Below are 72,089 nucleotides of genomic sequence, written 5' to 3' on the forward strand. Positions count from 1 at the left end.
GATATGGAGGCTGTAAAATTAGAAAAACACAAATCCTAACATTAGTCAAAATGAAAAGAACTTGGTTACATGTAGGTCAGGTTTGAAAATGTGATGACAGAATATTTTTTTTATAAATTTTTAACTAAAAAAACCCATCAGAATCTTTTTTTTTCCCAGTGTAAATTACAAAAATTTTAGCTTTTTTTGTTTGTTTTTATACAATAAGACACTGAATCCTTTACATTTCTTTTTAATAGCCCATAATGACATTCAAATGATTAATCTTATCATGATTATAGAATTTATAGTTCATAAAATCATTGATACCAGCTGACTTGGCAAAAACTGATCAACTTTCAGTTTACAACAAAAGTAGCCATATCATTGTCTTTGTACTATTCTATGAATTGTCACTTCCATTCTGGCTTATAACTCTCATTGTATATTCACAAAAACAAGATCAACACATCTAATATCTACCATGAATAGCATAATTCTTATTTTGGGTAGGTTCTCTCTATCGTTACTTATTCACTTTCATTTTCAGAAACTAACTGTTTGGTGGTTGAGGTCTCTGATTTTTCGTACAGAAAGTATGCATTGATTCTTTTAGTTTGTTAAGTTATTAATCGGTTTCCTTTTTAACAAATTATCCAACTTAGGCAACTATTGTAGTTTATGTAATTTGCTTCATTATTTGGATTATGACTAAATACCATGATTACATAAAATATGAAATTTTTCCAGTTCTACACCAGCTTCACAGATACATGTATAAGTAATTTTGGACTTGCAGTGTGAATCTTAATATTTTTCTCTTACTGCGATGTAGCCTTTCCAACTCCATTTTCTGAATATCTGCTGACATTTTATTCAGTATCTTACGTAACTGCTAAGTTCAATAATTCGACCATATCCACACATGAACATTTGCACTTTAAAGCCTGGAAATTCAGTCTTGTCCTATCCTATTAAACATGTACTATAATTTCTATCCCTTTGAAACATTTTGTACATGTTTTTTCAAGTATGAAATTTCTCCACAACTTCTATCATGATTTATGCAGATCAGGACATGAACAGAAAAAAATAAACATGTGCATCATGCTAAACAGTAAGTAGCTTTGACTGTTGAAATTTCATTCATAGGCGGCTTGTTTTCTTGTACATTGTACATATAGGTAATACTGCTCTAGCAATGAATAGGTTCGGAAGTATGTGCTCACTGAATAGCCTTGACGACCTGAAACATGAAAAAATTACATTTTTAGATATACATATATAACCCTTTTGAACAGAAACCAAATTATGACAGAAAGAAACAACATCTTATATATAATAAAAAACAATTTTAATACAATCGACAATGATGTTGGGTTGCTGTCCCATTGACATATAATCCACATCTCCTTTTACCTATGTGCATGATGTGTGCAAAAAACTGATGTAACGATACATGTACATGTATGTACATACTAATATGATAACTTTAAATTAGATTTTTAAATCCCAACCTTAAAAATACATGTATTCCGGCCCTGAGAACAATTTCTATTTCGCCTGCATGGTTAACATTGTAATGTAAACATAATTGGTTAATTTAAATTTTAACTTACTTTTACTCATTTTTAAAATATCAAATTTCAATCATGACTATAATTATGAGAGTGAGAGAGTATAGTATCATGCATGGCAATACATAGTCCCCAACCGGTTAAAATTTCATTATACTGGAGCAAAAGGCTATACTTAATCTATAATTTGGCATTGTGTATTGTAATGAATATCAAGTCAATATCTACAATCATGATAAAAAATGTGCGGAAACCTGAATATTTGAGTGAATTTATTAAGTCTATTGACCATAACTCTGGACAAAATCATCGGAACGGAACTAAATTTAAACTTGATATGTAACTTATCATGACGAAAATAGATATCAAATATCAAATCAATATTTTCAAGCACAAAGAAAACAAAGTGAGGAAAACTGATTTCCCGAACTGAAGGAATGACAGACAGACAGATTGACGGAGTGCAAACCAAAAATTCAATATTACATGATAGAGAGAGTAATTAGTACAAATGTACTAAACATCAAGGTCTCATACCTAAAGTTAATCTCAGTTCAGAAGAAAAATTATTTTTATTTAGTTTTACCCTTGTCCATCCGTACGTACGTACGTAGGACGTACGACGGACGTACGACGGACGTACGTCCCAAAATTGGTTTCCGTTCTCTAACTTCAGTTTTCCTCAACCAAATGTAATCAAACTTAAACACAATGCTTATTACCACAAAACACAGATAAAGTTTGAATTTTGGTGGCGTCACTTTAACCGTTCTAGAGTTATGCCCCTTTATAAATGGAAAAATTGCAAAGTTTTTCATTTCCGTTCTCTAACTTAAGTTTGCCTCATCCAATTGTTATGAAACTTATACACAATGCTTATTAACACAATACACAGATCAAGTTTGAATTTTGGGGGCGTCACTTTTACTGTTCTAGAGTTATGCCCCTTTACAAATGGAAAAACTGCTAAATGTTTCATTTTTTTTCCAAAAATATCAATGTCATTATTCAAGTAATTTTTAAAATTGGAGTTATCTTCCTTTGTCCATGATTATAGTTAAATCAACTACAATCAATGCTTTATACAATACAATGTTTAATTTTGCCTTCCACTGATAAAACACAGATCAAGTTGAATTTGAGTAGTGTCACTTTAACCATTATTGAGTTATGCCCCTTTATAAATCGAAAAATTGCAAAATATTTAGTTTCCATTCTGTAACTTAAGTTTGCCCCAACCAAACATTATGAAACCTATATACAATACTCATTACCACAAAACTAAGATCAAGTACAAATATTGTTTCCGTTCTCTAACTTTAGTTTGCCTCAACCAAATGTTATGAAACTTATACACAATGCTTATTACTACATAATACAGATTAAGTACGAAATTCGGTGGCGTGACTTTTATCATTCTTGAGTTTTGTCCCTTTATAAACATAGAAATTGCTGATTTTTTCGTTTCCGTTCTTTAACTTTAGTTTGTCTCAACCAAATGTTATAAAACTTATACACAACCGTTCTAGAGTTATGCGTGTTTACAAATGGTAAAATTGCTGAATTTGTCGTTTCTGTTCTCTACTTATGTTAGCCTCAACAAAATATTATGAGACTTACACACAATGCTTATTAACACAAGACTCCGATCACCTTCAAATTTGGATATCGTCACTTTTACCGTTCTTCAGTTATGTCCCTTTATAACTATATGATATGCAAGCGGGGGCATCATCTGTGTCCACAGGTGGACACAATCCACATTTATGTTGTATAATGATTGATAATTGTTTTAAACAAAAAGTGTAAATTTTGACAATTGAAAATGAGGGATTATTAGCAGATTGTTATAAATAATAATAATGAGACGTGGTATGATTGCGATGAGACAACTATCCACCAAAGTTCAAATGAAGTGCATGTATACACTACATGTAAGCAATAAGACGCAACCATTTGGCCTTTAACAATGAGAAAAACCCATACTCATACAGAATCGCTGGTTAAAAGTCCTTGACATGAAGAATGTCAACTGAGAAAACTAACAGTATATTTTCATATCAAAACAATATACGAAAAAACCAATATATATATGATTGACAAGAACCAACGACAGCCAGTGTTTAATTCCCAGTTCATATGAAAGATAACGAACAATTTAGAGCTTGACATAGATGATACATGTACTACACCTGTTATTGTAATCTGCATGTTGATAGATAATACATGCGAAGGATATATATATCACCAATGTTTTTAATTTGGGAAACTTTTGTCATTGGGTTGCTGACTTTATTAACCCTTTTATTTATTTTATGCATTTAATCATTTGTTAATAAATTGTAAACAACTTGAGCTCTTTTCACAAAAAATCTTGCAACATTATTGATCGAAAATTATACTGAAATGTAATGCCTAATATTGGGTTTTGGTACATATGTCATGTCCTGCTTTGAACTCGTCGTTCGTTGTGGTCATAATAGCAACAGCAAACTAAATTCCGTCTTCACTTCAACTCAACATAATCTCTCTGTGTCAGCTCTACGTTTCTGTAACATCTGACACTCAGTGACAGGACATTTTCGTGCGGAAGCACTGAGCTGACAAAATGTGAGAAAACTCAAGAATTTTCTCTTCATATTGCAACATTGGTATCAATACAAAGTGTGATGTATCTTTATGCCACTCAAAGAGCTTAGGTAAGGTCTTACTAACACAAGAAGGCTAAGTTGCTAGTGTCAGGGAGGTCTGCATCTGATCAGTTACCTTCTTTATAGTCTAATGGAGACGAATTTAAAGGGAGATAACTCTTGATAACAATATCTTATTTATTCAGATGTTATACATTTGCAAAGTATCTTATCTGAATAAAATCTTTGAAATGTTCAAAATTGAACATTTAAAATGATAATAATATCATATTTTGTTTGATATATACCCAAAATTGGTTCAGTAAAAAATGTGGGAAAAGGCTTGAAGTGGGGTTTTAGAGTTAAAAATAAGGCTATTTCTACTAATTTGCCATAGGTGGATTTAAAAAAAAATTTTAATCCAATAAAAAGGTGTGTAAAGAAATTTATTTCATGTATTTATGTGCTCACCTTTTCGAAATCCAGTGACTTGAACTTGGCTAGTAAATGACATATACAAAATAAGGCATTAAAGAGAGCACCCTTTAAGTGTGCCAAAAAATAGAAAATGCTTTATAAATGCATAATTTATGATCTTTTATATATATTTCCACAATATAAATGACTAGAAACCCAATAGAACTAATTTGGTGACTTTTAAAGTACTTTCAACTAAACATATATTTGAAGGAATTTTTAGCTAATTTTATTTGATTATGCAAATTAGCTTGCTACTAAAAATAGACACAATTCAGAGAAGTCTAAAATATATTTTCTGGTTTCCATTGAACCTAAGATATCAAAAAACTTCATTAGCTGGAAAAGTTTTTACCACCCTCCTGGACGAATTTTCAAATTTTGAACGGTTTTCGGTGAGACAAGCTCTTAAGGGAATACAAGAGCAGGGGCAGATAATAACGTTTTCGCGACGTTGGTAACCAGAACGTTGTAATTTCGGGATTTTTCTTATTAGAACGTCAACATTTCCCGACGTCGCTTTAAATGAAGTCATATTTTCGCGGAATATTCACTGACGTCATAAATCCGGTTGCGCGAATTAAAAAAAAAGTACCTGCTAAGAAGCGGCTATGCAGTTTCTTAAAGACAGAAAATCCGCCGAAGAGCACGGGGTTCAAAGGGAATACTGGAGATAAACAAAAATAAATCAAATACAACTTCGCTTTTTTTGACATCAACACAAAAGCTGCAATAGCTAATTATGAGTATTGATAGCTGCTTAACGTCCAGCGGCAAATATTTAAGGTAGATTCATGGTTTACCGTCATCTTGGATTGTACGATCGTTTTACAAAATTGGTCTATTTATTTGCCCAAAATCTGCAAATTTGGAGACAGATTTGCAATTTAATGGTTAGAATGTTTATTTATATATATCAAGAAAACTTGGGGATTTATTGTTTTACTAAAAATATTTAAACAAATAACAAATTTTGTGTTTTTAGAATCATAGTTTTCAAATATTCCATTTAAGGGAAGATAACTCTTTTATTAAAACATATATACTGGTCTGATTTTTTTTATTTTTAATTGCAGCAAGAGAACACGTTCGGTGACACCATTTTTTCTTTTTATTTTCTAAAAACATATTTTGTTTTTATTATTAAACCCATCTTCACAATTTATTTCAAAATTCTGTCTCATAGAATTTTTTATGCACACAAATGTGTTTTTTCATGAACAATCTAACCAAATTTAGGCAATTTTCAACGACCCATAGATTGGAAAATAGCACGGTGACCCCTACTTTTTATTATATTTTTGAAAAAAACATAGTGAAATCTTCCTTTTGGCAAAGTATAAGAAAATTCTATCTCAAAAAGTATATACTTATAATGTACCTTAATTGCACATTTATGTCAGCAACATGTTGTATTAATGAAACTAAAAGAAATGAGAAAACGTATGAACCCGTGATAAATGAGAAATTTGCAACAAAATCTATGGCGCGTTGGGTGGGTGAATCGGGTCTGGTGTTGGAAGATTTGAAATACATACACAAAAGTCATTACTAGTGTGGTGTACAGCAAGTATGCACTGAAAAACGTATAAATGATACTCCAAAATCCTACACATGGTAAACATGGTCTTGGTATGTAGCATTCTTTTATTTCTTATACGAATTATAATCATTAAACATTAGTACTTCGATTCCTATTCTACGATAATATTGTATTATTATAAATCACAGCAAAACGCAAATAAGAATGTCTATATATTACACATTGATTGCATTTAAAAAAACACATGTTTTTTCAGATATTTCTTATTTGATTGGAATATTCAATTTTGGTATACTAGATTTTATCAGTAAAATTCTGTTCCCAATCTTATCATCTTGTTTAACGTCAAAATTAAACTATTTGTTTCTTTTTAAAACAAATCTTTAACATGCTTAAAGTGCACTGGAATAAAATTGAGAATGGAAATGGGGAATGTGTCAAAGAGACAACAACCCGACCATAGAGCAGACAACAGCCGAAGGCCACCAATGGGTCTTCAATGCAGCGAGAAACTCCCGCACCCGGAGGCGTCTAAACAAATATGTATACTATTTCAGTGATAATGGACGTCATACTAAACTTCAAATTATACACAAGAAACTAAAATTAAAAATGATACAAGACTAACAAAGGCCAGAGGCTCCTGACTTGGGACAGGCGCAAAAATGCGGGGTTAAACATGTTTTTTGAGATCTCAACCCTCCCCCTATACCTCTAGCCAATGTAGAAAAAACAAACGTACAACAGTACGAACAGTAAAACTCAGTTTAAGAGAAGTCAGAGTCCGATGTCAGAATAGGAAACAAAAGAAAATAAACAAAATGACAATAATACATAAATAACAACAGACTACTAGCAGTTACTGACATGCCAGCTCCAGGCCTCAATTAAACTGATTGAAAGAATATGTATTCATCATATGAATATCAGGCACAATCCCTCCTGTTAGGGGTTTAGTATTATACCGTCATAAAATTTTTGAGAAGAACATAACCCGTGTCATGCCAACAACTGGTTTTAGAATAAATATGTTTAATTCCGATGCAAAGACCCTATACGTGAATCAATATTAAAGCCAAAATATGCAATCTTTAATGACCTGACAACAGTATCGTAACTATATCCCTTCTTAATAAGTCTGTTTAAAGGTTTTGTTAGGTTTTGAGGTGAATACTGATATTTCTGTGCTTTGTAAAGAATATTACCATAAAAGATTGGATGTGAAATACCCGAACGTATAAGATGTCTGCATGTTGAGTTATATTTACGAATGATGTCCTTATACCGATGATAAAATTTAGTAAATGTTTTGACTAGTTTATGATATCGAAAACCCTGGTGTAATATTTTTTCAGTAATATATAAATCTCTCTCGCTAAAATCTAATACGTTGTTACATACACGAGCGAATCGTACAAGTTGAGATATATAAACACCAAAAGATGGTGACAAGGGAACGTCACCATCTAAAAATGGATAATTAACGATAGGAAATGAAAAATCATCTCTTTTATCATAAATTTTTGTATAAAGCTTCCCGTTAATGATATAGATATCAAGATCGAAAAATGGACAATGGTCATTGTTAGAATTAGCTTTATTTAAAGTAAGTTCAACAGGATAAGTTTTTTTAGTATACATACTGAAGTTGTCATTATTGAGAGCCAAAATATCATCCAAATATCTAAAAGTATTGTTAAATTTTTGTATCAGATGTTTTTTCGATGGGTCTTTGCTGATTTTAGTCATAAATTGTAACTCATAACAATACAAAAACAGGTCCGCAATAAGTGGTGGAAGCATTCTTTTGATCGATCTAAATTATACTCATTGTATTCATAGCTTTTATCTATAAATTCGTTTTACTGAATTTGAAATAATGTTAAATATTCAAGTCCTTCTCGTATAAAAATACCAATAAAGGTTTTCAAACTATGTCTGTTAGATAACGACATCGCAGAAAACTTTTTGTTACAGCTTACACACTTCAGTAAACAAGGTATTGTATTTTAAAACCATGATATCTCTTAAAAATGCACATCACATACGCCTTCTTTCAAAAATGGGAAACCATATCACATTGACCATCATAAATGTATTTTTATGTATATCTCACCGAGTTTAAACCACACCAAACATCCATGTCTTTCCCACATCAGACATTATTATGGTTTTCAAACTAAATCTTCATATATAACTATTTCGGAGACAAAACATTCGACAGAATTTGCAGGCTTACGTGATCAAGCTAAGATAAGTTTCAACATATTGTCAATCCAAATTACATATACGCTATTACAAACAAATGAAAATTATACCAATTTCATTCACAAATCTCTTTTTTGAGTTAGTGACTGAGTTTAATCTTAATCAAATATTCATGTCCTCCCAATTCATAAAGCATTTTAGGTTTTTTTAAATACACAAGTATAATTCTAATTGTTATAAAAAACAATTCTACACAAACTGTTAAGTGAATAAACATGACATAAAGCGCATTACCCTTTATTATAGTTATTGGGTGCAAGGTTGAAACATTACAGCTGAGTACAAAACATTATAATCTCAGATAAAAACAATCAATGAAGAATAAAAAAATAGCGGTTGTAAGCATTACCTGTATATAGGTAGTAAATTTTGATTGTAAAAGTAAGAAAGAGAAAGGAAATCATCGATAAGTTTCGATGTGATTATTATTTTCCCCGCAACGTGAGATGAATAATGATTTATACTACAAATTTGACAAGGAGGAGGCTTTGTTGACTTTGCTTTATTCACCCCTTGAAGTTTCTCCTGATTTTTTTTTTTATTGTTATGGACCATGCATACATTGATATAATCACACAAGACTTTACGAGTGCAAAATACCCATGATTCTAACATGGTTTAAAATGTTGTTTATTGTTTGTTTTTAGTTACTCCTTAGGCATGTTTCGTCAGTTATATTTGATTTATGAGTTTGAATATCCCTTTTGTATCTGTCGCCTCTCTTTTAATGTAATACATTTGTGAAGATGAAAATTCTTAAGAAGTAAGACAGAAAGAGACATTTATATTATAATATGCCAGGGATTTACTACATATGGTAAACATGATATTATTTAATAGCCGTCTTTCATTTCTTTTAAAAAATATGATCATTTAACACTAGTACATGTAGTACTTCCATTTCTATTCTACGTTGATACTTTTTTTTATTCAAATCACAACGATACGCAAATAACAATGATTACAAATTACATATGTGTGTCCTTTAAAAAAACTTGCATCTTCTGATATTTCTCATTTGATTGGAATATTCAAACTTGGTATACTAGATATCATCATCGGTAACATTTGTTCCCAATCATATTATCTTTTAAAACGTCAAATATAAACGATGTTTTTTTAAAAGTGCACTGGAAGCAATCCTTCGATCGACCACAATTAAAGTCATTGTATTTATAGCTGTTATCTATAATTCGTCTCACTGACTTTTATATAATGTTAAATATTCGTATAAAAAAACGATAAAGGTTTTCCAACTAAATCTTATAAATAACTACTTCGGAGAAATCTTTTTGTTACAGCTTACACACTTCAGTAAACAAGCTATGGTATTTTAAAATCATATTGTCTCTTAAAAGTGCACATCACATACATGTACGCTTTCATACAAAAATGAGACACCATCATATCATACACATCGACCTCATATCTATTTTTATGTATATCTCACCGAGTTTAAACCATGCTAAACATCCATGTCTTTCCCACATCAGACATTACTATGGTTTTCCAACTAAATCTTTATTTATAACTATTTCGGAGAAAACTGCAGACTTACGTGATCAAGCTAAGATAAGTTTCAACATATTGTCAATCCAAATTACATATACGCTATTACAAACAAATGAAAATTATACCAATTTCATTCACAAATCTCTTTTTTGAGTTAGTGACTGAGTTTAATCTTAATCAAATATTTATGTCCTCCCAATTCATAAAGCATTTTAGGTTTTTTAATTAACACAATTATAATTCAAATTGTTATAAAAACAATTCTACACAAACTGTTAAGTGAATAAACATGACATAAAGCGCATTACCCTTTATTTTAGTTATAAAGTGTAAGGTTGAAACATTACAGCTGAGTACAAAACATTATAATCTCAAATGGATTGATACAATAAGACGACACGATCTAAGTCAGATAAAAACAATCAATGAAGAATAAAAAAATAGCGGTTGTAACATGTATATAGGAAGGACAATTTGTTTGTTAAAAGCTAGAAAGAGATTGAAAATCATCCATTTTATTTATAAAATGTTAAAGACAAAAATAGCAGCGGAAGTGGTTTGATAACTCGTTGACATTTTTGTTTACTTTTGTTAGCTCCACGTATCCTGCAAAGTGTTAATGGAAGGGAATTTACGGCTAATGTAATCATAGAACTTAAACCTCTTTTGCCAGAGCTTATATTAGTGCTTGGTAGACCATGTAGCACTCAAAATCAGGGGTCTGTTTAAAGAGTAAACGCTGACATTAAGAGTATGATGATTTCATGGACACACGTGAACCACTCACACTGATCTGCATGATCAATATTCAGTGTGCAATTCAATAAGTAAAAAAGTTTAATAATAATCTTAATAATAATTAAACTCAACTTTCAGAGTCCAAGTGGATATTTCCCTCAATTGCAATAATAAACAAACAAATAAATAAAAGAAAAAGTGAAAGCTAGTAAAAATAACCCACAAATTGGCCAAAGTAAACCCAAAATTACTAACCAAAAGAAGAAGATACTGAACAAAACATTTAAAAAAAAAAAAAAAAAAACAGAACGAAGGAAGAAACAAATATCACTCAAAGATAGCGAGTTGTACAAGTTATTATCTTTTTCTCAGCAAAAATTGTAGAGTTAATTATTTGTATGATGGCATCGTAGGAGTGATTACTTGTCATGTAATAACATGTACACGACATAAACATTAAGAAAAGAAATTGAAAATTAAATTTCAAATTATAATAGCTATCCCCTTTGAACTTAAATACATATTGTTAAAAGGGGGTTAAAGTTCGTAGAAAATATTATTAAAACGATGCAGATGCAAGTATGGGTCATGCTACTTTAAGTGATTTCAGAAAAAATTGTCTTTTTATGTTTTGCATGGTAATAAACCATATTTTCGTTATAACTTTATTTATAAACAGAAAATCTGATATACATTTTATATAACAAGATTTATTATAACATAAAATAATTTTGTTAAAATGAGTGTTGATGTTATTTTTAAGGTTGTACAAAATAACACAGCTTTTCCTTCTACAGTTAAATGTATAGGAAAAGATGTGGAAGGCCTCCATCTTTAATAAGTTCAGAAATTCCACGCAAAATAATTCATTTACAGGTATTTCATTATAAAAAAATAGTTACAATACTTGGTTAAATAAACACAAAATAAAAATATCCAATATTTACTAATTGTTAAAATTTTTGGTTTAAAGGTACATGTATTGTATTAATTTCAATGTTAGCTTAATTTGTGCGTTAATTTAAAAAATGATTTTAAAAAATTAAGTTATGTTTCATGTAAAAGATGCTAACACATATTTATAATTGATCAACAAACACTTTTGTTGTGTGTATTTTTATTTTCTCAATAAACACTAATGTGTTACTTTATAAGTTTTGTTCCAACTGATTTATCTATTAATGAAGTGGTCATTTATTAGCATTTGCTTGATCAACGCCGATTGTTAATGAATATCATTATTGCAAAATTTTAATTTAGTTTGTAATATATGAATAAACTTTTGACTGATGATTACTTATTGTCCAGTTGCAAGTATTTCATGCATATTCAGAGAGAACTTACAATAACTTAAGTACAGTTAAAATAATCGTTTTCTGAGTGAATTATTTAGTACTACTTAACTCCGAATATGCCTTCTTATAGTATTCCTGTCTGTGAATATTAGGCAACATAACGTCCAGTGCCAACAATTTCATTCATTATTCGAACGACAGCATGTTAACTATAAATACTTTCGATAGGTTAAATTACTTTATCGGGAATTTGGGATTGGCCTATTTTTTTACGATTATTCAGGATCTAAAGTAGTCTAAAGATGTTGAGAGCGATTTAGTTTGACTTCAGCAAGAAACTACTTCAATCTTCGTTATGTTATAGAGGCCGTTTTATAAAAGTTGCAGTAATTTAAAAAAAAAAGGTTGCCTTCCAACTTTAACTCATGTTAAGCTGCCGGTTTTAAAAAAATACCTTAGTTAATTTATTTCTATTTTCTAATGAAATAGTAAAATGAGTATACGTTAATGAAAAAGCAATAACCAAATAACATACGTATTTATAATATGGACATGAATAATAGTTCAGTAAGAAAATAAATAAGCTCGGTATAGACACGTTTGTAGGACTTGGCATTTTGGCAATGTAAATGTCATATTTACTTGTTATGTATTTTGAATTGCTCATAGAGTCTGTTCGCCCTACTAAAAAATATATAATCTTGAAATTTATGGAAACATGGAAATATTTAAAAGTTTATGGCTTGTTTAGGATCATTAATTGTTCAATGACAAAATAATTCGGATCACTGATTATTGTGATACTTGTCTTTTGATGGATTAATAATAAAAACAAACGTTTTGTTTTGATAAAATATTCAGCTTGATAGTAATAAAAACAATGATGTACGAACTGTAAATCATGAAACGGATTTACAAGTTCATTTATTATTATACTCTGAGACTAGTCTCAGTTATACTGCATACATTCGTGATTGACTGAATAGACCCTGAATACAATTCATAAAGATAAATACATTGTATTCCAGTATTTTATTCTACTCTGCAAATCAAAGGGAAAATGATAAATTGATTGCGGCGATATAAATATTCTGTAAAATTTTCAAAAAACTTTAACATACTTTGTTCAAATACTTAAAATTATGGGACTAGACAACAATTAGAAAAGAATAAAAATCAGGGCGAATGGACCCTGGGCGAACAGGTATCAGGGCGAACAGGTAATAGGGCGAACGTAAATCAGGGCGAACGGACCCGGATTCTTTATATATACACAAAACGTTCACAGTATTTATCAACCGATGAAGTGTTTACTGAAAAAGCAAAATGTATGGATACGTTGCATGGCGACGTCATCAAAACGTCATCTTTCTAAAATTAGTAAATACAATATGTTACAAGTATCCATTTCTTAAATATCCATTTCTTAAAAAATGAAGAGCAAGCATGGACTTATATACAATTGTTCACAATATTTTGAGAAATTAAACAATAGCTTTGCATAAATGTACCTGCCAACTGTCACTATTTGCGGGGGATTTCCCCCTAGTCCAAATAATTATGACGTCTTGGAAGGCTATTTAAAATTTGTGCTTTGTCACCTTCCTGCGAAGTAAGGCGTCAAAGAAAAAACAATGTAATAGCCTTTCAAGATGTCATAATTATTTGGACTAGATTTCCCCCATGAAAGCTCCCAAATGGAAATTTTTAAAGAGGATTTTGTCCCAATTTTAAACAAAACAGTTAATTTTACAATGGCTATAGATAAATAAAGGCAACAGTAGTATACCGCTGTTCGAAACTCATAAATCGACTAAAACTGAGGGAAACGCATCAAATATAAGAGGAGAACAACGACACAACAAAAACACAACATTAAAATGTAACACACACAGAAACGAACTATAATATAACAATGGCCATTTTCCTGACTTGGTACAGGACATTTTAAGAAAAAAATGGTGGGTTGACATGTGGCATGCCAAACCTCCCGCTTTAATCGCAACGTCAAACACAACACCAAAACGACAACATCACATGAAAGGATCACAATACAAATAAATGGGAGAACATATAGGACAAAGAAACACACGAATAAAAGCTAACAAAAGGTAATAGGCTTGAAATTCAATACGCCAGACGTGCGTCTCGTCCACACAAGACCAACCAGTGACGCTCAGATGAAAAAAGTTTGAAAGCCAAAACAAGTACAAAGCTGAAGAGCACCGAGGACCAAAACTTTCAAAAAGTGGCGCCCAACACGGCCAGCGTTTTCTGCCTGGGACAAGAACATCCTTATTATTTAGAATAATTTATAATTTTGCAAACAGTAAATTTTATAAAATGACTATATAATAGATATACATGATAAAACCGAAGTGGGGACTAACTACAGAATAAAAACGGATACATTACATAAAACAACTTAATCCAACACATAAAAATACACAGCCGAGTTAGCCAAAGCCTCAACGCACAAGGTGACATCACATTTGAAATTCTAAAAAAACACACAAAGTGACGTCACATTTGAATTTGTAAAAATATTTCCCAAAAATAAGATAGGATTAGTATTGATTCAAGATTAGATTTGTAATACTAACATTACAGTTATTAATAACAATGAAAATTACAATACTTATTAATATCAAATTGTGGTAGTAATAAGATAATTAATTGTATTATCTGGCTATGTCGGTGGTTCTTCTGAATCAAACTGTAAACCAAATATATCGTATAAATTTCGTTGAACCAAACTAAAATCTACTAAATGAAGGGGTGATTAATTATCTTTACCATAACACACGAATATAACAGAAAAGACGTTAAGACATTTAACAAAATATAGGCTTTACAAAGTATGAAGAAGCCAAAAAACAACATAGAGATGCATTTGAAGCCCCCCATTGAAGGTTTTTTTTTATTGTAAGAGCCATCTTGCACGCAAAACCACCACGGGCATTGGAAAAAATTGGCAGGTAAGTTAGTTAACTTTTGACTTTCGGCATATTCAAGCATGGATGCAATTGGGTACTCCTCATTACAGAATCATTGATGGTTTGGGGGTCAGTTCAGACCAATTTTTCTATGATTCTATATGGATTCAAAATTAAATATGTGAAATCATATCGCACATAATGATACATCTACAAAATAAACACATAATGAAAACTTTTGTCTAAAGCATGAATAAACGTATGTTAAAAACCGGTCAAAATAGGTGCAATTTGGGTACACTCACGTTACCTATGAAAGAACATCTGTACGTCTTAAAATTGGTTCCCGGTCTCTACTTAACCAAAGTTTATGAAACTTTATGTTCACAATGCTGATTACCACAGAACTCAGATCAAGTATAAATTTGGGTAGCATCTTTTGTATCAACCTTAAGTTATGTCACTAAATTAATTGAGTAATTCTTTTTTTTTTTTAGGTTTTTAATTTTCTGATTTTTTGGGTTTTTTTTTTTTATTTAAAAAGGGTGATGTTTCAGTTTCGGGACAATAACTCAAAAACACTATATCCAATTTGCAAGAAACTCTGGTGAATTATTAATAACTTTTGCCATGAGCTCCCTTTCGATTTTTATAAATTTTAGATTTTACATTTATAGGGTTTTATTCATCAAATAAAGTTTTTTTCCCGAGTTCTTGGACAATAATTCAAAAATGCTTTCAGCAGTTTTCATGTAACTTTTGTTCCCAGTTTTCAGACGGAACAATTTTAACAATATCTCATGTTATATTAACATAACATTGGGATTGACAGAAGAAAGCTCTCTTCAACTTGAAAAAATAACACCCCATAGTTATTGTCATGTTACAGTTGTTATAGACTTGCCACATACAGGTTTTTACCCATTTGGATAAAGGCACAAACTTGTTTCAGTTGCAAAGACTCATTATATAAATTATATAAATAGTGACTGCTATTATGAAATATTATCTAACTGACTGGATCAAAATTTTGGATTTTGGCACTCCCTGATAGGTTTTATAACACAAAAGAAAGGTTCAGATGATATTTGATGAATTGTTTGGTTGGCAGGGCCCATTTTAAACTAGTCCAGATAAAGGCCTAAAGGGTTTATAACTAATCATTTGTTAACATACACTATAAGGAAATATCATTTCGTCAGACCACGGTTTGCGGAAGTAGTTAAGAAGACAATATTATTTTTTTCAGGGGTTGACAGGATACACGTAATCGTAAATAGTTTCAACTCAAAATTATTATGCAAGCAGATTTAATAAACAACGATTTCATACATTATTAAGTCTCCTAAACAAAGTTTGGAGACTTATTGTTTTTGCTCAGTTCTTATTATTTTCATTATTCCTCTTCTTCCTCTTCTTCTTCCGCCACTTTAAAAATGAACTTGTCCGCAGCGGTTCTCCAAAACCACTTGTCAAATTTACTTAGGATTTCATAAAATGTTCGACTAATATGTTTAGGGGAGCCATCAATCTTTCGTTTGTGCATTGGGGTCTATTAAGGGGTATTTTGGTGGTCACCCCCACCCTGTTCAATTTGAGAATGTGCTTTTATCTTGTAAACGGTCGAGATCCCCACCCCTAAACCATATATATTCTTGTATGCGACAATAAAACAAATCAAATAAAATAAAAGGGAAGTCCCTGGGGGTCACCCTACCCCTCATGTTTGATAAAATGTAAACGGTCAAGATCCCCACCCATAAACCATATATATTCTTGTATGGAACAATAAAACACATAAAATGAAATATAGGGAGAGTCCATGGGGGTGACCACACCCCCTTATGTTTGAAAAACTTTTAAATGGTTGAGATCCCCACCCCTGAACCATATATATTCTTGTATTGGACAATAAAACAAATCAAATGAAATAAAAGGGAATTCCCTGGGGTCACCCCCACCCCGTTCAATTTGAGAATGTGCTTTTATCTTGTAAACGGTCGAGATCCCCCACCCCTAAACCATATATATTCTTGTATGCGACAATAAAACAAATCAAATGAAATAAAAGGGAAGTCCCTGGGGGTCACCCTACCCCTCATGTTTGATAAAATGTAAACGGTCGAGTTCCCACCCCTTAACCATATATATTCTTGTATGGGACAATAAAACAAATCAAAAAAATATGGGACCATAGGAATGGCGAAATATGGGAGCTTTGTTTGGGAGACTTCGTAACAGCATCCTGTTACAATTACTTCTTGTTTTTTTTTTGTTTATACTTTATATAGGGCTTTATCTCTGATCTTATTCACGTGTGCACAATTCTTTTTCTACGTATTTCACCTTTATCAAAATTAAGAAATCTGTTTGGTTGCCAATTTATTTGTAGGGGTGTTTAGATTAAGTGTCGAGTTAATATATATTATTTACGTTGTCTGCGAGTAACAAATCATTTTTCTGATGAAGTAACTAAATTCAAAACCAATATAGATATAGTTAACATATATATTTTATTGAACTCTGTAAATTGATCAGAATGCGAATGACAACATACACCTACAATTCTTTTTTGTGTTTCAAGTTTCGGTAACACATGCCATTTGCGCGGGAACTTCTTACATTTACTTTGGATTATTGAAATGTATTGTAACAGTAATTGATTTTTTGAGGTTATGTGATATTATCTATTTTTCTATAGTATATAAACACGTCAGGTTTATACACATTAAATCTCTGATCAGTGGCGGATCTAGGGGGAGGGGGATTCCGGAGGTTGAACCTCCTTTTTTATTGGCGATCAATGCATTTGCATAGGGATATTAGTTGGAACTGACCCTTTACCTTGGGTTAGGCCCTCTTTTTAAAAATGGCTTGATCTGTCTCAGCTGATCTATTCAGAACTGAAACACATCAGTGGCGGATCCAGCCATTTTAAAAGGGGTAGGGGTGTCTCAACACACAATAGAAAGGGGGGCGGAGTCCAACCATGTCCCCATTCAAATGCATTGATCACCCCCACAAAAGGGGCGATTTTAACCGGGAACCTTCCCCTGGATCCGCCACTGCACATTACTTGAACCTATGTTAATTAGTGAGTGATGCGAAAACAGCTCAATTTACATTAGGCAATGTTAGGTCCACCTTTATAAAAATGACTGAAACCGCCCCTGCTTATCCTGGGTGAGTCCCCCTTTTTTAAAAATGGCTGTATCTGTCCCAGCCTGTCTAATCAGAACTTAAACACACCAGGGGCGGATCCAGCCATTTTGAAAGGGGGGAGTCCAACCATGTGCCCAATCAAATGCATTGATCACCCCCCAAAAAAAAACGGCAGTTCCAACTGTGAAATCCTCCCCTGGATCCGCCACTGCGCATTACTTGGACCTATGTTAGTTCGTAACATGTAACTACTAAGTGATGCGAAACCAACTCAATTTACTCATAAACTTCCTTATTAAAGAAATATTATTTTAAAGTAAACATGTTCATTATATTTTGCTGTGTGAAATTGGCCTAAATATGAAGGACAGTATAGACCGAATTCTTCTGTCCCTATAATGCATATATTTACTAATTTACATTTGCTTTTTATTGATTTTGCTATTTTCTTTTTTTTTTTTTTTACTTTTTTTTGTGCAATATTGCAAAATTAAAAAATAAAGAAAATAGCAAAATATAGAAAAATCAATAAAAATCAAATGTAAATAAGTAAATATATGCATTATAGGGACAGAATAATTCGGTCTAAGGACAGTACAGCCCTGAAAATGGTATATCTCATTTTACACAGTCTTACGCGGGAAAGACCCATTGGAAAGTATCACCATTGCGACAAATAATTTCTTTATGCATTGTAATTTACTGACGGTCTTTTAATTTGATATCCTACCATAGAACATTTGCTGTGTGAAATTGGCCTAAATATGAAGGACAGTACTGCCCTGAAAATGGTATATCCCATTTTACACATGCTTACGCGGGAAAGACTTATTACAACCCGACCATAGAGGAGACAACAGCTGAAGGCCAACAATGGGTCTTCAATGCAGCGAGAAACTCTCACACCTGGAGGCGTACGTCCTTCAGCTGGCCCCTAAACAAATATTTATACTAAATTAAGGATTGTCTACAATTTGGAATCTACAAAATACAGATATACTGTTCCCAGATGGATTTCAATCTTAATTGTGGGTCTCAATTGGGTCTAAGCGTAACGCGGGTTTGCTGATTTTTTTGTAAACGTGACGCGTGAAAGTCAAATTATTGTGCTATGAAAACGGGAAATGACCAAAAAATGAGAATTGCTTATGTACATAGTATAAGTGGGATACGGGAATCTGACAAAACAGTAAGTTGGATCCAGGATCAGAACCCCCAATGAGACCTCCTTAATTATTTATTGTCAATATTGAAAATAAGTTGATCTATCCCTTCGAAAAATTGTTTCAAACATAATGAATCCCTGTTCCCTTCCCCCTCTATAAATTTAAAACATGTAAAAGGCTACATTTTCTTTTTTTCTTTTTAACAGGCATTTATTTGAACTTGGAATTAATTTTAATTATGGGATTTGCATAATTTCTTGTGCTTGGAATTTTTAATAAATTCCATTTTTTTTTTTGTACTATAATGATTTTAGTGGTTCATAACACTTTCCATACAATGTATTTTGTATAGCTAGATAGTGTTGTGCGCGGAACAGTACATTCTATTGAAAATATACTATCTTCTTGCACAGTACATTCAAGTACAGAATAAATATGGACTTTATTTAAAATTTCAAGCACAGAAAATGATGCAAATTCCATAATTAAAATTAATTCCAAGTTCAAATAATAGCCTATTTTTTTAAGAACAGCATAACAAGGGATATTTCTCCGGGGGGAGTTCCAAATCTTTTGTTTAAATTAGTTGTAAATCAAGCATTTACTTTTCTCATTTGAATTGATGCATACTTTTCATGTGGGGACTGGTTACAGCCAACAAGGGTTTTCCTCATTTTTATACACCTGTTTACAATGGTTTACGGGACGTATTATGGTATACCGTTGTCCGTCCGTCGTCAACATGTAGGACATGAACTCCAAAATGCTTTAACCAATTTGCATGAAACATTGGAGAATTGTTAATATCTATTGATGTGAGCTCCCTTTTGTTTTTTATAAATGTTAGATTTTTTATTCATTAAAAAAGTTTTTTTTTCCAGTTTTCAGACAATAACGTATTCTGGTATACATGTATACCGTTGTCCGTCGTGAACATGTCGGACATAAACACAAAAATGCTTTAACCAATTTGCAAGAAAATATGGTATGGTTAATTTCCATTGACATGAGCTCCCTTTAGATTTTTATAAATTTTAGATTTCACATTTCCGAGTTATAGGATTTTATTCATAAAAAAGGGGGATTTTCCAGTTTTTGCGAAATAACTCAAAATGCTATCAGGAGTTCTCATAAAATTTTGGTGTATAGTTTATATCTATTGATATAATTTTATAAATTTCCCATTTTACATTTCCAAGTTGTGGAGTGTTATACATTAAAAAAGGTGGGAGTTTCCAGTTTTCAGACAATAATTCAAAAATGATTTCAGCAATTCTCATGAAACTTTGGTGAATTGTTTATATCTACTAATTAAAGCTCCCTTTGGATTTCCATTAATTTCTAATATGACATTGAGAAGTACAGTCAAACCTGCTTAAAGTCATATGAAACGAGCGACTGGTGAAAAATAATGTTCATCCAATTCTTGAACCAAAGCATGTATATGTCATAAACTTAGTCTTCTGTGCACAATTTTATCATTTTTTACGCAAACATATCGTATATTCGTCAATTTTTTTTTCTCTCTGTCTGTTATGAAGTGAAAATATGGCAGCTACTTGATTGTCGTGTTTTGAAGCCGTAGTTTACCGATTGTCATCTTACATTAAACAATCAATAAAGAAGCATGGATATTGAGCACGTGTTTAACATGTAAAATCAGATAATAGTTTATTTTAATGACAGATCCATGCGTATTGCGATCACTGGATTTTATGAAAAGGGTCACGCTAAGGTCACTTTGCATATGGAAAATATGTCCGCGAATTGCTTCCTGGAAGCAAGCAATTAAAAAAAGAAAACTTCTTAATCTTATAAATGTGGACAAACTTAAGAATTTTCTTCAGAAAAAAAATACATGTACACAAGTTTTATAATGAAAACTCTCTACTTAGTTATAAAAAGACATATGCATCATTTTTTTTATTTGAGGTTTCATGTGACTTTCAAGACCACCTGTATTAAGCAAAAACCTGTATTAAAAGACCATTAGTTTTAGGTCCCTCTGCCATGTCTGCAGTGCATTTCATATAGTTTGAACCTGTATTAAAAGACCACCTGTCTTAAAAGACCACTTTTTTTTTGCTCTCCCTTAAGTTGTCTCCTTAAACAGATTTTTCTGTAATTGATCTTTATTCTTTGAAAATGGATCATGCACTCATGGCGCAGTTTTTTATTGAAGGCTGTATTTGCTTTGTCATTTGAACTACTGAGGATAGTTGTCTCATTGGTAATTATACCAAATATTCTGAATTGTATATTGATTGCAGACCTCAAAAACTTGTATAAAGACAACGTTACATATGCTGCAAACTTCAAACAATCTACATGTAATACAACTGATTTACCATAAAACTGTTAGACAGAACTTTATATATTTGATTTATTTCGTGTCTTTATACATAACTACATATAGCTACCAATCAACAGAACAATTACAAAGTAAATGATAATTAGGGTATGATGTCTTGAGAGGTTTTTGAATAAATCTTATCAATATAAAATGTATCACAATGTTAACATGTTGGGATCTTTTATAGCCACATATACAGTATGGGGTTTCCTTATTTTTGACGGCCTTATGGTTGCCTGAACTTTGGTGAATATTTTAATATATGAATAAATCCAATGTGAATATTACATGTACAACAATCATCTACCCAAAGCCAAACTGAATGTAATTGGGGCCTCTGTGGACAAGTGGTCCAAGTAGTTACTACTGTAATCCCTAGCCAGTCAACACTGAGGTCGTGAGTTCGAATCCTGCTCGTGTGAATGCACTCGACTCCAATCTTAATTGACTAGGATTGTCAGTTTTCCTATCGAAGGTCGGTGGTTTTCTCCGCGCACTCCGGCTTCCTCCACCAATAAAAACTGTCCTCCACATTACAAAGCGGACATCAATCTGAGTCTTATATATAAAACTCGTGTAAACATCAACCCAACAATGTTAGAACTGTAAATTTGCTTTCGCAAATTTATTGTTCTTCCCTCACCGGGATTCGAACTCATACTACTGAGAGATCGTGACGCCAAATCGCCTGCATTGTATCCGATGACCACTGGACCACCTTGGCTTATATATATGTTCATAAAATAAATAGTAAAATAAGTAACAAGTTAATAGTTCCAGTTCAATCGATTTCATCCTTCCATTGGGACTCTTCAGGATAACTGATTTTGTCGTTATGGGCGACGTCGTTAGGGAGGTTTGTGACGTTCCGGCATTATTAAATTAAAAGTTCTTGGGATTTAATTTTGATCGGAAGATGTACTGAAATAACATTCCATCTCCTTTCGATAGGCTTCATCTCGTCTAAATTTAAAAATAGGCATTATTTGAAAATGTTTTTTACCACAAGTGTCAAGATGGGCACTAATTGGCGAGTTTCAGTATTGTGGGAGTTTTATTTGGTATTAATTCAAACAGAGGGCCGGGGTGCTAAGCCTATATCAATTTGTGCATGAAGCGATTGTTACTTGCTAGGTATCGAATGAATTTTTTTTTTATCCAAGACATATAACCTTAGCCGTATTTGGCACAACTTTTTTGAACGTTTGGTCCTCAATGCTCTTCAACTTTGTACTTGTTTTGGCTTTCGTACTTTTTTATCTGAGCGTCACTGGTTAGTCATGCGTATTAAATTTTAAACCTGGTACCTTTTGTTAGCTATTACTCGAATGTTTCTCTGTCCTATATGTTCTCCCATTTATTTGTATTGTAGTCCGGTCATGTAATGTTGTCATTTTAATGTTATGTTTAACATTGCCATAAAAGCGGGCGGTTTGGCTAGCCACAAAACCAGGTTCAACCCACCATTTTTTTTCTTAAAAATGTCCTGTACCAAGTCAGGAAAATGGCAATTTTTATCGTATAGTTTGTTTCTGTGTGTGTTGCATTGTCGTTTGTTGTTTGTTCACTTCAGTGTGTCTGTTGTTTCGTTGTCCAAATATACTATATTGTATTGTTTATTTGCGTAATTCTCTGTCCGTAATGTTGTACTGTATTCATGTCATGTAATGGTGTCATTTTAGTGTTATATTTAACATTGCCATAAAAGTGCGAGGTTTGGCTAGCCACAAAACCAGGTTCAACCCACCATTTTTTTCTTAAAATGTCCTGTTCCAAGTTAGGAAAATGGCCATTGCTATATTATAGTTCGTTTCTGTGTGTGTTACATTTTAATGTTGTGTTTCTGTTGTGTCGTAGTTCTCCTCTTATATTTGATGTGTTTCCCTCAGTTTTAGTTTGTTACCCGGATTTGTTTTATGAATTTCGAACAGCGGTATTCTACTGTTGTCTTTCTTTACCACAACTTTTTGAAAGATTTAACCGGTGTTCCCCATGTATACATGTATACTGAAAATATGATATAAATTTACGTTTTTTTCAGGACTTCTGATACATCCATGTAGTATTGCAGTTTTGTGAGATGTGGTTATTTGTGAAGGACCTGTAGTACAAAGTATATCACTGGATTGAGCTCTTTGTCTAAGTGTAATATTATAGTGCTTTGCTTTGAGCTCAGTTCATTGTTATGCAATTCATTCTTTGTGAAATAAAGATTTGGCAAACAACTTCAATTTGCACAAGGAATTGTAGTAGTATCCATTCTATGTAAGTAGTAATGGGGAGATCTACATGATATCAAAGCATTTTGTTTACGTTTGAATCAAAGATGTCTTGTCCAGAAGCCAAATTAAAAAAAAACATAAATTAACCAAACAATGCTGCTCCTGCTACCAGCAATATGATTCTATGTGATTTTGTTACACTTTTTAAGCACCTGCACTGCCTACTGATGATGCAGTCTTGAGTGTAAATGTCATTCAGTAGTGTACAAAAAGAACCAAATTCATAAGGCCTATCTGCCCTTATTTATTTCTAAAAACATATTTCATTATTCAACATCTATCATTCATTTGTCGCTTTGTGTGAATTAACAGTAAATGTTAATTACAACACTTTCATACCACTACAAAACTAGCTTGAAAATGTACTTAGTCATCACTTATATTTGTATTCATAAAACAAAAAATTCTTGGAACAAGAATATTTTTGCAATACCTTTTTCATTTCGAATTCTATAACGTTTTAGATAAGTAGAATATTTTAGGACCATTAAATATATTTTTATCTGATTAACATACATGGATATATAACCTACAGATGGTACATGCATACATGTTCTTGAAAACCAGGTTCAACCCACCATTTTCTACATTTGAAAATGCCTGTACCAAGTCAGGAGTATGACAGTTGTTGTCCATTCGTTTTTGATGTGTTTTGTCATTTGATTTTTCCATGTGATTGAGACATTCCGATTTGATTTTCCTCGGAGTACAGTATTTTTGTGATTTTACTTTTTGGATACCATCTCTAATATTAAAAATCACATCATGAAGAAATGAACTTAATGTATTCCCCTCTTAGCTACAAATGTATCCAAAATCGAAGGTGTAGAGCACATTTCATCATTTTAATCATTAATTTTGGTAATCAATGCAATTAGTGTCTCCTCCAGGACAGTCTTGAACATTAAAACAAAGTATTCAATACTGCTAATGTTAAGTGTTTGGTTCAGGTTAGCTGTCATTGTCATTGATTGTGCAACAGTTTAATATATATAGATCCCCATGTAAGCTAACGCTGTCAAACATTCAAACATACTATCTACACTGATCTGTGTCAACACTTGTATTGTAACAAAAAATAACCAGTGTGGTGTTTTCTGGAAGTACAACTTCCTAGTAGAAAAAGATATTTGGATACTGACACTTGTTTGTGAATTGGAATACTAGAAAATGGATATCGATTTAAAAGAAACCCGGACAAAACCTTTAAAATGATCATGAGACTTGGTACTCTCGAAAAGATTGTTTTGGTTCAATCACTTTTGGTATCAAAACATAGGTAAACATTCTCTATTTTGTTTCAATTCTGGTTTTGCATTCACGCGTCTCCGAACTGTATTTGATCACTTAACCTTTGGTTTTCAATATTTTATATGATTTATTATTATTCTAAAAACACAATGATCAAATCTATTTTTTATTAGTTCTTAGGTAACATCCAAGAAAAGTATGAAATAATTGATAAAATAAATCATCTTAAATTATACATATATTTTACTAGTCTTATTGTGTCATGGTTTCACAGTACCATATTCCTTTTCTTCATAGTATTTTGTGAGGTTTTTTTCTTTGCTTTTACGTTTAAGTAATGTAATTCATATGAAATATAACAAATTGCATATTATTTGTTTTTCTTTTTTTTAAATTGGAAATGAATTAACAGTTTATTGTCTATGATGCTTTGTTAGTGCTTTTCAACAAATAAAATGGCAAATACATCTAACTTTCTGAGCTGAGATCTGAGAAAATGTTTTAAACCAACACCAATAGCTTCTACCATACTGGGTTTCGTTTTGACGTTAGCCGCACGACGGGTGTCACACGTGGCGCAAGATAGGCTTATCGATCTTGTGCACTTGAGATCAACACCTGTTTTTTTTGTAGGGTTTGTGTTGCTCTATCTTTAATTTTCTTTTTTGTGTTTGTGTACTGTTTTGTTACCTATTGTTTGTCTGTTGGTCTTTTTCTTTTTAAGCCATGACATTTTCAGTTTATTTACGACTATTGAGTTTGAATTTCACTCTGGTATCTTTCGACGAATAAAAAAGAAACATGAAGTACACTATCAAAGATCTACCATCATTCTCATGATTATAGGGACTATCAAAGATCTACCATCATTCTCATGATTATAGGGACTATCAAAGATCTACCATCATTCTCATGATTATAGGGACTATCAAAGATCTACCATCATTCTCATGATTATAGGGACTATCAAAGATCTACCATCATTCGCCTAATCTTAGACACTACCAAAGATCTATCCATATTACCAAACATACAATTTACCCCCAAAATACCGTATTAATGATATTTCCTGCCATTACAGAATTGTCGATATAGAGTCTGATAGTACTCTCGGGGACGAAACGTCAATCATCGGTGGTATCAACCCGTTGTTAAAAAAAACAATCAAAGAAACAGAGTTATAATTTTGTTCGCCAGATGCATGTTTTGTCTACATACTATCCATTTATGGCATTCGAGTCGAATAGGTGCAAGGGCAAATCAAGCACAAAGTTGAAGAATATAGCAGGAAGACAAACCTGAGTGAATTGAACATTTAATCGGTTGATGAACAAAAAATGAACTTACCCATAATATTTCATGACAGCACATTGGCTCGTGGAATATTAAAGTTATCACTTATTGTCATTTGTATCTTTATGGAAGTTGTTATTTTAACTTAATGTGAAGAAGAATGTCAAATATATCATTAAGAAGTTGATTTATGAGTTGGCAAGATCAACATATCTATCCGCTCTAAACCCTCCTCAACGAGTTTAGATATTCAAAACATTTCTACACAGAGGATCATATGGTTTATAACGATAGTATTTTTACATCGATCAAATTCCCATCCAGAATTTTAATATGAAGAGGTAGCCAATATTGCTTATATTTCAGTCCAGAATTTTAATATGAAGAGGTAGTCAATATTGCTTAAATTCCCATCCAGAATTTTAATATGAAGAGGTAGCCAATATTGTTTATATTTCCGTCCAGAATTTTAACATGATTTGGTAGTCAACATTGATTAAATTCTCTTTCAGTATTTTAACATGAAGAGGTAGTCAGCATTGATTAAATTCTCTTCCAGTATTTACTATGAAGAGGTAACCATCATCGATTAAATTCCTTTCCAGTAATTTAATATGAAGACGAAGCCAACATTGATTAAATTCCATTGCAGCATTTTAACATGAGGAGATAGCCAACATTGATTAAATTCCCTTCCAGTAATTAACATGAGGAGGTAGCCAAGATTAAGACGTGCAAAAAAAGTTGTTTCAGGTTCAGTAAATATTCAATACTTTCCCTTTCACCTCAATAAGTAGCAGAACAAAAGAGAGATAAACTCACAATAAATCATTATATCACATGAAAAGACTCTTATTCAATTATATCCGTTTACTTAAAACCAAAATACAAATAAGTTACAATACAAATAACGTTATCTTCTAGTTTATTCCGTTTTCTTTTCTGTTTATAACGCAACCATGTCTTTTAAGCTCAAATTTAAGTACATATATGTTTGTGTCCACATTGTTATACGACCCATGAGCAAAACAGTGGTTACATTTATAACCTTAACACAATATATTTTACATTTATACTTTGAATTACCTTGTCTACTAAAGAAAAAAAAATAATTTCATTAAGCAGCAAATCATCTGAAACCATCCAAAGTTGGAAATAATTGTAATTTGACATATAAATCATGTTGTGTTTTGTACCTCCTAAATTTGGGGTGAACATGGGATGATTTCCACTTCCCTCCCCTTACTAATTTTTTTTCAGTTAAACATAAATTATCCCTTGTAAATATAAAAAAAGAAAATGTGGTTTGAATGCCAATGAGACACCTCACCACAAGAGACCAACATGACACATATCTTTTGCCCCTCTTACAAATCTTCCTCCTAGTACAAAAATACGCAAATATTGAGTAAAACATAAATATCAACTATAGGTCACCGTACGGCCTTCAGTAATGAACAAAGCCCAAACGCAATTTCAGCTTTTAAAGGCCCCAAAATGACAAATGTAAAACAATTCAAACGAAAAAACTAACCGCCTAATTTATGAACAAAAAAATGAACGAAAAACAGATATGTAACACATCAACAAACGACAACCTATTAATTACAGGCTACTGACATCGGACATGCACATACATACAGAATATGGTGGGGCTAATTATATTATCGGGATCCCAACCCTCCCCTAACCTGGGACAGTGGTGTTACAGTACAACATAAGAATGAACTATAAAAATCAGCTGAAAAAGGCTTAACTCATCAGATGTAGATACAACTGGTTGTTTGAATAGTTAAATTCTCTGTTTCTAAATACACAGCGCACAATTATGAAAAGATGATATCGAAAGTATATAGAGGTGAAATATGAAAATATAGATAGCACAAAATGCAATACCAAAGAAGCAAGATATAAGAAATACATATATCATGTGACAAATTGTTTTCCAAGTAATTGAACAAGTTAGAAGACTTTACTACATTATCAGTAAACCTACTTTGAGTAATTTAAAAAATGAGTTGTGAATACAATTGTTTTAAACCAAACGTATTCCTAGTTCTATTCTAAAATACAATTACACTCAACTGTTGTTATAATGTAAACAACGAAAATCATTTCAGCGTATGACAGTGTTTAGATATCTTAAATGTTACTAAAGTTGACCTTGGATAGACTCAAACATCACGAGCGAACAGTCAAACACAATCAATAATAATAATACGTGGATTAACGAAAAGTCAAAGGATTTGTTGAAAAGTCAAACAACTTTGGAAGTTGAACGATTTCAAATAAGTTAAAGAAAGATTTCAACTTTGACTATCCCAGATAAACATTTCAGAACCACAACATATACAAAATGATATGTAGATTAACTATCCGTCTGCGACCTGTCAATACATATCTACTGGAGCATCATAACTAGTACAACTACACGTATATACAAGAATGGAACCGAATTTATTGACACATCCCCTGTTTTGGTGGGGTTCGACAATGACAATGACAATGACACATAAATCAACAAAGCACTTATAGAAGTTACTGACATAACAGCTCTAGACCTCAATTAAACTGATTGATATATGTCATTTAAGGATTCGTTATTTGCTTCATCAATCGTGGGAGACGTCCTTACATTGTTAGCATTTAACTAGCACATGTCTTGTTATATGTTTCTAAATATACTTTTTTATAAGTATATCACAGACGACACAAAGGTGAACAACCAGATAAAATTTCTAAACAATTTTATGATACCTATCAATTAACAATGTACATTTCATTAGGAACTATCATTTGCTTTTTTTTCATTCTCCTATTACATGTACCTTCTGTTATGTGTTCTTTTTCTCTCTACATATAAATACTTTATTGTAACACAGTCAACCATGTTTGTCAAAGTTTCATATAATTACTCACCAAAACGTTATTCTAAAAATAAATTAAGGACTGAAAGTAAATTAACATAATATTTATGTTACATGAATTTAAGGCGCAATTACTACATAAGTAAGCCGCCTTCCAAAACCAATAACAACAACAACAACATATGTCTCGACCATAGATAAAGAGTATTTAAACTCTTAAAGTTTAGAAAAATAATATATGATTTTTGTATGGAGTAACAACAAAACGGAAAAGGTTAAATGTTCTGTACTTAGTCATGACAAATTAAATGGGGGATTATAAATGATTAATTCAGAAACATACTTAGAAACAGTAAAAAAAAGGTTGGATTAAAAGATTGAATGCAGACAAATTTTTAAACTAGACTGTAATACCAAAATGTTATTTAAACAAATTTGGAAACAATCTACTTATATTGGAAATGAATCTGGATAGTGTATATTTAATACCAGATACATAGAAAAATTATCAGGGTTTTATCTGATATAATCAGAGTGTGAATTAAGAATAAAAATAATAATAAAAATAATAAATACCCAATTAACTGCAGACTAATCCAAGTTATTTGGGGAATTCAGTGAATAAAATTTCAGAAAAAAACAATATTATTCCAAAACTGCATAGATAGCAATATAATATACATAAATGATATCATTGATGGATTTTGAAATATAACAGAATTTTATTAGATAAAAGATAAATAAAAAGACAAATTGAATTACTGAATTTCTATAATAACAAAAGCTATACCAAAAGAATGGGCTAAGATATTAGCTGAAAACTGTTCAAAAACACCTAATGTACCATCAGATAATTATTTGTATATTTTTGACAAAGATAACTTCAGACAAAATATTAAAAAATTAGATACAAGAATTTAGAACAAATAATATTAATATGTTTTCTGTTTTTAAAACCGAGCTTAAAAATGGGATCATTGTACAAACAAATATTTTAACCATGATAGAAAAGATAAATTAGAAAACAATATTTAGGTGTATTTGAATTGTATGAACCGTTAACATGGTTAGTAATGTTATCTTTGTGTATTAATTATAATATAATCTAACTTTGTTTTTTTATTAATGATGCATGTTTGATTGACATCGCAATATTCATATCAACTGATACTATGTATAATCATTACAAAAACACAGCACAATTGTTTTTCGAATACCGTATGAATATCAATCTTTCAAATTATAAATGTCTTACCTGAATAATTATGCAGATAAAGCTAATATACAATCTAATCAAACATGTATTAAAACACCGCTATCCGAAAACACATGGAAACTGGTAAAAGGTTATAATCCATTTCAATCTAGAATGAACTATGAATTTCCTATAATAACGACAGATGATGTAAATACTTTATTATAATGTAATATCATTATTTATCTATTGATGTTATATTAATATTTTTTTAAACGACTTACAATATACAGTCCATCTACCTGAAGAATCCCTGAAACAGGGACCTTTACTGAGATAGCTATGCCAGTGGAGTAATTGTTAACAGCTTGTGCAATACTGATGTTGAATAAAAAAAAAACCCACAATACTTTGTCCATGGAAAATGGACTATACCAACAAATAATACATATGTGAAATGTACCAAAAATACAGAATTCAAACCAAAAACGATAAGACATAACACACTATCCAACCAAAACCACAACAGAGACATCATAAATAAACTCACGAACGTTATTTGCACCAATACTGAGACACATCGTACAGCAATGCGAATTCACCACAAACAGTCATAATTATTTGGTAATAAATCACGTTTTGGTACTTAGAATACAGACAAACCAGATATTTAACCACAATCTAAGACTTGGTAAAAATGTCATTAGTAAGTTTACACACAGACACATCGTATAGATCAACCAATTCGTGATGGTGCCCATAAAATTTACGGAGTGCCATTTAATCTTTCCTCCTTATAACTCTGTTGGAGCAGTTTCTGCGTAAGGAGCACACTCCTGTATCAGACGTTCGTATATTGTAAGCATAAACGAGAATAACGTATCAATTACGATATGTAAACACCAAACGACGGAGCAGAGGGTATGTTACTGCTGACATATTGGAAATTTCTAATTGGGAGGTTGAAATCATGCCGTTTGTCATAAATTTTAGTGTGAAGTCTTCCATCTGTATCAGTACTGAGGAAAAGATCAAGGTATGAAGCAGTCCCTCTAGTATCAGTAGTATCCTTAATTTCAAAATACTGGGATATATGAGATGAGACTGAAATATGGGTTATACAGCGATCAGTCATCATCAATATATCTGAAAGTAAAATTAAAGAATTTAGTATGGTATTTTTTCTTTTTTATCTTTTGGAAGGTTCTAAATGAATTCTGGTTCATATGAGTACAAAAACAAGTCGTTCAGAGGGGGTACACAATAAATAAGTACCACTTGGAGTACCAACTGTCTGTTAAAATATTAACCCTCCAAACTCAAAAAATATATTGTTGAATAAAAAGTCCAGCACTTTGATGATATAATCTTTAGTGTATTTTCTGTTCGAATCAGTGTGGTTATTCACAAAATAAGAATTATTACAACCCCAAACAAGAAATTTATATCGACGATTCCTATTTTTATTTAAAAAGCTCTGTTTTTTTTTAGATTAAGCATTGGGTAATATAATAGTAGTGTGAAGCGTAGAAAAATCAAAGGTCTTAATGTTGCTGCTAAATTGCAGAGATTGTGATCTATGATTTAGCAGAAAGAAGTTAAATAACAAAAATACCGAACTCCGATGAAAATTTAAAACAGAAAGTCCCTAAGGAAATGGCAAAATCAAAAGATCAAACATATCAATAGAAAGGATAACAACTTTCATATTCCTGACTTGCATCAGGCATTTTCGTATGTAGAAAATGGTGAATTTATCTGGTTTAATAACTAGCTAAACCGCTTACTTGTATGACAGTCGCATGGTATTCCATTATTTAGAACACGACGTGTGAACAAAAGGAGAGACATAATGAGAACATGTCAAAAATAGCAGTAGATTTTTAGAGTTTTCGAAAATCCACATTTGAGTAACACCACTGGTTGAATATATCTTATCACAATATTTTTAAGACCATCTTTTACCGTTAAAAGATAGTAGTCAGTACTTTAAAAAGATGCTAAGTCGAACATCTTGATGATTCAGCTATAAAACGGTCTTTGTACGGAGTTTTGTGAAGTTGTGGTATCCAGTATAATGAAGGTAGATTTTTTCGTTATCTTTGATCTTGATACAAAAAGAAAGAAGGATAGTTTTATTACTTTGTAAAAGAATTATCCTTTGTGAATGATGTTAAGGAATATGTAAAAATACCACGTGTGCTGTTGATTCCAAGCTTGTTTCTACATAGAACATGTTGTGGAGAGTTGTTGTAGGTATGACATAGCCTAGGAATAAATGTACTATTGTTTTTCTCAAATCTCAATAAAACATTTTCCGCGCACATATTAAGTGTATATTTACATCTGGTGTGGTACAACGGGTACTTGCATGATTGATACATAATAAACACCGTATTAAAGATAAAGTAAGAGTGTGTAAGCGTATACGCAGTATTATGTACACGGTGGGTAAGGTTGTCATGCACGAGAACGTTCTGTGCTGGTGATTCGGTCCTGACTGGTGATGGTTTTGTTCACATTGTATCAGAACGGCAAAACAAAAAGTGTTCTGGAGCTTATTTGTTTCTGGTACGTCTATAGTACCATGCCAGGTATATTGCAACGACTTTTCATTGCAAAAGTCATGCAAATTTGCCAAACGAAATTGTCCTGATGACGTACTGGTGATTAGAAAAACGGTACTGCTTCTGTGCACCTATGGCCTGATTATGTGCCTTTACATTTAAGTTAAAAGTGGCAAGTATACAAGATCATTGATACAGAACATTTGTGTTATTGATAGAAAATATATTTTTTGTTGGAAATTTCATATGATCAAAGTTTAGTCTATTTTGTTTTAATTTGATTTATGTTTTAGAGGAGGGGCAAGATCTTTTCTGTTGAGGTTTTTTAGGCATTTTCAGACTTTTGTTAACTTTGTTTTTGAAAATATATATGCTGTGAACTGTTATTGTTTAATTAGCTGTTATCAGTTTTCTTATAATTGACATTCATTCCATTTTGAACTGTTATTATGAAATTCTTTTAATTTTACTGTTATCTGTTTTGACAAACCCAAAACTTGTTTACCTGTTAATGGAACCCTTCTTTCTCCCCATTAGGACTAAGAGAATATGCATACGATTTGCGGGATTACTATCCTTTAGCATGACCATCAACATAACTATATAAAAAAGATTATGTGATATGCTTGCCAATTAACATATTTCAATCAGAAACAAAATGAAGTAGGTGTTGTCAACTATACTCCACTGTAAAACCTCCAACAATGACCCGAAAAATCAAAATGTAAAATGTTTTGCATAAAAATGGAGAGCATAGTAATAGAATAAAGGACTTTTTTACTAAGTTTATCACGACAGACTATCAGGTGAGCCTGTAAGTGAACACTTCTTAGATGAGTTAAGATAATAAATTCAAGAATTTGAAGAACCATGTGTTCTCAGCAGCTGAAATCAGATTTCTTAGTAAAAATTTAGTATTTATTAAAAGGATGACAATAATATTGTGGATTTGTTTTTATGGAAAAAGGGGAGGTCACGGTGAAATTTGATGCAGATGATTAAGAACGATGTTATTACTGCAGATGATAATTTTACTCTGAAAATATTTTCCAAGAGAGACAGGGGAGTTTCCGTTATACAAGTTGTACTTAAAAAGAAAAATGTATTTCTCTGTTTTAAAACATCATTTGTTGTTATGCATTTTTAAGAACCAAAAGTAAAGTCTGTTGTCAAGGATTTTTGAAAAAGAATTAAGGAGGAGTTAGTGAACGGAAAAAAGGAAGGTGACTGTAGTTACGACATAAGGAACATATACGATATCATCTGTGAAACGGTTATTCCATAACGGTCAACAAACTTGTGTTGGCGTTCATAAAATTTACGAAGGGATGATTTCAACTTCACCATTTGGAACTCTTGGTGTAATAGCTTCCTTGTGAGCAGCAACCATATATAAAGGAAATCAGGATGGTAAATACAAGCCCGGGTATATCGTATCGATTAGGAGATATATACTCAGTATTTAGGCGCTACTGGAATATTGCTACAAAGAACAGGAAAGTTCCCAATTGGGAAGCTGAAATCATCTCTTTTGTCGTAAAAATTTTTTTTCAACCGACCCTCCTTGTCAATATCTAGATGTGAGTCAAGATATGAGGCAGACTTAATTGTATATGTTGTATCCTTTATCTCTCGTTTGCTAGGATAGATGCGTTCAAAATAGTCCAATACATCAAATTTTGAATTATTTAGTTAGAGAACATCATCTATATAGCGGAAAGTAAAGTGACCTTCCATTCTCAATTTTATTAAAGGATATAGATAAATTCTTTTCTTTCTACCCAAGATGATCCTGTATGAAGTCTGCCTCATAAGAAAAAAGGAACAAGTCGGCAAGAGGAGGAACACAATTGGTTTCCCTGGGAATGCCGATAGTTTGTTGAAAACACGTCTTCCAAACGTAACAAATATGTTGTCAATCAAGAAATCAAGCATGTTGATGATTTCAGTTTTAGAGAAATTTGTGTCTGAATCAGAATTATATTTTACAAGGTGAGATTGATCATGCAAAGAGTGTGACTTATATTACGAATGCCTAAAATATCAGCTTCCCATGTATGAAATGAAGACTTGTATTTACGTTGGCCATCCATTATTTTTACACATAGCAATACAATTTGTCTTTTTGTTTGGAATAGGGAATACTTGTGTAAAGTCAAATGGTTTATTACTGTTGTTCAATGAAATAGTCGTAGAATAAATGTACTCTAAAAGATCTTTTGTATTTGTTAGTATCCACATCTGATTCCCACCAACTCTAGAATAGAAGCCCGACTTTGATTACTGATAAAATTGATGTTATTACTTTAGAAAGAGGTTTCATAGAGCACTTAGAAGACGCAGCTAATATACTGTTGTTTTTTAAGGACACCTATGTAGTTTAGGTATCCAATATAGTGATGTAAGAGAAAGTTCTTCATCTTTATTTGACATTTCCAAATGAACATAGAACAGACCTATGATTATTCAGGATTTCCTCTTTAGTTACTGTTGTCGAGGTAGACGTTGAGTTTCCAAGTGAATTGTCAATACCGATTTCATTTATCAAGCAGTTTATGTAATACGATTTGCACACAAAATTATGTTGTTTGGGACTTTATCTAGAGGGACAACAAATTGTCATAGAGGTAGGACAAGTGTTTTGCAACATTTAGATCTTTAGATATTGACATAGAATGGATATTGATATACTTATTCAGTTTTTTTTCGAATTCTGATTTGTATCAATGACCTCACAGCCTTAATCAATTCGGAAAGAGTATCTACGTCTTCTTTCTCGCGTTTAACCTATTGCCTGGCATAATCCTCGACTGAATCCATCAGTATTTTGAAGTTGTGTTTCTGATTGATGGATTACATGCTTACGATATTTCGAATCTTTGAATAACTCATTTCGCAGGGGAGTGTTTTTGACAATGTTGAGGTCTCCAGTATTAACGTGGCCAGCTGGAGTATATGTGAATTGGGAAGTAGCACAGGTGGAATCATGAGCTTTAGACTTAAAGTTTTAAATATTGAGATCCTGCAAAACGTGTTTGTAATTAATTTTGTTAGTTGCAATTGGTTTGGTATCAGAAATGATTGGTACAGACTGATCTTCAAAAAAGGGAGGTATTTTCAATTGAACTATTTTATGATGAAGGGTATTGCCAAAGTTGACGCCATTGAGACCTTTGTTGGCAAAGGAAAGTTTAAGAAAGTATCTTTCCTCTTTGTCATTTTTTCCAATGGAAACAGGCTTATACGTTCAGGTATTTCACATCCAATCTTTTATGGTAATATTCCTAACAAAGCACAAAAATGTCAATATTCACCTCAAAAGCTAACAAAACCTTTAAACAGACTTATTAAGAAAGGATATAGTTACGATACTGTTGTCAGGTCCTTAAAGATTGCATATTTTGGCTTTAATATTGATTCACTTATATATATATCACGATATTCACTGATATCGGATATGTCCCTTACGTCGTAACTACAATCCCCTTCCCTTTCATGAATGTGACCTACCGAATTAGACTACTAAGTATTTACCGGATTTGTTATAACATGAGCAACACGAGGGGTGCCACATGTGGAGCAGGATCTGCTTACCCTTCCGGAGCACCTGAGATCACCCCTAGTTTTTGGTGGGGTTCGTGTTGCTTATTCTTTAGTTTTCTATGTTGTGTCATGTGTACTGTTGTTTGTCTGTTTGTCTTTTTCCATTTTAGCCATTGCGTTGTCAGTTTATTTTCGATTTATGAGTTTGACTGTCCCTATGTCATCTTTCGTCCCTCTTTTACAGGGTCTTTGCATCGGAATTAAACACATTTATTTAAAAACCAGTTGTTGGCATGACACGGGTTATGTTCTTCTCATATATTTTATGATGATATAATACTTAACCCCTAACAGGAGGGATTGTGCCTGATATTTATATGATGAAGAAATAATTTTTCAATCAGTTTAATTGAGGTCTGGAGCTGGCATGTTAGTAACTGCTAGTAGTCTGTTGTTATTTATATATTAATGTCATTTTGTTTATTTTCTTTTATTACCTCTTCTGACATAGGACTCGGACTTCTCATGAACTGAATTTTACTGTGCGTATTGTTATGCGTTTACTTTTCTACATTGGCTAGAGGTATAAGGGGTTGAGATCTCAAAAATTATGTTTAACTCCGCCGCATTTTTGCGCCTGTCCCAAGTCAGGAGCCTTTGGCCTTTGTTAGTCTTGTATGATTTTCAATTTTAGTTTCTTGTGTATAATTCGGATTTTAGTATGGCGTCCATTATCATTGTACTAGTATAGATCTTTGTTTAGGGGCCAACTGAAGGACGCCTCCGGGTGCGGGAGTTTCTCGCTGCATTGAAGACCTATTGGTGACCTTCTGCTGTTGTCTTATCTATGGTCGGGTTGTTGTCTCTTTGACACATTCCTCATTTCCATTCTCAATTTTATTGAAAAGTGTGACTTACAGTATTCGAAATGATAGCTGTAAGTTTGTATTGGTTTGAATGAGTGTTTGTAACAGTAGTTTCCAAACATAAATTGAACACAGAATGAAGTTTTGAAAGGTGTAATGAATAAAGGTACGTTCAAATGTGATGAATGCATCAGGCTTTTGTTAAAATGGCAGCAAGTCATTAATAGAGACATCATGGAGAGTTGGTGATATATAATAACGATTACCATGACTGCGTCTACGCCGAGCAGTAGAAAATATTTATCACATTCGCCGAACTACATTAAGGACTAGATAGAATATCTATACTATCAATTTTGTCATTGCAACCATATAGTGTCGCAGTTCCTAAATGGTTGATGCCAGTAGTCCTCTAATTGTCTACGGAGAGGTGTTGCACGATGAGGATTGTTAGTTCTGTGGTATATGTTTTCGATAATGCGAACTTCCATATAAACACTTAAATGATCAGGCTGAATAAAATGCTGGTAAACAATGTTGCTTGAATTCTTGTTGATGTTTAATCTATGGCTGCACATACGTTTGTTTAGCCTTCTTTTCGTTTCACCGACGTATACCAATCTACATTCTAATCCATAGACGACATTTATAGATTTACTATTCAGTAACTTCTGGTAAAATAAGACTTATAAGTTAAATTGCTAGTGAATTAAGCATCTGTAGGCATAAAATTCAAAATGTCTTTAAGAAAAATGGCTGTGTACTTGTATTATTGCTATTGGTACTAGTATGATGATCTTAATGTGTCATGTTTGGGATATTTTTCATGTCTTGTGATGAGGGGACACCTAATTTCCGGGTAAAAAAAGAAAACAACGTGTAAAATAATTTCATGTGGCGTAGCGATTTTCTTGATTTACCTTCATCAAGAACGATCAAAGTCGAATATTTGAAAGCCGAGGATGAATAAGAACCGAAGCAGTTGAAAAGCCGTATGACAACACAAAAACCCTAAAAAATAGCCAAATCCATCTTTGCCTGGGGAAGTTGAAATCCAAGTTTCTTTTTAATTTATTATTATAAACGGACAATTTTTGAAAGGTTCGTTATAAATTATTTCAGAACAAAAGGGTTTACTACTGAGCCGATGATACCCTCGGGGATTGTTGGTCAATCTTCAGTTGAATATTCACTGTCATCTTGGGATAACATTTCAGTCATCAGCTTCATGGAACACGCATATTGATATTTTTCATAAAAAAGCATGCTCTTGTCTATCTGTGGTTCGTCAAGTTAAACATTTATTAGATAGGAGTTCACTTATACGTATTTATTATGCTTGTATTACACCTATATTAGAGTATGGTGATGTTGTTTGGGGCAATTGCTCCCAGCATGAGTCTGAGCTTCTTGAAAATATTCAGATAGAAGCTGCTAGAATTATTACAGGATTACGACGTAACTCCTCCAGACAAAAATTTTATTGAATTAGGTTTAGAAACTCTGAAGAATAGACGTAATAAACATAAGCTTATACTATTCTATAAAATATTAAATGGGATGACACCTGCATACTTATATGACTTAGTCCAGCCATATCATCCCAGACTTTGAGGAATGAAAATAACACTTTTCACCCGCCTCTTGCTAGAACTAGCTCTTATTTTAATAGTTGCATTCCTTCCACTATAAGACTTTGGAATAGTCTTCCTTTGAGTTAACAAAAATCCCCAAGTTTGGGTATATTTAGAAGTGGACTGGACAAGTTTTATAGGACTGATGATATATTTAAACCTTTCAACTATGGGATAAGGAAACTTAATATAAGTCATTGTCAACTCAGAAATAATGCTAGCAACCTTAAATCTCATTTGTTCAATCAGTTCTTATCCGAGAACCCTTTTTGTGCAAACTGTAACCACCCTGTTGAGGATAACCAACATTTCTTTTTTATTTGCCCTAAGTTCAATGATGTAAGACAGATCCTTCTTGATTCCATTTGCTCCATTGCTGATAATGTTGACATAAATATTGAATTATTACTTTTGGAAACAAATTATTTTCATATGATATGAATATTGCTATTTTAAATCTGTTCAGAAATATATCAGTGACACTCAACGTTTTGTTTGTAACTTAATTTTTGTTTCATTTCGTTTATTTTTGTTTCCTCCTACTCTTCAACATTAATTCATTTATTCCACTAAGCAAGCTTAGTGTCTCTTTCAAGCCATATAGATACATAGTTGTAATGACTTATAAAGGATATTTGTATGTTTCAAGGTACTTTAAATAAATGACGAGTAATTGCCTATATACTTAAATAAACTTTGCATTTAGTAAGTAACACTGTTAACATATATTTGCTCGTGTGTGCTCATAAGTAGCATGCATGTTCCACTATAAATCATTATTTTAAATACAGTTGTTATAATTGAATTATACCTGGTACATGTATTATGGAGAGAGCGTTTATAGGATGTGCCTGTTGCTCAATCCTTTTCATATCTTTATGAATAAAATATGTTTAAAATCAAAATCAGTTGAATCGATCGAGTGCTGTCAAAAAGTGAAAACAACACGTTCAATGATTTCATGCGTACTAAGCGCTGTTTTGGATTTACCTTCGTCAGGAACGCTCAAAATCGAATATTGGAAAACCGAGGATTTATAAGAACCAAAAACAGATGAAGAGTTATATGACACACAAAACAAATAGATAAAAAAACACATAAAACATAGAAAGTTGAAACCTTAGCTTAAAAAAAGCTGAGATTATTTATATTTTTCCAAATTTGTAAAACGGACAATTTCAAAGGGTTTGTAATAAATCATGTCAGCACCGAGTAACAGAGGTATCGACCAAGTGCTGTAAAACAATGAAATTAAAAGGTTAAATATTTGCATACCACGAAGTACTTTTTTATTTATCTTCATCAGGAAGGTTGAAAGCCGAATATTTGAAAGCCGATGATGTTTGAGAACTGGAACATTTGAAGAGCTATAAGACAAAAATACAAAAAAATAACAGCATTAACAATCGCCTAATTCATCGAACTTCAACTTTTCCAGTGGGAGTTATGTTATTTAGAAAGGTTTGTAATCAATGATTTTATTAACGAAGTAATGACTACTGAGTTGATTATATCTTCAGGAACTGATTGTCCACCAGCTGAGGTATCAACATTATATTTAATATTCTTTTTATGGTTAATTATTTTTCAATCAATTTCATAAGACTCAATGCATTTATCAAATAAAATAATGAAGTTATAGCAAAAGAAAATATTCAAAACGATAAATAGGCATTTCCAATACAAAGTCGAAGGTTCTGGTTCTAAAATTAAAGAGCTTTTCTAATTTTAATAATATGTAATAAAATAATACTTGTACAAAACTGCAAAACGTTTACAGAGCACTTTGACTGAAATGTATTGTATCTATGCTATTATTGACTTATGTTCATAATAGACCTTTTGTCATAAAATATTTCGTATTGTTTCGTATTGTATTGATGTTATGACATGTCGTAAACAACAAATTGATCGGAAAATTGAAATGTCTTTATGTCGAATAATTCTGCAACGCCAGCCAAGACAGGATATTAGTCATGGCTCTCGTTTTCTGTTATACTCTTAGAGTTTTATGAATTTGTCCTGTTACAGTTGTAGTGTATATTCTCCTATTGAAATTTATCGTGCAATTCGGGTATATATGGACAGTTAGGGCACAGCATCAGAAGTGTCATCAGTATAATTATTTTTTATTGCATTTTCTTTTTGTGAGATAACTGTGAAGATCGAAGATATTTGATAGACTGTTTTAAACGTTTTGTAAACTTAAGAGGTAGAAATAGTGTAAAGCCATCTTTCTTTCGTTTGAGACCTACCTCGACCTCTAGATGACGTGTGTTTTTCGTTTTATTACACATTGGTGTATATCCAACATCTTCCTTTTAAATGTACAAAATGATTGCTTGAATTGATAAATTTTCTAGAAACAAAGCTCACAGAAAATTATTCAAGAATACAGAGGAACAACTGTTTCTTATTGAGGAATGATAGGCCCAGAAATATCTAAATAAAATGAATGCTACTTATGCATCCCGTCATACTTTGAACGACAAAATTATTTTACATCTACCTGTGTCACGTCAATTGCACGATTCTACGTCAAATTGATGTTAATCTAACAATGTGTCTGTCAGCATAAGGATTCGGTCCCAGTACTTAAAATCTTCAATCATTTAAGGGTGGATGTTACATAAATAAAATCGTAAAATAAAAAAAGGAAAGGTTGTTAAATTTGATGTATTCCTTTTTGTGAATCTTTGTTACATTTGTTTACTTTTTATAGTTATTAAGATGATATCACAATGTTGCCTGCTGTGCCCCTATTTTGGACATTTTTACATATTGTGTATGTTTGTTTTGTTCACGCATCGTTGTAAATATAATTGAATTTGCTGCTACTGTCATACAGGTGAGAGGTTTAGCTGGCTATCAAAACAAGGTTCATTCCACCATCTTCTACATAAGAAAATGCCTGTACCAAGTCTGGAATATGACAATTGTTATCCATTCGTTTGATGGGTTTGATTTTGCCATTTGAATAAGGACTTATCTTTTTGAAATTTCCTCGGAGTTCAATATTTTTGTGATTTTACTTTTTACATTAATTTGCTGCTGCTCCTTTAATTCAAAACACACAAAAGATCATAAGTGTAAAAACCCTATTGATCTTTAAATCCTAAAAATGATGTCAAACAGTATACTGTAAACAACAAACTTCAAGTTAATCTTAAATATATCATTGAACGTGAAACGCATACAATGAGGATCGGTTAAAAACAAAATTGTACGACAAAAGAGATGATTTCAGCTTTCCAATTGTGAATTGTCAATTTCTATGTAGCAACATTCCAGCAGCGCCTGCACACGGACTATATATCTCCCAATGGATACGATATTCCCGGGCTTATATTTCTAATCATGATGTCCATGATAGAGGGTTTCTGCTCACAAGGAAGCTATTAAACAAAGATTTGGTGAAAAATACCTCATGCCTTCGTAAATTGTATGGACGCCATCACGAGTTGGTTGACTTTTATAGAATAACCGTTTCATAGATGATATCGGATATGTTCCTTCTAGTGTAACTACAATTACCTTCCTTTTTTACGAATGTGACCTACCGAATAAAGGCAACAGTAGTATACCGCTGTTCGAAACTCACAAATCGATAGAGATAAAAAAAAATTCGGGTAACAATCTAAAACTGAGGGAAACGCATCAAATATAAGAGGAGAACAACGACACAACAAAAACACAACATTAAAATGTAACACACACAGAAACAAACTATAATATAACAATGGCCATTTTCCTGACTTGGAAAAAAATGGTGGGTTGAAACTGGTTTTGTGGCATGCCAAACCTCCCACTGTATGGCAACGTCAAACACAACACCAAAACGACAACATCACATGACAGGACCACAATACAAATAAATGGGAGAACATATAGAACAAAGAAACACACGAATAATAGCTAACAAAAGGTACTAGGCTTAAAATTCAATACGCCAGACGTGCGTCTCGTCCATACAAGACCAACCAGTGATGCTCAGATGAAAAATGTTTGAAAGCCAAAACAAGTACAAAGCTGAAGAGCACCGAGGACCAAAACTTCCAAAAAGTTGAGCCTAACACGGCCAGGGTTTTCTGCCTGGGACAAGAACATCCTTATTATTTAGAATAATTTTATAATTTTGCAAACAGTAAATTTTATAAAATGACTATATAATAGATATACAGTTAACTCTCGTTGTCTCGAACTCGGTTGACTCGAAATTTCGGATGAGTCGAAGTTTTCACGTGGTCCCGAACTTTGTTCCATATAAATGTATGTAATTCGACTCCTGATAAGTCGAAATTGGACGAGTCGAAATTTCGGTTGAGTCGAACTAAATTTACGATCCCAAGGTTAACAAAAGCATTCAAAATTCATTATTTATCTCGAACTAATACACATATGTCAAAACATGACCTCCGGCATTTAAATGGATTGAAGAGTTAATCTGACAATACACGTGTAATTAAATTTCCAGTCACTGACCACTGTATTGATTTATGTCATGCTATTTCCACGAGTGTTTACCTAAGATTATCTTTTATAGAATTTTTATAAATAATTAGTGATGCATTGTTAATGTTCATGAAAAAGTATTTAAAATGTTTACAAAACAATTAATTGTGATTTACACTAATGAGCTTGGGTGTGTATAAAGTTAGGATTATGACTTCCGTTGATGATCACCTAAAAACTACTCAATCGGCGTCTTTAATCTTGTTGTATTTTCTTTTGAAAAGAAAGAGTGAGATAAAACAAAATGAAGAGAAATCTAAATTTTCTAAAATCTCTTGAATCCTAGAATAAACAATTTTGTCAACTATAAACGACCTGATTAACGAAACTATTGATTAGAAATTACTCTCTCGGATAAAAGCCTGAGGAAAAAATTGTAACTGAAACAATTGAATAAGTAAAAATAATGTTATTATAATAATGAAAGACCATGACATACAAATACATCGATCTGATACCAGAATATCGATCCCCTTCCCTTATTCACCCGGATTTATTTAAGCTTTACCAAGCTAAGCAAGAGTTATGTCCCTTGTTCTGTCAAACTTCCGGTTTTCGTTTTAGTCGAACTACGTGTATCTCGAAATATTTCTTTGGTCCGGCTGACTTCGAGATAACGAGAGTCGACTGTACATGATAAAACCGAAGTGGGGACTAACTACAGAATAAAAACGGAAACATTACATAAAACAACTTAATCCAACACATAAAAATACACAGCCGAGTTAGCCAAAGCCTCAACGCACAAAGTGACGTCACATTTGAAATTCTAAAAAAACACACAAAGTGACGTCACATCTGAATTTGTAAAAATATTTCCCAAAAATAAGATAGGATTAGGATTTGTAAAACTGACATTACATTTATTAATAACAATGAAAATTAAAATACTTATTAATATCAAATTGTGGTAGTAATTAGATAATTAATTGTTTTATCTAGCTATGTAAGTGTTTCTTCTGAATCAAACTGTAAACCAAATATATCATATAAATTTCGTTGAACCAAACTAAAATCTAATAAATGAAGGGAGTGAATAATTATATTTACCATAACACACGTATATAAGAGAAAAGACGTTAAGACATTTGACAAAATCCGACGAGAATAACAAATATAACATCAAAATTAAATACATGAATTTTGGATAGAAAAGTACCGTGACACGTCTTATAGCAATGCGGTTTCACACTCAGCAAGACAGTCACAATCGGGAATAAGTCACGTTCGGTAATTAAAAGATCAGACGACGTAATGACAAACCACAATCTAACACGTGGTAAAAATGTTCTTAGTTAGTTTGGACAATGACACATCGTATGGATCGACCAATTCGTGATGGTGTCCGTAAAATTTACGGAGTGTCATTTTTAATCTGTCCTCCTCATAACTTTGTCGGAGCAGTTTCTGAGTAAAGAGCACACTCCTGTATATGAAGTCCCGTATAGTGTGAACAAGCACGAGAATAACGTATCAATTGAGACATTTAAACCTCATACGAAGGGGCAAAGGGTATGTTACTGCTGAGAAATGGGAAATTGATAATTGGGAAGTTGAAATCGTCCCGTTTATCGTAGATTTTCGTGTGAAGTCGTCCATCTGTGTCAATATTGAGGAAAAGATCAAGGTATGAAACAGTCCTTCTAGTATCAGTAGTATCCTTAATTTCAAGTTCACTGGGATATATGAGATGTAAGTATTGGCTGAAATATGGGTTATTTAATGATAGAACATCATTAATATATCGGAAAGTAGAATAAAAGAATTTCGCAAGGTGCCTTTTCTTTTTTTTCAAATTAGACTACTTACCGTGTTTGTAATAACACGAGCAACACGACGGATGCTGCAAGTGGAGCAGGATCTGCTTACCCTTTCGGAGAACCTAAGATCGTCCCCAGTTTTTGGTGGCGTTCGTCTTGCTTAGTCTTTAGTTTTCTATGTTGTGTCTTGTATTTGTCTGTTTGTCTTATTCTTTTTTAACTATGGCGTTGTCAGTTGATTTTTTTTTCGATCTATGAGTTTAACTGTCTCTCTGTTATCTTTCGCTCCTTTTATGCAAGAACAAAAATTCTCAAAGTGTTTAATTGTGTGAATTTGGATTATTACCTTGAGATTGGCAAAAGCCATAAAAAATTAAAACATGTTTTGGGGAATTTAATATAACTGTCATATATGTGTTAGCTAGGTTTAGCTGGCTATACAACGAGGTTTAATCCACCATATTCTTCCTAACAAATGCCAGTACCAAGTTGGGAATATCACAGTTGTTATCCATTCGTTTGATGTGTAAAAAGTAAAATAAAAAAAATACTGAACTCCGTGGAAAATTGAAAACGGAAAGTCCCTAATCAAATGGCAAAATCAAATGATAAAACACATCAAACGAATGGACAACAACTGTCATATTCCTGACTTGGTACAGGCATTTTCAAAGGTAGAAAATGGTGGATTAAAGCTTTTAATTTTGATATTTGCTAAGGGTCTTTCCGTTTACAATTTTCCTCGTAGCTCGGTATTTTTATTTTTTTGCTTTTCACGATATTTTTTTTTATTCTAGCGTCACTGATGAGTCTTTTTTTAGACGAAACGAGTGTCTGGCGCAAATGCAAAATTTTAATCCTGTTATCTGTGATGAGTTTATTTAGATATGCTTGTGGATTCGGAAGACACAAGACAGTTGCTTTACCTAAAATGTACATCACGACAATGACAACCGTAGTTTCTAAAATATATGACCATAAACATAAGTGAACTAAAATCTATTTTGAAAACAGAAACCATCAACTAGCTTTTTTATAGTTCAATATGCCGAAAAAGGTTTAAACAGATCTTTTCTTCATTGATATACATTATGATTGTATCATTGACCTCTTTTTTTAAAGCATTCTCATAAAAACAAATAAAAGAGACTTTATTGACAAAAGTATTAAATGAGTAGTTTGAGCAAATGACTTTTTTACATTGTCACTCTGTCATGAAGTTTGCACTTTGTTTACAAACAGTCTCAAATGTCTCAAACTCTAGTCTGACCTTCAAAGGGTGCCTTCTGAAAAAAAAAATATATATATAAATGTTCAGTTAATATATGATTGTAAATAAAGATTATTCCATAAAGTCTAAGGGAACAGCTAATCAAAGTTCTATTAAAACTTTTTGTAGTGAGGACCCCGTGAATTTGTTTTCATAGCTAGAGAAGTTGAGTTCATTCTTGAAGGTAGTATGGGGACTTTCCTCAACACAATTCGGTCCTTTGGGAAGACAATAGTTGTAATTGAGAGAAATCTTCCTTTGTCATACAGTAATTTATCATAGGAGGGTAACATACACTTAATTATCACCTGTCCTTGTTATTTTAGAACGTATATATTCAGTTGTCTTGACAAGAATGGTTATACAGATGCGCATCATTATTTTACTTGAATATTATTTCATATATAAATCATGCAAATTGCATGATATGAACATGAATATGATGTAAAGATTGTTCAAATCAAAACGATATGGTGCTGTGCTCTTAAAAAAAGTTATAATTGGCATCCGATACAGTTTTAAGGGAGTTAAGTATTGGCGACGTTAAAGCGTTCGAATTCACACAAAACGTCAATTTCGGCGGTACGTCATGCGTGTAATTTTCCGTACTAGAAAAAAACATCTTGAACGGTATTTAGTATAAACGATAGTCCAACTTATGTTTCTTAGTCACATCCGAATGGACCAAGTCTAACAAGTATGATGCCAGCTCTGTTTGGAGACCAGAATTACTACAGGCATGGAGGGTACATACATATGAACGTGAACAGCATAGCGGCAATGTATGGTGACCAGTTTCTCACTTGAAACATGAACAGAATACAGAAGAGAGGTATCTATTAAAAACATGGTTTAATTTCCAAAACAATATTATTATTCAAAAATTTCAGCAAAAATTAAAACATTTTTTTTTCATTACAAATTTTATTTATTTCATAATAGTTGTTACTTTTATAATATAGTACAAACATCAACCAACAAAATCAATTAGTTTTGGCCCCAGATTACTTTTAAAATGATTATAATTATATAATTGAAAAAGCTTCAAATTATCTTCCTTTAGTGTAAAAATGCCATTTTTTTTGCATTAAAATTGAAATATCTTTTTTTTTCAACTCAACAGTGAACTACATATTTTTAATTATTTTTTATCAAATGAAATGTACTTACACTAAACATTTGTAAAATTAAAGCGATTTCTGTAATTTAATTCTTATTTTATTTCGACATTACCTCTATTTCTCTCATTAGTTCAACAGAAAAAAAAGTACCTTAACAAAAATGCATGTTTCCTTCGAAGGCACATTGTAACCTTTAATGAACGGTGACCCCATTTTTTAAAACTTAATTTTTCTATTCAGTATATGAGTAAGTTCTTTATAGAAAAAAATAGCGAAATTCTATACTTAAAACAAATGTATTTATACCCTCGAGCCCCCTTAAGATACATGTAGCTCTTTATAAGCAATAGATAAACACTTAAAAAATGATAACCATGAGGGATAAGTGGCGAGAGACGTCGAAATTGTCAGCCAGCGACGTCGTGCATTTTCGCGCTAACATTGAGGTTACCAAGGGGAAACGCAAGTTTTAGGATAAATCGCGATTTACAAGATTTAGCTTCGAATCCAACACGATGACATATATTTTTCATTGTTATCAGGAGAAAGCATGACAAAAGACAGTTTGTAGAAAAATGAAAAAAACTGTCATTATAAGATCCTCTCGATTTCCACATTTTAAGGTAAAAAAAATATCCCACTTTGAGCATCTTATGCGTAATTTTAAGCAAGGCTTGATTTATTTCCTAGTCATTTTTGATGGGATTTATTTTTTTGTTTTTTTTCACTTATCACAACTTCAGATTGAATCCAATCTTAACAATTTATGACGAAGAATAGCTACTCCATATTTTTTATAACTTTGATAAACTTCTTTTTCTAAAGTGCAAAACTCCCAAATTTTCAGCCTCAATGTTCTCGCAAACAAGCACGGTGACCTATGTTTTATTTGGTGATTTATTTTATAACTCGTCTTACGCTACAACATATTTAAAAATTATAAAAATGACAATATCACGCGAAACTGTATCGGATGCCCTTAAGTCACGGGACAAACAAGCCAATCTAAAAAGATCTTTTATTTCATAATGCTCCAAAACTCTTTTAAAATATAAAAGACATATCATCAATTTGCACACAGGCAAGTATACAATCATGACACAGAATCAATGTCATAAATGTTGCAATCATAAATGTAATCTAGATAAAATATTTTCTAGATTAGATTTAGCCTTTCACAGTTGTCTTGATAGTCTTCTGTTTTATATTTATAGATATAGAATGATGATGATAAGTGTGTTGAATAAAAAAAGTGCTAGCCAAATTTTTGTTTTGCTGATAATTTTAATACTTTAGCAACACAAATTTTAAGTTTGTATTTCAAAATTAAAAAAAAATCAAAACATAACACTGAAAGATCAAACAGCCTATTGTTTATGTGCAATTTGACTGGTGTGTCCAACTCGGCAAAATGCGGCAGACAAGAACATCACATTTTGCGGATTTCAATATGATGTACCTGTACACATAAACTTTGTCAGGACAAAATCAGATTTAGCAGCCGCAAATAATTAGTAAAAAATCAAACAATAAATGAACATAAATGATTAACGCTTATAATTTTATGATTTGCACAATAGAGCTTTTACCATTGCCATATAAGCAGGGGGTTTAGTTAGCCATAACACTAGGTTCAGCGCACTATTTTTTTTATATAAAGTCCTGTACCAAGTCAGTTGTTATTAAATAGTTCGTGTCTATGCATGTTGGCGTTTGTTTTTGTTGCCTTGTAATGTTTCTGTTGTTCCGTTGTTGTCCTGTTATAGTTGATGTGTTTCCCTCGGTTTTAGTTTATAACCCATATTTGTTTTCTTTGAATTGATATATGACATGTAAACAGCGGTATACTACTGTTGCCTTTATTCAAAAGTTGTGATATACTAGCACCAAATTAATTTTGACCAAACCTGATTCGCGTAAAACATTATCCGATCTTGAAGTAAATAAAATTGAGAATGGAAATGGGAAATGTGCCAAAGAGACAACAACCCGACCTTAGAGCAGACAACAGCCGAAGGCCACCAATGGGTCTTCATTGCAGCGAGAAACTCCCGCACCCGGAAGCGTCCTTCATCTGGCCCCTAAACAAATATGTATACTAGTTCAATGATAATGGACGTCATACTAAACTCCAAATTATACACAAGAAACTAAAATTAAAAATGATACAAGACTAACAAAGGCCAGAGGCTCCTGACTTGGGACAGGCGCAAAAATGCTGCGGGGTTAAACATGTTTTTTTGAGATCTCAACCCTCCCTCTATACCTCTAGCCAATGTAGAAAAAACAAACGCACAGTAAAACTCAGTTTAAGCAAAGTCCGATGTCAGAACAGGAAACAAAAGAAAATAAACAAAATGACAATAATACATAAATAACAACAGACCACTAGCAGTTACTGACATGCCAGCTCCAGACCTCAATTAAACTGATTGAAAGATTATGTCTTCATCATATGAATATCAGGCACAATCCCTCCTGTTAGGGGTTTAGTATTATACCATCATAAAATATATGAGAAGAACATAACCCGTGTCATGCCAACAACTGGTTTTAGAATAAATATGTTTAATTCCGATGCAAAGACCCTATAAGTGAATCAATATTAAAGCCAAAATATGCAATCTTTAATGACCTGACAACAGTATCATAACTATATCCCTTCTTAATAAGTCTGTTTAAAGGTTTTGTTAGCTTTTGAGGTGAATACTGACATTTTTGTGCTTTGTAAAGAATATTACCATAAAAGATTGGGTGTGAAATACCCGAACGTATAAGATGTCTGCATGTTGAGTTGTTTTACGAATGATGTCCTTATACCGATGATAAGATATAGTAAATGTTTTGACTAGTTTATGATATCGAAAACCCTGGTGTAATAATTTTTCAGTGATACATAAATTTCTCTCGCTAAAATCTATTACATTGTTACATACACGAGCGAATCGTACAAGTTGAGATATATAAACACCATAAGATGGTGACAAGGGAACGTCACCATCTAAAAATGGATAATTAACGATAGGAAATGAAAAATCATCTCTTTTATCATAAATTTATTTATTAAGCTTCCCGTTTATGATATAGGTATCAAGATCGAGGAAAGGACAGTGGTCATTGTTAGTATTAGCTTTATTTAAAGTAAGTTCAACAGGATAAAATTTTATTTTATTTATTCTGCTAAACTGACGAATATGTGTTTGTCATATTTTTGCAAATTACGGGAAACTTGTACCATGACGTCGAATTCAGTGTTCTATAGAAAGACAACTCTTTTTTTTACCAAAACAAACATGAACATTACTTTTTTTAAAGGTCGATGACATATTGTTTTAAGTCTTTTTTTGTAAGAGAACACAAAGCACTGCCTTTATTGTATTTTTTAAGATAAAATAATATATACAGATATTTTTGTTAATGTTGGAAACCTTTTCATTCTTATGTACTTTTTAGTGACGGAAATTCAATAAATTATACTTTTTAAGTTCAAAACATCAAGAATCCTTAAATCTAGAACATTAAATTGAAAGATACAAATCTACTGTTGAATGCAAAAAAAAAAAAGGATTGTAAGTGCTTTAAACAAAATAATGTTCATATTGCGAAAAAACCCGAAAGTGAGTTTCTATTTTGACGAAACGAAGTCAGTGATGCCAATTTTTTTCATCATATTTTATTCCCAATATCATGTAATACCCTCACTCAACATTTTGACAACAATGTGCAATCTCTACTGGAATTGTGGGTTAAACATAGATATATAGATATATGAACCTCCCACTTGCATCGAAGTTGTTTATTGAACAACCTTTTAAAGTTTTTATATGTTAGCAAAAATGAATAAAAATGTATCTTCTTACAATTTCAACAGTTTTGTCATATTTGTAGAATTTATGTTGCTGAATATTTTTGCGCATTCAAGGTCGATCTTCATATATCCCTACGATATCATGTGAAACAATGGTATTACGTCATACATCATCGTTTAAATCTGATAAAAAGTGAACAGGAAAAAGTTTCGTTTTACCTTCTAGTTAAAGTTGACTTATTTTTTATTTAGTGTCTTATTTTTTTTAAGATTTCTGACTTTTTTTGCCAAGTTTACGAAAAATTTCGCAAAATATTAAAAAGGCAACAACCCTATAAGTAGTCAATTGACGATATTAAATATGTTAATTTATTTTTGAATCTTGTACTACTTGTTTGCTTTTTGTTTTTCATTGTCTTAATTTGATTGAGCAAAAGCACAAAATGTGTAAAAATTGAAACTCGGGGACAACACGTTCTTTAAGGAGTTTACTGGCTATTTCAGTTGTGCTGACTGGTTTGTAGTAATTTCCCTACTTATCATTTTTCTATTAAAATTGTACAGTCTAGTTTAGATTTCAAGATAATATTTAAAATTGAAAAAGATGGCAAAATCAAAATAAAATGCATTCTTCTATACAGAGTTGTGAGACAGTTTGGGTAAAATTGTAGTAAGTATATCCGTTTAACTTGCTTGAATCCCCTTCATTCTATTTCGAGCTTAGCTGACCATTTTGGTTGTTAGGCGGGATCATCTGGATTGTTTGATGTAAGTTAATTAACGAAAGACGAACGACGAAGCCGATAAACGACAAATGATGGTAAGTTAACCTAAAATAAATTATCATGTCAATTCAATAATTCACAATAAAAGTGAAAAGGAAACATATAACCATGTATTTCGTTCATGGTAGTGATTGTAACAATTCGCCGTATTAAAATCAACATTTATGTACTTGACAATGCATAAGGGGCAAGCAAAGAGATACGTATGCAATATAAAGTAAGAATACATACTTTTAATGCTATCAACTTTTCCAAATACGTGATAGGATCTTCGACTATCTCATTTAGGCGAGGAACCATTTCGGATGGGTCAATTTTGAACAAATTGACTTTGGGAAAAAAGAAATGTGGTAGTTTTCCAATGTTGATGTTCGTTAAAAGTCTGTTTACGGCTGATATAAATCGTTCACCAAGTTTATTTTCAACCCATTCGTTGGGATCTGGATAAGAATGTGCTTCTTGAAGAATAATTGTTTTCATGTGATAAGATGTTATCGGGGGATTTTGTTCAAGTTTTGTTTCGGGTATTTCAAAGAGACGGACCGCTTTCAATATTATTAACAGCTTTTTGTAAATCAGTTGGTCAGGACACTCTTTTAATATTCGAGATTCTGCACGAGAAACTGAATATTGCCACAACAATGATTCATACGAAGCATCATGTAAATTCTTCGCCACTAGACCATATCCATCGATATTCTTGATTTTGTTCACTGTGGCAATAGAAGGCCATTGCTCTTCATTAGGTTGTACCAGCCAGCGTGGCAAGTCTGTCGGAGGAAACTTCTTAAAATCAATTTCAAGAACAATGTCACATTTGGTTTTTCCAAAAGCCCAGTTATTTGGTCCAAAAACTCCTGAGATAGGCACTGCAACTGAATAATCCCCACCTACTGCTATTTCTTTGGCAGGATCGTCGATGCCTGAATATCCAGATGGGTTGCTGTCAATGACCGATTTTGAAGCTTCTTCAATACTTTTCCTGAACATTTTAGCAACCTTTCGTGGTTGTAAATAACGATCTGCATCAATACAGTCCGTCCATTGCCCTTGAACCGACCGATCAAGTTTTAGTTTTGCAAATTCATGTAAATCAGCGACATTTTCCACTTCTCCATTTATATCAATCAATACCAGACGGTCCATTTCTTGTTCTCTAATTGCAGAAACTCCTGATGCGGTGCTCCCGACAAGTATTACATCTTTCGGTTTAAATCGAGGTGATTTCTCTCCCACTGTTTTTAAAACTTCATCTATATAGTTTCTAAGCTTTGTATTACCCACAGCGTCCTTTTTAGAGCGAGCCCATTTCATGTAAAATGTATTCAAAGTGTCATTTAGTTTCAACATTTTTGCCATATTTCTACTAAAGTTCACCACTAACGTACAAACCATACAAACTGCCTTCCATGCAACAAACTAACACAATAATTGTTATGTTTCAAATTTTGCCACATGGCGACGCTTCATGACCCAGTAATTTGCGTGCATGAAGTGTTTTTCAAATTTTAGAAATAAATATTATACGGTAATAAATATTCCTTTTAACTATTTAAACAACAATCAAATTGGCTTCACTGCAATCTCGCGTTATTCCTTAATCAACTTCATTATATACACAATAAAATTTATCATTCATGATGACACGAGGTCCCACAATAAAGTGCACAGGTAAATTAAATAAAAACTTGATAAAAATCGTGTTTTCATTATCCTAGCTAAGAAAATGTAATTATAAGTATTGAATGCTTCTTTTTGTAACTTCATAGGGTTGTAAAAGCGTTGACCGTGCGCACATTTTTAGAATGAAGCGCTTCATACAAAATGTACTTCGGTCAACGCTTTTATACCCCAATGAAGTTACAAAAAGAAGAATTCAATTCTTAATTGTTGTTTTATTAGAGTGGTTCCAATTAAAACGGAGACACGAAGAATATTTATAAATGTAACAAGAATTTGTAATACTTGAACTTGAGTACGATCAACACATAAGTGTATTGATTTCTAAGTAAAATTATCAATAAAGCCAACAATAGTAAACCGCTGTTGAAATGTCATAAATCCATTAAGAGATAACAAATACATGTTCCTACTAAAACCGATGGAAACAAATATGATCTACTATCAATAGATGCTTTTGAAAATTAGAAAATATGAAAATAATAGTTTTATTAAAATTGCAAACGACCCGACAGAAATGATTGAATCTTAAATGAACAGTAACTGCGAGTACTCTCAAATCGTACTTTCTTATTAATTTGAACTGTTGATACTATTTTTAATGCTTTTATGTTATTTTATATTAATATGGATCTTGTCTATATACCAGCTTTGATTATTTTGAATATCTCCTAATTTTTACTTCTTCGTACTATGAACATCAAAATTATTCTCCTTAAATCTGTACAGGAAGTTTTATCTAGCTCTAATTGTATAGTTTTATTGTTGATATTCATCCCATATGTATCAAGTGTTAAATTAGGTTTATTTATATTACAGAACTTTCTTGGTATTCCTTATTGGGAGATTTTATATACTCAAAATTAGTATACCTAAAACGACAAAGTTATTTTTCATTTACCTGTATATATTATGAAACCGGTTTTTGTCTCGCTTGACGGAGTCAAAAAGCGAGACATAGGTATGCTGTTTCCGGCGTCGGCGACGACGGCGTCGGCGTCAACAATGTATTAGTTTGTGATTAGGTCTAGTTTATGGTGAACCACTAGTTATAAGTCAAAGATATTTGGTATGCAGTTGTATTAGTATTGGCACATCTCATTTACATGGAGATTATTTGGCCCAGCCCTCTCAGTCATGGTCAATTGACTTTGAAATTTTTGCTTAGTTTTAATGTATTAGTTTGTGATTAGGTCAGTTTATGGGGAACCACTAGTGGTAAGTTAATGATAAGTGGTATGCAGTTGTATAAGCATTGGCATATCTCATTTCCATGGAGAATATTTTGCCCTGCCCCCTCAGTCATGGTCTATTGACTTTGAAACTTTTGCTTAGTTTTCATGTATTAGTTTGTGATTAGGTCGGTTTATGGGGAACCACTAGAGGTAGGTCAATAATATTTAGTATTCAGTTGTATAAGCATTGGGCAAGTCTCATTATCATGGAGATTATTTGACCCCACCCCTCAGTTATGGTTTATTGACTTTGAAAGTTTGCTTAGTTTACATGTATTAGTTTGTGCTTAGGTTTGTTTAAAGGGAACTACTTAAGATAAGTCAATGGTATTAGGTATGCAGTTGTAGTAGCATTGGCACATCTCTATTCCATGGAGATTGTTAAGCCATGTACCTTCAGTCATGGTTCATTGACAACGAATATTTGCAAAACTTACATGTTAAAGTATTGCCATTTTAATTTCAACATTTGCATTATCAAAATGACAAAAAAGCGAGACATATCTCTGTGATAACAGTTTATTTTCAAAAGAGATGATTTTCTAAGGGTTGTTAAATATTTCGCGGTGGTGTCTTGCCATGGCTTTGTTTGGACTTGTTTGTTTGCTTTTGTTCCTAATAATTTTATTAATTATGTATTTGCATTCAGGTATCGCAGATCAAATTTATTTGTTCATAGTGTGTTTATTTACGTTTTTTTATTGAGTTAAGGCTTCCGATTGATATTTTATCGTGTGTTTTTCTATGTTGTGATGTTATACTATTGTTTCAGAAAAAAGGAGAAGGTTCGGTACTATTAAAACGTTTAATCCCGCTGCAAATGTTTGCACCTGTCCTAAGTCAGGAATCTGATGTACAGTAGTTGTTGTTGTTTTAATGTAATTTATACGTGTTTCTCGTTTCTCGTTTTTTTATATAGATTAGACCGTTGATTTTCCCGTTTGAATGGTTTTACACTAGTAATTTTGGGGCCCTTTATAGCTTGTTGTTCGGTGTGAGCCAAGGCTCCGTGTTGAAGGCCGTACATTGACCTATAATGGTTTACTTTTATAAATAGTTATTTGGATGGAGAGTTGTGTCGTTGGCACTCATACCACATCTTCCTATATCTACATAAAAAAACTGTTAATAATACTGTCGTCGCACTTTTATTGAATCTAAATTCGAGTTGTGAAAGTTTGTAATATGTACCATTTTGGGAATATATTGTTATGTCAATTCGTCAAATAGCTAAGACTTAGCGAGAGCCGTAGTGTAGTGGTTAGTTCATCGGACTACTAAAACAAAGGTTCCTGATTCGATTCCCGTTCCGAGATGAAAATTTCAGGAACTGAATTTTCGGCTCTCATTTGACACCATTTTTGAGTATGGTCTTGAGGAAACGATGATAGTCCGTCGGAAGGGTACGATAAATGTCTGACTCGTGTTAAGAGAGAGCCATATCTCTTGCACGTTAAAGACACCCTTGTAGATTTCGAAAAAAGAGCAGGCTAATGCCGCTACAAGGCAGCACTCGCATCCGCAAAGTGTAAAGGGATTTATATAAGTTGCAAAAGTTGTTTCCCAATCCACTATAAATAGATATGTTTAAGCTAAGACTTAGTTATTAACAAAAGTACATGTGGCTAAACGTCTATGAGACAGCAACTTAAAGACAAAAATGACAAACATAACTGTTATCAAAAGACAGGTGTCATAACAATGTTTCAAGCTTCTAACCATGCATTGTTCGTTCTTATGTTGTACTGTTAAACCACTGTCCCAGGTTATGGGGGATGAGCTCCCGCTAACATGTTTGACCCGCCTCAATCTGTATACATGTGCCTCTCTCAAGTCAGGAGCCTGCAATTCATTGGTTGTCGTTTGTTGATGTGTTACAAGTTTGTTTTCGTTATTTTTTTTGTACATAAATTAGGCCGTTAGTTTTCGCTTTTGAATTGTTTACATTTGTCATTTCGGGTCCTTTTATAGCTGACTATGCGGTATCAGCTTTGCTCATTGTTGAAAGCCGTACGGTGACCTAGAGTTATGAATTTCTGTGTCATTTGGTCTCTTGTGCAGTGTTGTCTCATTGGCAATCATACCACATCTTCCTTTTAATATAGTCTCTCAAATCAATATATGACGGAATGTCACACAGTGTCTCCCTATAAACGACTCCAGCCGATTGATCGATACAGATGAAACCTATTATCTGATAGACATGGACTATGATTAAATACAGAATTGTCTTGATTATAAAACAAATAGTAAGATAAGACAACAAGTTCACAGTTCAATCGATTTTATCCTTCCATTGGGACTTTTCAGGATAATTAAATTAGCGTCGTGATGGCTTGTGACGTTCTTGTATGGTTCTCGGGATATAATCTTGATCGGAACCTTGTTATGAAGTAATGTTCCATCTCTTTTTTACTTATCTTACTATTTATTTTATGAATATATACATCTGCACATGTTAACTTTTTTTACGCCTACATATATATAATCACTGAATAATAGCCAACGGTAAATCTTACGGGGCGATGGATCATATAATTATGATAGAGTACACTACAAAATATACTATATAACAAGTCTAAAATATAAGGGTACAAAATCACCAAAAAATAATATTAAAATGAACAAATTTTAAATATTTCGGATAACAGATATCCTTCATCAGTATGATTATAATGTAAAATGAATCATATCATTTTATTTTGTTAATAAAACTATAACAATCTTTACATTTATATAATAAAACAGTCAAAAACGAACATCATAGAGACGCTTGTACAATTCACAATTTTTTTAAACATGACGTAGATTATATAGCTATTTACAACATAGACTGCAAAGATATGCTTCAAATATAAATAGTAATGTGCGATATGAACTGGTACAACTCTAAAATTTCAAAGGTGACGACAGTTATACATTCCCAATAAACAGCACTGAACGATCTTAGCTGGTATAATATTTCAAATTTGACAACGATAGAGTCATTAAAACAGAGGCTTTGTATTTAAACATCCCAAATAAATAGCAATTTGATGATGATTTAAAAAATAATAATAAATTTTGACAAAGGTTAAATTATTGAACGTGACTGCGCACCTGTACATTTCCCAAATGAACAGAACCCTGTAATTTAAACTGGTATAGTTCTTAAATTCTTTCGAACTGTAAGACTGTAAACTAGGATGCTGTTATTATTTATGTTAATTCATGTCACTGAAGTTTACGAAATGCATGGTTTAAATGATACAGTGGCAAAGCACTGACATCTTGATAATAATAACCTAGGGTTTGAAAATAAAATATATAGGTATATAAGGTAAAATCGTACAAAACGCCTATTAGTGTTCACCTCTGTCTTGAATGCCTAACACACTAAAATGATAGATACGAGATGAGGTCCAAGACATAGGGAAAATCTAAAATTTAAGCCATCGAACAACTTTTTTAGATTTGCCTTCTTTTAAACTCTCAAACCCAAACAATTTTTTTGCCGGAAATGTATTCATATTTAAGAAAGTATATAAAAAATGCAGATAGTAACATATTCCAGGGAAACATTGTCAAAAGGAGTTTAACACATCGTTTCTTTATAATTTCAAAGTTTGTCAGTTGAACATTTAGGTTGTATACATTTAATGTTAAGTATTATATCTTTTCTGGAAACTGACTACTAGGTACTGTAAATGTTATTATCTAATCTGTAAAGCGTAATCTTCATTATTATGTGTGTAAAATTTTGTTTCTAAAGATATGTATGAGACATAAAAATTAATAAAGGCTTTACATATACTATCATTTGATATAATTTCAACCATATGGGATCAACTTCTATAAAAAGAATTGGGTACAAGCCGAAAAGTTTAAAAGATTTATGAAGTAGAATGTAATTCTATTTTTTACAATATTTTACAAACTTAGTTTAACGCGTTTAAAAAATGGTAAGAGTACAATTTGTTTAACATAATATATTCTAGACTTATGTTTTAGATTCGTCAGTTTATGTTGTTAGTATTGTATGTTCATATAAAAGAAGAAGATGTGGTATGATTGACAATGAGACAAATCTCAACAAGACACCAAAATGACACAGAAATTAACAACTATAGGTCACCGTACGGCCTTCAACACTGAGCAAAAACCATATCACATAGTCAGATATAAAAGGCCGCGAAATGACAAGTCTTTCCAACTCACTTAGCATTTTAGGTTTTGAAACGACACATGTGTACTCATTTACAATTGCCTACTTAGTTTGACGATTTATTTTTAGATTTGGCCTACACATTGTTTTGAACCGAGTGCCACTAGTGATTATTTTGTAGACGAAATGTGCGTTTCTCGTACCAAAATTATAAGCCTGGTATGTTGGAGAACCCTCACACCATTGAAGGACATTGACTTTGATATTATTACAATAAACTTTACGATGAAAATGCTAGTCACGTACAAGACCCCGGAATCTATCATTAAAATTTAAAGATTAAAATGGTTGTCTATTGGCCTTCTTTACTTGTTTAGCTACATATGTATGGCTTGTCAGTTTATTTGCGACGTATCAGTTTAAAGTTCATTTTGGTGTCTTTTGCCTCTCTTTAAAAGTTGTACATTTGTCAGAATTATTATTCTTAAGAAGGATTACAAACACTGACATTAATATTATAATTGTAAACATGATCTTGTTGAATATCAATACATATCTTAAAGCAGTATAATCATTCAATACATGTACTTCTATTATGATTCTACGCTAATACTTTATTTATTCAAATCACAGCAATACGCAAAATGATTATATATTACAGATGTGTATCATTTTAAAAATATATCTTATCTTCATGTATTTCTGATTTGACTAGAATATTTAAACTTGGCATACGAAATTTCCTCATCGGAAAAATTCTGTTACCACTTATGTCCTCTTTCTTGACGTCAAATATATCCGATTTGTTTCTTTTAAATCAAGATCTGTCATGTGCACTAAAGACATTCCTCAGATCGACTACAATTACATTCATTGTTTTCATCATTTATAAATTCGTCTAACTGACTTTTAAATATTCAAGGTCTTCCCCATAAAAGAAACACATAAGGTTTTCCAACTTTATATTAATTCGGAGAAAACCTTCTGACACAGTTTACAGGCTTAAGTAAACAATCTATGATATCTTTTAACAGATTGTTTCTCAAAAATGCAAATACGCAATTAGAAAAGAACGATAATATTTTACCCATTGAACTCAGAAATCTATTGTTATGTGTGTCTCACCGAGTTTAATCAATGTCAAATATTCATGTCCTTCCCATTCATGAAGCATTTTAGGTGTTTCTACTACACGAACAATGACTAAGTACACCTTTACTCGTGTGTCTCGTAAGTCTTAATAGGCTAGGTATTGATCCTTTTTTTATGATGTTGTTTTGTAATTTTATTGTAGATCAATATGTGACACTTTAATAAACTATTATTTATATTATCTTTATCTTTACTTCTGAGAAAACATTTTGATACAAATTATTTAGGTAATTAAATATGATATATAGCGAATCGCCCTTTATAGGTTGCCCTTTGTAAATACAGCTGTTTCTCAAACCACGCGTATTTTGGGGAGATACATAATTTTCATAGATAATTAATTTTATTCACGTACTGGTTCCCAGATATGATCTCTATGTTTCATCTCGTAGACACATCACTTGGAAACGTTACCAGTAAATATACACATGCATAACTGTCAAATTGAAATTTGTAGACCACCTGAAGTCAAAGTAGGGGTAGCACATAATTTAGTGTAAGCTTAAACTCTTAAAGACCGGGGCTAGGGTATAAAAAGGAGACAATTCGTGAAAATATGATTTTATTCAAATATTGGGCAGGGTTAAGAAGTGAGAAGCATTTTTCAAAATTAATTCTAAAATTGCTATCTTCTTTACTTTTAAATTTGTACAGTTGTCAGAACATAAATAATGGTCAGTTTAGGCAAAAAAATGAGAAAATCATATAACTCACAATAAAGATATTTTAAATTAAAATCCTGAGGCACAGCTATTTTTCAAATTCAAATTCCTGTGATTGACAAGTAGGAGGAGATATCCATGACAACAACTTTCTGTTTATGTTTACAACGGAAGTAGCATGCTACATGTGGCTTTATTATCTATAATCTAAAGCATGCATTTATGAATTGAGAATGTACTTACATATTGCACGGAATCAATCAATTATATAATCCTTTCAAAGCTTCAGAATATAGATAGTCTTTTAAACTGTATAGTGCCAACTTATGTTTTAAAAATATGTTATATCCCAAACAAATGTCACTTATGATAAATTTATGTAACTATTCCCAAAGGTGGCCCATATAAGTAATATTTTCAGGATTTGGATGCCACCCTCTTACTAGTTTTAGGACACAACTAGGCATAATATCTCTTTTGTGCCATGTGTAATTTTTAAATTTAGGGTCTCTTTCAAGAGCAGCTTGTTTTCGTATTAAATATCTGTCATTCTTCCAAGCTTCACGGTGAAACATCATTGTCCAGAAATATTTGTACTTCTCTTTTCGCAAACTATGATTTCTTTGATGTCTCCCTTGAGGTTCACTTTCCCACCACATTTGTCTGTTTTTTCATTAGTAATGCAAGGTTTGCAAAAACAAAAGGGACATTCCTCACATTCTTGGTCTTGTTCTATTAGGAATTGGTTTCCTTCAATTCCATCTTCTATCTCCTCATGTACAATGTCACTAGTTTGTGTGGACATAGTTGTAACTTTTGCAATCTCTTGGTCACTATCTACTAAATTTACATCCCAATTGTAATATCCAAATAAACTGTAAATAGTTTCCTTTTGTTCTTCAGTGACAAGAAGTGCTATTTTCTCCATTTTGTCAAGTGTTTATTTTATATCTAATTTACACGACTTGTCCTTTTATCAAACTAGCAATAAAACAACGATATTTTTTCCCTCCAAATCTTAGCACCAAATATCTTGGATATCATATTCCCAGTGTTTTACACACCTCATATTATAATAAGGTACCTACAGGAGAGATCTCATATTTTATGTTTTACACTAAAAGATTTTACATATCAGATAAAAAATGACACGATGAATATGTTTAAACATACCCAACATACTTTAGTAAGACATTGCTTCTGTAATGCTTTGAAAGTTATGTCCAGTACATACTCCTTCAGAATCCCCTCTCAAATTGAGGGAGGCTATCATGCAGGGCAATGCAGGTTTAGTAAGGATTTATTATAAATTTGTTTAATTCTTTCTGCCCCCACTCCCTATTATTCAATATTTAAAAAATGCCCATTGGTATACTGTAATTGTAAAATTATTATATCCATAATATGATTACTAGGATTTGTAGATAAAAAATATAAATAAAACAATACCCTGCATTTGTCCAAAATTTTCTTAGACTGGGTCAAATTACACAACTGTTTACATATAGATCATGTAGATAATCTTCTAGATGTATAATATTATATAGCATCAGTTACTTTTAGTATTATTCATTTGCTATTGAAAATGGAAAAAGAAACAAAACGACCTCCTTGCTTCAAAATTTCTGTTCCTGGAGATGAAAGTAAAAAGCAATTAATACTTTCAAAATTACAAAATGTTCGGACTATACTTGTGAAGCAACTGAATCACCCTGTAAATAATGCTGACATCTTAGAGAAGGTCTTAGACTATTTTCTTTTTGACCATAATGGACAGTCCTCAAAGTCTGATATGACAACATTAGATTTAAATACCTACATTCAGGTGCAGAAAAAAGATGTCGATCAAAAATTATTCCTAACGGCTGAAACATCACTCAAGAAAATCGTCAAAGTTGTAGAAAACCACTCTTCCATTTGTAATGGACATTTCAGTATGAAGAAGTTGACACCAAAAGGACATGTAGCTGCAGTGCGTTTCAATTGTGACACTGATAAACACCATTCTATTTTGTGGTCATCTTCTCCTTATTTACCTAACGGTGAATACCTTGCAAACTTGAGGACATTTCATGGATATACTTGTAGCGGAATGTTACCAGTGCACTACAACAGATTTGCTAATGCTGCTAAAATTGGACATATCAACAAACAAAAACAGCAATACATGTTTCAAAGATACAAGCATCATATTGAACAGCAGTACAATGAAAGTATCGAGTCAGCAGTATTAGAAGAAATTGGAATGTATGATGACTTGACAGGAATTAATATAATGACAGATGCTCGACATGGCTGGCGTAAAAATGCAAAAGACAGCAGTGTTGTAGCCATAGGAGAAAAAATCCACAAAGTTCTTAAATGTGAACATATTACAAAATCTGATGATTCTGTATCACAACGACATGAAAAATTGGGTACACAACGAATATACCAGTACTTGGAACAACAAGATGTTCAAGTTAATGTACATTCACATGACCGAAACTTAAGTATTAACAAGCTAGTAAAAGACAAAGGAATAATTACAAATCAGAATGATCCATGGCATGCAATTAAAAAGGTAAAAGTTGCAATGAAAAGAGTGTCTGCGGGACCAAAATATTTAAAAGAAAATTCCTGGTCTGCTCAACTAGAGGACAAGGTGGAATCAGTTGCCACACATTTTCATTGGGCCGTTAGAAATTGTGAAGAAAATCCAAAGGAATTAAAGGATGTATTGCTAAATATTGTGGAACATTATAAGAACAACCACCAAAAGTGTCATCCTGATTCACGATGTAAACGTGATACAAATTACGAACCTAAGCGGATAGTTCTTACGATACCTATTGCCGAAAAACTTCTCTTAGGTGTTATACGGAAATCTACAATTTACACTCACCCTGAGGATTATGTGTTAGCTAAAGATACGTGTTATGTTGAGAGCTTTAACAATACTATGAACATGTTCCAAGATAAAAGGATTGCTTTTAGTGATGACAATTACCAAGCTAGAAGTCAGTTGGCAGTTTGTCATTGGAATGAAAATGTTGATCGCGATTTTACATCGATCTGGAACCCAAACCGTAGAAATGCCCCAAGAAGTAACATTGGAAAAAAGAACTATAAGCCTCCAACTTATAAATACAGACAAAGTATTTGGGCCAGGCAAATAAATTCATTTTATTAGAGAAAATTAGAGAGGAATTAATATTAATTCATCATGTTTATTATGAAGTAAAAATTTTGATTCATTTAAATATCAATTCATGGATGCACCTTTACATTTTTATTTTAACTTTATGCCTCATTGAAACATTCAATATTACTTATTGGATACAGTAACATTGTGATTCTATCTTGTATATAAATTAATTGGATTTTCATGAGATAAAAATCAGTGTGTAAGTTTTACTTCATCATATTTTCTCTTATCACAGCATGCAGTTATGAACATGTGCTTCTATTTACATGACAAGCTAATTCACTAAAAATAATCTGTTTCTTATCTTAGCACCGCCCATATCCAAATAGGCTTAATTGCTGTAGGGGTGTAAAATTTTCTAGGTCATCCCCGGTCTTTAAAAGTTCGGGGCATATAAACGTTAAATATATGCCACACAGCCCTATGTTTTGACCTTTGAAAAAAATAGTAGTGCATATGAACTTTTCATTCTAGGATATATATTTTTTCGAAAATTCATAGTTAAAGTGGTACAGTTTTAGCTGGAAGAGGAGTGACTATGGGGAATTGCGTTGTCGATATTTACAAAAATGCAACCTATTATAGATATAAAGTAGAAGGCTGAAAATAACAGCTGAGTTCAATACATAATAATCCCAGATTGATTGATAACATAAGACGATACGATACAAATAATACAAAACAATGCAATGCATTATAAAACTAATAATAGTATAGCTATACATGTATATAGGTAGGACAATATGATTGTTTAAATCAAAAAAGAGAAACACAATTATCAATTTATAATTAGAAAGTTTAACGTGAACATTCGGTCATGGAATTTGATGAGATTGTCCTACAATCGAGAGGCCTAGCTATCTATAAAAACAGCTTCAATTCACCACTTTCTACATAAGCAAATGCATGTACCAAGTCAAAAATATGACAGTTGTTATCCGTTCGTTTGATGTGTTTGAGCTGTTGATTTTGCCATTTGGAATTTTCCTTAATAATAATGATGAGGAGGAGACTCTGTTGACACCACTTTGTTTACTCGATGAGTCTATTTAACTTTTATTGTACAATGTATTAAAAAAGAGCACCGAAAGGAACACATTTCTAGAATATACAAAAGGACGACATTCCTTTATACATGTACATGCATGTTTTTTTTTTATAACAATACAAACACAAAACATATGATGAAGGCAACACAATTATGAAAGAAAACGCACTATGCATATATATATTAATTCGAATTTTGAATTCGAATAGTTCAAAATATTAAGAACATAAACCAGTTTAGTGTACTTGTAATTTTTTTTCTGCGGTATTACTCTTTCAGATTTAAACGTCACTAGTGTTATATTGTGGACAAGAAACCAAAGAATCCCAGAAAAAAAGCAATTTAGAAACTAGTCAAAAACAACATTAAAACAAATATCGAGTAAAATAGTATAATCACACAAAAAAATACTGAACTCCGAGGAAAATTTAAAACGACAATTCCCCAATCAAATGGCAAAATCACAAACACATAAAACGAACGATCAACAGCTGTCATATTCATCACCAGCCCCGTAGTCATGACTTCGGTGAATATCAATTATATGGTCATTTAAATAAATTTCCTGTTGACAACTTTAAATTTTTTTGAAAAACTAAGGATTTTTTTTATCTCAGGAATACCTTAGTCATATTTGGCACAACTTTTTGGAATTTTGAGTCTTCAATGCTCTTCACCTTTGTACTTGTTTGGGTTTATAAATCTATTGATCTGAGCGTCACTGGTGAGTCTTATGTAGACAACACGCGCGTCTGGCGTATTAAATTATAATCCTGGTACCTTTGATAACTATTGGTACAGGCATTTTATTATGCCGAAATGGTAAATTGAACCTGGTTTTAATGCGTTAAACCTCTCACTTGTATGTCAGTTGCATCAAATTCCATTATTTTGACAAGGATGTGTGAACAAAACAAACGGACACAAGATGAAATATGTCACAAATAGGCGTACAAAACACTAGTAGCAAGATTTCAGTCTGAAACGGTCATTTTGGTCTGATCAAGTCTTAATCGACTGAATTTACCGCTAGGGAAAAACGTTCAGACTTTTTAAGACTTTCAGACGCTGTTCAGATATGTCGTGTTCAGTCCGTTCATTCATGTCAAGATAAACAAGACAGAAGGCTCTAGCTGTTAAACAAGATATGTTAAGACGGTTTTAGACGAATTCAGACCAAACATAAAAAGTAATGTTCAAAATTTTCAGATCGGGTTAAGATCCGTTTAGTGTGTCAGAATGATATTAGGAGTTACGCCCCTTCATGTGGATGATACATTTTAATTACAAAAAATTTACAATATAATGCTAGAATGAAAAACGTATATTTTTAATAATTTAACATAAAATCATTGGTTGACTTTTTATTTCTGTTGGTCTTTTTTTAAGAGATTAGTGATTTTGTTTTGTTGAGGAAATAAATTATTCGCCTATAACTGTTCATGATTTTATTTTATTTTTTATTTTCTGATGTTAATTTATGTATTTATATACTTATTCTTTGAAAAGAAGTAATTGCAAATTTTAAAATAACATTAACAAAAGAGTGAAAACACCTTATAAATTTCATGCGTCTGAAGCACGGTTCTGGATTAAACTTCGTCGGGAACGATCAGCGTAAATACAAATATGTTTTATGTCAGATAATTTATATCGTTAATTTCGTTATCTTTCGATACTTTCCTCTAAAACTTAATAATTACTTCGTGGCATTTAGTAATGATCATTCCCCGTGCGTGTTCTTCTTTTTATATTTGGACAACCGTCTTCTTTTTTTTTTTTTTGCTTTTATTTCGTAGTGATGCGTAGTCACTAAGGCCGCATCAGGGAATCATGTCTCCGAGTGCAGTTAATATTCTGAAAACTGCACTAAGACCGTGACGAGACATAAAACTATAAATAACATACCATCGGAAAGAAAAAGATGTTGATGTGGGGGAGGGGGGGGGGGGTTACAGAATAGAGAATGATGGGCAATAAATATAAAGAATAGAGAAGGTGGATAAAAAATAAAGAATAGAGAATAATAAGGTGCTTGAATATAAAGTATTGATAATAATAAACAAAAAGTGTAAGGAATAGAGAAAATCGGCAAAAAAAATTAAAGAAAACGGAAATAAAGGACCCCCTCCAGATCCTCATAGAACTTTCCGTTAAAACAATACAACCTAATTTAAGTTCAGCATCGAGTATATATCCTTGTAAATGCGTTAATCCTTTCTTTCATTTTAATAACAATTGTATTTGATATAAAATAATTATGTATTTATTTGTTTATTCAAGTTGCACTATAGCAAATAATTCTTCTTCTTTCTCTTATAGTAATAAATGTATTCGTTATTTTATATTTTCTGTCAATAAAGATTGAGTGCGATGGCACGTGCCAATAATCAAAAGGTAACACAATCAATGATCCTTAAGGTAGATCATAAGTATATACTTTTTGAGATAGAATTTTCTTATACTTTGCCAAAAGGAAGATTTTACTATGCTTTTTTCAAAAATATAATAAAAAGTATGGGTCACCGTGCTATTTTCCAAGCTATGAGTCATTGAAAATTGCCTAAATTTGGTTAGATTGTTCTTGAAAAAACACATTTTTATGAGATAGAATTTTGAAATAAATTGTAAGAAGATAGGTTTTATAATATGTTTTAAAAAAATAAAAAGAAAAAATGGTGTCACCGAACTTGTTTTCTTGCTACAAGTAAAAATAAAAAAAATCCCTATCAGTCCAGTATATATTTTTTACTTAAAGAGTTATCTCCCCTAAAATGGCTTATTTGAAAAAAAAATATTCTAAAAACACAAAATTTGATATTTGTTTAAATATTTTGAATATCACAATAAATAACAAAGTTTTTTATATATAAATAGACAATCTATCCATTAAATTGCAAATCTGTCTCCAAATTTGCAGATTTGGGCAAATAACTAGACCAATTTTGTACTGAGATTGTCCAATCCAAGATGGCGGTATACCATGAATCTACCTTAAACTATTAAAAACTTGGCAATTACAATGGCTATTTCACAATTTCACAATTACATCATATGTACACCTGTCATGGTATCATAGCTCCGTTCATGTATGTGTAATTTAAGGTTCTGACACATTTTATAATAGCTTCTTTCTAAACACTAGTGACGACATTGTTAAAACTGCACGAACATATCACAAAACCGCAAATTTAGTGGTTAGAAAAAATATACGATAATGACAAAAAAATAATTAAAAGCTAAAAACAAAACAAAATTCTGTAGGAAGTAGCATATATTTACATGTATAAATTGTCTAGTGATTTTATTACAGCGGTATACTTGTTTTATACACAGACCATATTCTGATTATATTCTATGCTAAGATATTGACAAGACAGAAATAAATATGTTTAAAGTAGTTTTAAATCAATTCATTTCACAGCTATGGCAAATGTTCCTTTCCATTGTTGGATGGAGGTTAAATAAATGTGAACAATAAAAAGATGTATATTTCTTAGGCATGGATCTAGGCATTTCTGACGTATCTTTGATAGCATGTTTTTTTTTCTATCAAAAATGTATGCTGGTTTATTTGTAACTCTAGGTGTTTACCTAAAATGTTATCACGGTATATGTAAAAGTTTTAGATTATTTTTTTTAATATTTGACAAAAAAACATTATCCGAAAAACCATATAATGGCGTTTTGTTCTTTAATTCTTTTTTTGTGACTTTCTAACCTACCTTCTAATGTATACGTTAATCTAAACAGTGCAAGGGTGTAATGCAAACATACAAAATTCGGCTTTGGTGTATCATGTTAAAAAAAATACCCACAAATTATGATAATTTTCAACAATTTTAGATAAGATTATGCAAGGAAATGTGTTTTTGTTTCCTATTTATCTAGCAATATTGTATCTTTTTTTACACAAAGATGTCGATAAATAAATTGGATACCCTGCATTTATCATGCATTTCAATAGCATATTGTCAAATTGTTAAAAGATCTCCTCCTTAACAGGGAATCCGTTAGTATTGAAAGTCCCTGTCCTAAATTATTGAATTTGTCATTCTGCATTGACAATATTCAATTGGTGTAAGTAATACGCACTCATTCGGGCTAACGCCCTTAATGTGTATCTAATAGTTATAGGAAGATGTGGTATGAGTGCCAATGAGACAACTCTCCATCCAAGTTACAATTCATAAGTTAGAGTAAACCATGATAGGTCAATACATATTATTTTCTCCCTCGTTTCACCCCTCCGATAATAAAGTTTTTTCTTAACTAGATATCGTAGAAAAAACCAAACACAGTATAGTGTTGTGCGTTCGCTACAAGATCGCCTTGAATTTAGAAATGTAGGACAGAAAGTCACAGGACAAAAAGTCACAGACAAAAAGTCACGGACAAAAAGTCACAGGACAAAAAGTCACAATTCAGTTTTGAGATTATTTTTCTTTAAACAAGAAAACACTCATTTAGAAAATAAAATTTTTATTTTTTCTTGAACTATTATATGTGAAGTAACTTTGTAATTAAAATGTATTCAATAAATATCAATAATGATCAAATAATTGTTATGAAAACAAAATGTCAACGTGGCTTGGTACTTAAATGGTTTCATTGTGCCAAGAAATATATCCTTTGCATGATTAAAATTTAATAAATTTTCATTTATAAAGGCTTATGAACAATTTCCTAAACTTAAAAATGAATATATGTAATAAAAAGAAAATATTTCAAGATCTTTCTCTTATATATTCAAACAATTGTCAACAAATTATTTGTGACTTTTTGTCCTATCAAATTTGTGACGTTATGTCCTGTGACTTTCTGTCCGTTTACGGAATTTAACATGTTCAACATAAATATATACAATCAGCCATACAAAAAGGCATAATTTTTTACCATACACAAGTCGAAAAGAAACGATAATGTTACATACATAAGATGGGCAAATGGGGTGGGAGGGAATAGTATATCAAACTAACCTAGTCCTTACTATCTTGTAACGGACGTCGCATTGTCAAACACACCTTAAATTTTATATACTGACTGCCGAAATCGCCCGTGCAGAAAGGAATTCAATGGGTATTACCCTATTTCATTTAAATATAGAAAGACCGTTATATATAAAACATAGGACCGTAAAGAAATGTAAATATTGTATTTCGTATAACTATAATATACGTCCTTTGATGGTCTAACTTACCAGGGTGAAACCTTACCAGATAGGTTGTTACCTTCGTTTCCGGTACACTAACACTAATAAGCTGTGATTTCTTGTTTATCATAAGTTTCAAAATTTGTGTCAACTAATTCTGCCTCTTTAAAGGTCAAATGAAAGTAAGTCATTTCACTCTACTATGGAATGAAATAAACGAGAGAACTTTTGACGTGGTATAGTTATAATATAACTGTTCTTTATACTTATACTTATAGTTTGTACTGCAAACCGAAAAATCCACTTTGCCCTCCGGATGTCTTTTTGATTTTTTTTTGTTTTTTTTTTGTGGTTTGTTTGCTGTATTATTGACGTAAATAAAACCGACAACTCCTTTTATTCATGTATATAATTTGAGTTCTGGAAATTGCTAGACGTACGTAAGAATGAAAGACGAAAATGCAGGTTTCATAAATGGTCATCAAAGAGCGACACAATTAAAAACAAATAAAAATATAGTTATCACAGCTACAGTCATTTTTTTTTCTCTATTAAAACATATTTGATACTTTTTGCGCTATTGTCATATATCGAAAATTCAAAAAAAATCTAACATTTCCATAAGCTTTCTGTGATTTCCCCGATTCACCATTATGATGTCATGCCACTTGCTATATGGATTCAGAAAACAAATTTACGAAATTTATGACCACACAATTGTAACTGTTCCTATCTTTATTAACAAAATTTAGCGTAAATATTTACAACTATAAAAATGAGTAACAGTGGTGGTCTTTTCTGCCTGGAAAACAATGCGGACTACATCTGTGTACAGTGCACGTGGCTGATCCAGTCATTTTAAATGGGGGTTCCCAACCAAGGATAAAGGGAGGGGATCCAACCGTATGTCCTTATTAACAAAAGGGGGTCCAAAATCCTCCCCCCTCCCCCAATCCGCCACTGTGTGTACCTCTGACATTAAATTTTACAAATATGCAAATCGATACTTGTTCCGTTAGGAAAGTTTTTAACTTTATATAATAGAAGTAGGTGAATTATATAGCAGACATATTGGTTTTCTTTGTTAGATAGAGGAATTCTCCACCCCCGATCAAGAATCTCATTAAATTGTACGGATGTGCATACGTATTAGTCTAAAATATTATCTTTCATCTTATCAAATTTGAATCTCAGGATTTTTGTAAAATTGCGGAATTAAATTTCCAAAGTGATATTCAAACTTATTATTCAAAGACAAACTGACAACGCCATGGCAAAATATGAAAAAAGTCAAAATGACAAACTGTACATATATGCTAACTTATAATATATAGAACACACTTCATGACTTCATAACCATAGAAAGACAACGAAAGGTCATATCATAAACAAAATTGTATTGAAAGGTCAATGATGAGAAAATTTTAACGTTTGTAATA

General features: G+C 32.0%; 1 protein-coding gene and 1 long non-coding RNA gene across 2 annotated transcripts; both read right to left on the reverse strand.

Moving 5' to 3' along the window:
- Positions 1 to 216: 216 nt before the first annotated feature.
- Positions 217 to 26,560, reverse strand: LOC127701039 (uncharacterized). Its single transcript, XR_007981806.1, has 2 exons — positions 26,517 to 26,560; positions 217 to 1,225 (listed from the first exon to the last, which is right to left on the reverse strand). It is a non-coding gene; the product is annotated as an uncharacterized LOC127701039 (long non-coding RNA).
- Positions 26,561 to 46,540: 19,980 nt separating this feature from the next.
- On the reverse strand, positions 46,541 to 54,093 carry LOC127701033 (protein mab-21-like). The gene is made up of 2 exons (XM_052204808.1): positions 52,622 to 54,093; positions 46,541 to 46,692 (listed from the first exon to the last, which is right to left on the reverse strand). The coding sequence occupies exons 1-2, from the start codon at positions 53,783 to 53,785 to the stop codon at positions 46,660 to 46,662; spliced, it is 1,197 nt and encodes a 398-aa protein (XP_052060768.1). The 5' UTR covers positions 53,786 to 54,093; the 3' UTR covers positions 46,541 to 46,659.
- Positions 54,094 to 72,089: the final 17,996 nt, after the last annotated feature.

The sequence above is a fragment of the Mytilus californianus genome, unplaced genomic scaffold (genome assembly GCF_021869535.1).
Source record: "Mytilus californianus isolate M0D057914Y unplaced genomic scaffold, xbMytCali1.0.p SCAF_5, whole genome shotgun sequence".
Taxonomy (NCBI): domain Eukaryota; kingdom Metazoa; phylum Mollusca; class Bivalvia; order Mytilida; family Mytilidae; genus Mytilus; species Mytilus californianus.

What these genes read in the sequence shown, in the direction of transcription:
- LOC127701033 (XM_052204808.1), bottom strand. Translation starts at nt 53,785, where the DNA reads ATGGTTTGTACGTTAGTGGTGAACTTTAGTAGAAATATGGCAAAAATG. An exon ending in AAAAGTTGATAGCATTAAAA is followed by an intron (nt 46,693 to 52,621) that starts GTATGTATTCTT and finishes TTTTTTTTTCAG; the next exon opens with AAGGCACCCTTTGAAGGTCA.